This window comes from Sapajus apella, unplaced genomic scaffold, assembly GCF_009761245.1.
Source record: "Sapajus apella isolate SASKATOON/1434 unplaced genomic scaffold, GSC_monkey_1.0 scaffold14, whole genome shotgun sequence".
In the NCBI taxonomy this organism is placed as follows: Eukaryota; Metazoa; Chordata; class Mammalia; order Primates; family Cebidae; genus Sapajus; species Sapajus apella.
In genome coordinates, this window is record NW_022436954.1 from 14831284 (window position 1) to 14903372 (window position 72089).

Consider the following 72089-nt stretch of genomic DNA (forward strand, 5'->3'; position numbering starts at 1 on the left):
CAGAAATTAAAGCTCTAGTACCTAAGGAAATACCCATGGCATGTTTTTGTGACATTATTTGTAATTGCATTAAACAAACAGAAAAATAAAACATGAAATACAGACAGTAAAAGAATTAATTACAATCATTTCAGTATAATAACATGATTCATCAAACAAAATAAAATACATGTATCCATTTATAAATGTTTCTGTATGCTTATATACGCATGGGAAAATAAGGAAGGATGTATTTTTTGTTTTAAGCAGAATTTACATTTGCATTGGTGATGTGGGGAGAGGTGAGAAGTTGTGTGTGAAAAAATAAAAATAACAAAGAGAGGAATGGAGGGAGGGAGGGAGGGAGGGGAAGGAAGTGGAGGGGAAGGAAGGGAGGGAGGGAGGGGGAAGGAAGTGGAGGGGAAGGAAGGGAGGGAGGGAGGGGAAGGAAAGGAGAAAGGGGAAGGAAAGGAGAGAGGGGAAAGAAAGGAGAGAGGGAAGGAGAGAGGGGAAGGAAAGGAGGGAGGGAGGAAGGGAGGGAAGGAAGGAACGGAGGGAGGGAGGGAGGGGGGGAGGGAGGGAGGGAGGAAATGGAGGAAGCTAGAAGAGAAGGAAGGAAAGAAATAGGGTAGAAGGAAGGGTGGGAGGGAAGAAGAGAGAGAGACCGGAAAAGAAGGCTTCATATACACGCACAAAAGAACTATTTCATACGTAGTATCAATATTCACTAGTCCAGCTATCTTTTAAAATAATCCTAGTAATGACAACTAGTCACTCTCTAAGTCTCTGCTGACCTTTACTTCAATCTGATCTCAGAGTGTCTCGCCTGCTCTTCAAATACACAGATTGTCTGTTTTGCTAACTATGGCCAACTTCTATTAATGCACTAAGTCGCATGCTCTTTACCACTCTTAAGAACAATGCTCCTACAATTTTCTCCTCTACTTCCAACAAGTTTCCTCCATATATTGCATCATTCTTCCAGCCTATTTGTATGATCTATCCCCATGTTAAAAAAAAAAAATCCATCCTTTGACCCCACATCTCTTTCAAGCAACCACCTCATCTTGATTATCTGTTATTCTTTCTAAATGACACCTTCACTTTATTAAGTCCAATGGTCAATTTCAGTACTCTTCTTACTTGACCTATCATTCCTATGAATGGAAGTAACACCTTGCTCACTTAAGTCTTACCTAGATTTCTTGAAAGTCACTTATTCAACTTCTACAGATGCTACATCATCTAATTTTTGGCATATTAATCAATGCTTAGAGAACACATTGTCTGATGCTATAAAGAGATTTATAAATACCTGTCCATTAAAATATCCCCCAAATGTTTACACTTGAAATTCATTCCTAAAAACACTGATTTAGAGAAAGTAAATTTATTATGGGTTTTTATAATTTTAAAATGTGCAAAAGAGTATTATAGAATTGAGTCAATTCACATTTAGTTTAGCAATCATGAAGAACCACTAATGTGGCTTATTATCAGAATCACTTAGGAAAACTATTGAAAGACAGAATTCTCACATCATCAGTGTTATTGCATAATGTAAAACCTGGTTTAGAATCTTATGTATAAATACACTTCCTGAGTTACCTGCAGAAGAAGGCAGTCATTCAGTCCAAGTTCTGATGGTGAGATCTTCTCTCTTGTCCTAAAAAAAAATAACAACTGTGTACACTGACATCATCTCTGTGAGCACAGAGAGCAAAATAACATATGAACCATCACTGGACCTTGAAATGCTTCCATGTGACCAACAGTTTCCATGCTTGCAGGAAGTCTGATTTATCTCAGACTTTCATGGAGAAAAAAAAGTTACCTTTTAAATTGTTGGGATTTTCAAAATGAGTATCAAGAATGTTCTGTAACTTAAAGAAATCTGAATCATCATTGTGAACTGACACCCAAAATCTTCACTGCTGCCAAAATTTGTCCTAATAACAAACACATGTTAAATAAATATTTTCTATTTTTTATTTACATGTACACATTATAATTGTACATATTTATGGGGTACACATGATATTTTGACAAAAGATCACAATGTGTAATGATCAAATCTGGATAACTGGGATATCCATCACCTCAAACATTTATCATTTCCTTATGATGAGAAAATCTCTTCTAGCTGTTTTGAAATATACAGTTAACTCTATTCACTACTGCTATGAGGTCAATTTTTTTATCTCCCACATGAGTGAACACGGGCAATATTTGTCTTTCTGTACCTGTCACATTTTACTTAATATCCTCCAGTTCCATCCACATTGCTGCAAATGGCAGAATTTTATCCTTTTTATTACATTACCAACTCACTCCAGTTGAAATGCCTATTATGAAAATAACAGAAAATAAATACTGATGAGGATGTAGAGAAAGGAGAATGATCATCATCTGTTGGTAGGAATGTAAATTAGTACAGCCACTATGGAACACAGTATGGCGGTTCCTCAGAAAATTAAAAATAGAACTAGCATGTATCTAGCAATCACACTGGTAATTACATATCCAAAAGAAATGAAAGCAGTATATCAAAGAGATATCTACATTTCCATAACTTTTGAAGCACTATTCACAATAACCAAGATATGGAATCAACTCAATTGTTCATCAAAAGATGAATAGGTTAAATAAGCATTTTAAAGTTAAAAAAAAAAACTCAAATTTGTGGGAGAGAGAATTGAGACTTTTTAATATAAATATTTGTATTTTATGCCAATAAAAATAAAATAATGAAATAGCCTTTACAGTATATTGATTCTCAATCAGTTATACAAACCTGTATTCCTGCTGCATAGTTGGACCTTGGGTAATCTGAAGGATGAAGAATAATTTAAATCCATATTTTATCATGTTTTGAGTCTATCATTTTAATTCCTAAAAAAAATCAGCCATGTTAATACTGATATAGACAATACTCTTTGAAGTAAGGGCAGAAGTCTGTGGATGCTTTCTCTACATTTGAACTACAGCACATATTGTTAAGTCATTCAACTGGTGCATTTCCAAAGGCGATTCTTCTCTAATTAAATTCATTGGGACCTTTATCATAATTCTGAGGGTAGACTCTGTATCTCCAGAGATGCCACAAGGATAATAACTATGTACAACAAGATTTATAAAACCATGTCCTCTAGGGAAAAAATTACAAAAGAATAACTTGAGGTCAAATCACCAAAAGGAAAAAGTCCAGTCTGAGCATAATGAAATCTACAAAACCTATTATTTACATCATGACCTGCAAAATAGGCAACCCTGTTTGGTGTATAGTCACAGACAAGCTTCATTAAGGAGTACATGTCACAGATAAAATGACCAACAACATTGGGGTCATAAGATGGGAGCCCATGCATAAGACCAACTTGAATTACTATGTGCAAAAGTCCTCCAGCCCAGGACACCACAAGCAGCACAACACACAGCCATTGCTTCATGACAATCAAATCCTGCAAGGACTTGCAGATGGCCCTATAGTGATCATAGACCATCACCAACAGAAGAAAAACCTGTGACCCACCAAAAAAAATATGTGCTGTAAAAAGCTGGGTGCTGGGTCATCCAAGATTGGAGAGAGATGATATTTTTCCCAAAGAACAAGTCTGAAATCAATTTGGGGAAAATGGTTGAGAAATAAGTGACATTCATAAATGATAGGCTAGCAAGAAAGAAGCACATCAGCAAACCCAGGGTCTCACTGACAGTTACAGCCATGATGATGAACAGGTGTCTCCCTGAATCAAAGTTTAGAAGAGCAAGAATACAACAAAAAGTACTTTCTGTTCCTTTGGATTCTGGGTAAGCCAAAGAGCACAAAGTAAAGTTACACTGTTTCTTAGTTCTGTCTATGCATTACAGGTGCTAACTCCAGATCAAGGAAGCGCTTTATCCATAAAACAAGGAGGAAAAACTTTAAGTGTATTACTATTTTAATCTTTTATTTACTCATTCAATTTTAAAAGTGTGTATAAAGTGTCTATTTATGTCAGATTTGTCATAGACTTTGGAACTGCCAAGTTGAAAAACATATTGTTCCCTACCTTCAATGATTTGATACATAATGCTGGGATCAAACAGTTACAGACCAAAGTCATCAGTGCTGTTATAAAAATATTCACAAGATACTATGGGTCATAATGTGGGAATATATAACTGAAACTGTAATCAGAGAAGGTTTCCCAGAGGAAGAAATACATTAGCTGAGTTTTAAACAGAAAGGGAAAGAATAAGAGACAATGGAAAGGGAATTCCATTATAAGGTGTACCATTTATAAAATCGCAAAAGTGTAATACTTGAGATTCATTTAAGATAATTTACATACTCAAAGTCAGTAGAACAAATTACAAATGAAACACTGCTGTCTTGGTTTGCCTCCTACCTCACTGGGATCTCTCTTAAGCTCTTTAGTCAAATCTTGCTTTTCCTGACCAATAAATAAATGCTGACACACTCCAATTTTATGTATCCAACTCCTATATTTCTCCTAATTTTCAAACTTATATAGGCACTATCTCCAATGAAGAACCTCTCCAACTATGTATCAATTTATTATTTATATAACTAAGCGTTTAATTTTCCACAAGAAACCTAGGTATTCCCCATCTCATTAAATGAGACTATCTCCATGTTATTGTTTGGGGGAAAAAAAAACATATCTCTCACATTGCCCATTGCCCTTCACTCTTTTTGTGCTCTCATATTGTATTACTGTTCTGTGCAGGAGACACATGAGGGGAGAAGAAAAGACACACACACACACAACACCTTTAAGGTTAAACAACCTTTATGCCATGTAAATGACAATGCAGGTGTAATAAGGAAATTGCAATGGGAAGGGGAGGAGGGAAAAGATATATATATATTTACACTCACCAGACTATGGAGGATTCACCATCAGACTGGGAAGCAACAGCCTGGGCTCCAGAGTTGGCCACTGCACAGATTAGGAGAGGTCTCATGAAGCTTCGGCACAGTCTGGGACCCTAGCTCTTTTTGTGATGAGTTGTTTGACATGAGACCCAGTCACGAAGGGCCTTCGTGACTGGGCTCAAGGAGCACAAAAATGTCAACTTGTTTTTTGCAATTGTCTATTGTTTTTCAATAACTAACATATAGGAATAGATTGAAACAGAGAGTTCTCCAAAACAGAACTGGAAACACCTCAAGGGCTCACACAACCTGTTCTGGGACTTGGAGACCATTGTTCGTGTCCATGTTCAATTGAGTTCAAATTTAATATTTAACTTTTTCTCCACAATTACTTACTGGTAACTTTAATAATTCCTATTGAATCTACTTTCAAAATACATCACAAATTTTATATTTTCACTGAAAGGGTACATTCTTGTTACCTTTTGGTCCACAACAATAGCCTACTACCCAGTCTCTCTGCTTTTATTCTAGCCTCCAAAAATCTGTTCTTATAAGCAGCCCAAGGGATCCTTTTAAAATCTTATTTCTGATGTTCTTTCCATGAATCATTGTGGTGGTATAGATGGGAGTTTTGTACTGGGAATAAAACAGTACCTTAGCTGAAAAGGAGGTATCTAGCAATGGATAGATATCACCGAATGAAATTAAACATTGATTATGAACTGATTTAAGGCTTAAAAAATATTTTATGAGAAGCAAGATTGCTTTAACTTTTAAAATAAAGCTTTGGTTGTCTGATTTGTAGTAAGTACATGGATATGTCAATCAAAATGCCCATTTGTGACGCTTACTCAATAAAACTTTAAATCATCAAAAAATAACCTTATTCCACTTATATCACTCTTCCATTCAAAACCCCTAGGATAAATTCCAATTACATTCCCACATTTAATTTCTCACATTTAAATTTTCCCGTAAAAAGTACTGTAATCCCCGTTTCAGAGCTGAAGAAACTGAGAATCAGAAGAACTAATTAATTATTACCAGGTCGCACATCTTTTCATTATAACACTGCAAATGGAATCTAAGTTTGGTTTATTTCAAAACTAATATCTTATGTAATAATGAAATTTGCACAATTGCGAAGCCTGACTCCTACTGTCTTCTGTCAAAATCTTAGCCTTTGAAGGCATGTTCATGATCTGAAGGATGATTTTATTCACCCATAAAAACATGGAATTCCTCTTCCATCCAGTGTGACAACAGAGGACAAGAAATGCATTACTTTTTGAGGATATAGTTGATTTGATTCAATTATGTCTACCCATTTTCTCCATAGAGTCTTCAGAATGTTCTTATTATTATTCAGAAGATTGTTTCTATCCAGACTGTAGATTATAAAGAGAATTCTATAATGCAACAGAAAACAAAATTTAACAGGCCTGAGGGCAAGAATGAGGTCAATGCAGCTGGAGCACAGTGAACAAGGGAGGAGTAATGCCAGATAAGGTCAAAGAAATGCATGTTTGAGTATGGAGGGGTTGTACATAGTCTTACAGTCCATGAAAAGGCCAATTAGCTTTAGTAAATTTGGTTAATCAGATATCTTACTTTATACCAATCAATTTAATAAGAGTACTAATTAGGTTCAACCTAGCTTTTATTCTGAAATCAGAGATTGGGTGTGTTTAGCATGGTAGGCCATAAACAAATGAAAAGGTATTTCATGTTCATGGATAGAAAAAAATCCATATTGTTAAAATGTCCATGCCATCCAAAGTGATATACAGATTCAATGTAATCTGTTTCATTGTAATCATGTAAAAATTCCAGTGACATTTTAGAAAGTTTAGACATTTTTTTATAAATAAATAAAATTCAAATGGAACCACAAAAGAGCTCATATAGCCAAAGCAATCTTGAGAAAAAAGAAGTTGGAGGTATCATACTTCCTGATTAACAATTATGTCGCAAAGCAGCTGGGTGTGATGGCTCACACCTATAATCCTAGCACTTTGGAAGGCTGAAGCAGGTGCATTGCTTGAGGCCAGAAGTTTGAGACTAGCCTGACTAATATGGCAAAACCTCTTCTCTACTAAAAATGCAGCAATTACCCAGGCATGGTGGTACAGACCTGTAATCCTAGCTACTCAGGAGGCTGAGACACAAGAATCTCTTGAACCTGGGAGGCAGAGGCCACAGTGAGCAATGATTACATCACTGTACTCCAGCCTGGGTGACAGAAAGAGACTGTTTCAAAAAAATAAAGCAAATAAAAAATAAAAAATTATGTCACAAAACTATTATAATCAAAACAATGTGATTATAAAAACAGTATGAACATAAAAACAGATACATAGACCAAAGGAACAGAATAGAAAGCCCAGAAATAAGGCCACGCATATACTTTTTTTCTTGAACTCCTGACCTCAGGTGATCAACCTGCCTCAGCCTCCCAAAGTGCTGGGGTTACAGGCATGAGCCACTGCAGCTGGCACCAGGCATATACTATTAATTGATCTTTGACAAAAGCACCAAGAAGAAAATTTAGCAAAAAGATACTTTTAAATTAATGGTGTTGGGAAAACTGGATATCCACATACAAAATAAAACTGGACCCTTATCCTATACCATAAACAAAAATCAAAACAAAATGAATTAAAGAACTAAACACAAGACTATAAACTATAAAACTCCTGGGAGAAAACATAGTGGAAAGCTTCATGAAATTGGTCTTCCCAATAATTTTGTGGATAGGACACCAAAGACACAAGAAATAAGAGCAAAAACTAAACAAGTGGGATTACATCAAGCCTAAAAGTTCTGCATATCAAAGAAAACAATCAACAAAATTAAAAGACAGCCTAGAAATTGAGAGAAAATATTTGTAACCCATAAATCTGTTAACAGGTTAATATCCAAAATATATAAGGAATTCTCATAACCCAACAGCAAAAAAATTAATAACTCAAACATTAGCAAAGAACCTGAATGGATATTTCTCCAAAAAAAAACCCCAAAAACTTGGCCAACAGATAAAAGAAAAGATTATCAATATTACTAATCATCAGATAAATGCAAATTAAAATCACAATGAGACATCATCTCATATTTGTTAGGATGGATTTGTCAATAAGACAATATAGTAAGTGTTTCTGAGGACGTGGAGATGAGACAACACTGGAACACTGCTGGTGGAAATGTAAATTGGAACAGCCATTATGGAACACAGTAGGAGGGTTCCTTGAAAAATTAAAAAAAGAACTACCATGTGGGTCAGCAATGCCTCTTCTGGGTATATACCCAAAGGAAATGAAAGTAGTAACTTGCAGATATATCTGCACTCACATGTTCATTGCAGCATTATTCACAATAACCACCATATTAAAAAAAGCTTATGTTCCTCAACGGACTAGGTTTTTAAAAAGAATAATAAAATATGAATAATGTGATTATTAAAATAATGAATTATATTAATATAGTATATTATTAATATAATGATAATGTAATAATACGTTGGTTTTAATATATTAATAATGTAATGGTATATTAATTATATATTAATATAACAGGAATATAAGTAATAATTTTATATTGTTAAAATATAATAGTATGTCATATTATTCATATAAAAATGAATAATATTCAGGTATACAAATATTATATCGATTTTAAAAGCAAGGAGATCCCGCCATTTGCAACAATGTGAATGAATTTGGAGGACATTATGTTCAGTGAAATAAGCCAGACTTAGAAAGAAAAATACTGCATAACTGGTCTTATATGTGGAATCTAAAAAAATATAAATAAATAGCTGAAAATGTAGAAACAGAAAACAGAACAACAGTGGTTACCAGAGGCAGAGGGTGGGGGAAATGGAAAGATATGTGGATGAATAAATCTAAATATCTAAATAAAGTACACTGTGAAGACTATAGTTAATAATATTGTATACTGTAAATTTTCTGAGAGAGTAGGTTTTGGATCCTCTTATCAAAAAAAAATTTTAAGACAAAAAAGATAACTATGTGAGATGATAGATATGTTAAAGTGCATACCTGTAGTAATAGTTTCACCATGTACATGTGTATCAAAACATTACGTTGCATACCTTAAATGTATACAATAAAAAATAGATATAGTGTGTAAAAATGAAAGTAAGAGAATCATTTTTTCAATTGAGGGAATCTTCCATTAATAAACATATCAAAATTAAGCTAGAAGAGCTACTTGAGATTTGATACCAAATTATATGCTTATACTACACTAGTCCCGGAAGGTTAAAAATGTGACTTGAGTGATACAAACCCAGAGCCTCTATGCAAGCCTTTGAGTTGAAACTTAGTTATCTGAGGCTGGGTTCTGACTATGTCAACAGAGTTGGAGTGGTTCTGAGGTCAGAGAAGCAGCAGCACCTGTGGAGGTATGCCCATGGCAGCGTAACATGGTGTCAGAGGCTGCGGCTCCACCTGTCCTAACAGATGTGCTCCTGAAAGTTATTCCTGGTCACCCATATCAGACACTGTTAATTGTAACCCTTCCAAAGGTTCTTTAAACAACTTAATTGCATATAACAAATCCCTTCTACTGAAACTAGCTACAGATAATTCTGTGTCATCACCTTAGAACCATGGCTGATATCCCAAGCTGGTCTAAAATTCTCTATTTCAATTTATCACCAAGAATGGAAAGACATTAATTGCAGAAGCATTCTGGTCAACAACGGTCCCTTGGAAAACTGCACTTACTCATAAGAGCCCATTCTTGGTACAGAATAGGCTTGGCACAGAATAAATTCTTGTGCTGGAAATGCAGTAGTGAACAAAACAGCCAATACCTCTACTTGCGTAGATTTTACATTCTAACCGGGAAAAATGAACAAAAGGAAATAAATCCAATAATCACATGGTGAAAATGTTGTAGATAAAATGTAACAGAGTAATGTGATAGAAGATAACTCAAAGAGATAGAGAATGGCTTTCCATGGATGGTTAAAGAAGACCTCTAAGGAGGAGAAGTTGGGCTGAAGACTGAGTGATGACAAGGACCTAGCCTTGTGAAGATCTAGAAGATGAGCATTTGGGGAATAAAGAAGAGCTAGTACAATGGCCCAAGAGCAAGTTGAGGCCACCGCAGCTGGAGCACACTGAACAAGTGAGAGAGTAGTGCTGGATCAGATCAAACAAATACATGTTTGAGTGGGGAACCGTTGTACAGACTCTGACGGGGTGTGAAAACATCAATTACAATTGGTTAAATATTTAGCTTTCTTTTTACCAATCAGCCTAGCTCAACTTCACTAAGTGAATTTTTTATAATGGAAAAAAAGATAGAAATTAATTTTAAAACAATAGTCACACAGAGGCAAAATGGAGATCAACGTCATTGACGAAACCAAAAAGTCCATCAAAAAGAGCAAATGCCAGGAGGCACACACAAAGGCTTCTGGGGAAAAGTGGTTGCTTGGATACATATATGCTTCATCCTGATTTTAATTTGAGATGAATTAATTATAATATGATAAATTTAGTTCATTATATTAGACTCAAAAGAAAAGAGAGTAAAGACAGGAGTTGCATCCCGTCAGATAGAATTCCCCTTCCACATACATAAATTTCTCTCTACTGTTTTACTTATGACTTTCGGTTCATTGTTCCTCACCCTGGATAGGTTACACACTAAATTCTTGCACTTAAATCTTTTTCAACACCCAATCTGAAGTGACCCCCACCCTTCTTTCTGAGTTGTTCTCTATCACACCACAGGTTTCAACTTTTTAAGCCCTTTTCACTCTGAACTTATCCTTCCTTAAAAATATGTTGATTTATTTATTGCCCATCTCCCTGACTAGAAAATTTTTCTTTATTCCAATGTGTGTCACTCTTATGGTATATACCATAGTGTCTAAAAGTGCAAACTCTAAAGCAAAACTACTTGAGTTCAAATCCTACCTCAGGTATTTTCTACCTCTCTGAGTAACTTAATTAAATTTTTCAGGCTTCATCTAATTGTGTTGGAAATTGGGAAAAATAGTATTTCATAAGGCTCTGCAGATTAACAAGACAATGACTTTCTAGCATTAACCACATTGTAGTAAATAATAGTAAACTGTATTAAAATTGATTATTATAACTTACTTATTTGTCATAAGGAATCTATTAAATTTTATGTCTTCTTTAGCCTGATTTTGATTTTGGAGATATTCAGACTTTTAAGATGAATTGTTAAGACTTAATCTCATCCATCCTGTAAGGTGAATTGTTCAGACTTAATCTCATCCATCCTGCATTAATTTTGGGAGGTTAACTCTCAGAAATCAGAAAGTGTCTCATGACTTCCTAATATAATACCTACACACAGTTGAATATCTATAAATCATGTAGTTTACAAAGCAGACAGAAATGAGACACTGATAATGAAGTAAAGGCAATCAACACAGAAACATTTATTAAGCATCCACTTAATGACAAGTACTATTACAGATACTTTGCACATAGTGTCATCTAAGGCTTAAAATAACCCTATGAAATATGGACTACCATTTCTTTGTACATATAAACAAAGGTTAAAGTAAAATATTGACAGATGTGAAATACATACAACATTACATAAACTAGTAAGATAGAATTCCATCCTAGCTCTATTGACACCATGGTAAAATTATTCCACATCATCCAAAACTCTGCTGTTAACAGGACTTCCAGAGGCTAAATAATCACCCTACAAGTCAATCATGTTCTTGCCTGAAGTCCAAGGAAAAAGTTCTATGACATAGTATTAGTCATACAAGAAGGCAAGATGAGGACCAGGGCAAGACTTATAAAGATCCTGATCCAGACATAACGAACATCCTGCTAGTTCTGGAAGAGATATAAGACAAAACTGACCCCAACTGGAAATTGGGTCAGCTCTAGTCAATATATTTGGCTTTTAAAAAACACTTTTAGGCTGACTCCTGTAATCCCAGCACTTTGGGAGGCCAAAGTGGACAGGTCACTTGAGCCCAGGAGTTTGAGACTAGCCTAGGCAAGATGGTGAAATTTCCTCTCTACTAAAAATACAAAAATTAGTCAGCTGTGGTGGCTCACAGCTGTAGGCTGAGGTGGGAAAATGGCTTGAGCCTGGGAAGTCAAGGCTGCAATAAGCTGAGATCATGCCACTGCACTCCAGCCTGGGTGACAGGGCAAGACCTTGTCTCAAAAAAACAAACAAAAAAATACTTTTATTATGTTTACCATTCATACTGTTACAAACACTTAACAAATACTAAGTCATTTTAAATGGCCCAACAAAATTTTGAGAGAGGTACTATCATTACCATTTTCACACGTGAAGAAAATGTGAGAGTTAAATAACTTTCCTAGATCACATTCAAACCCAGGAAACTGACTCTAGAATCTGTTCTTAACTCTACACCATACTACCTTTTCTAAACAAATGCCTCACTTTATTTTGTCTCTTCATATTCTACTTGCCTGCTTTGTTGACCTCAGATTTATAATAAAGTCACACTTTCGTCCTTGAAACAGGGTTTGTCATGATAAAATTAGACTGACAAATGGATCAGCCTCAAGGACTAGGAGACAAAGGGCCAAAGGAGATCAGAAGACCAGGAGGAGAGAGATACAATAATGACCACATTAGGAGGCACTCCAGCCCCCAAAAATCCTACAGCCCCCAATCAGTTCAGAGTATTATATATCACAGCAGTAACAGAGAAATTACATATTAACCCTAAGCATCTTCATAGCATTTTTCACCTCTGCATTTCTAAGGGTGTAGATTAAAGGGTTTAACATAGGAGTTATCATGGTATAAAACACAGCTACTGCTTTGTCAATGGAGAAGGTGGTCGCTGGACGTAGATACACAAATATGCAGGGTACAAAGAACAAGATGACTACCGTGATATGAGACACACAGGTGGAGAGGGCTTTGCGCCTCCCCTCCAAGCTGTGAGATTTCAGGGTATATAAGATGACCACATAAGAGACAATCAAGAGGAGAAAGTTTAACAGGCAGACAAACCCACTGTTGGCAGCAACAAAGAGACCAAGGTTATGAGTGTCCATGCAGACGAGTTTCAACAGAGGGATCAGGTCACACATGAAGTGGTCTATGACATTGGGGCCACAGAAGGGCAGCCAGATTGTGAAGAGGATCTGAATTGTTGCATGAACAAAGCCTCCAATCCAGACTGCTCCCACAAGGATTCTACACAGCTGTTGGTTCATGATGGTCATGTAGTACAGGGGTTTACAGATGGCCACGTAGCGGTCATAGGCCATCACCGTGAGAAGCATAACCTCAGCAGAACCAAAAAGATGCCCAGCAAAGACTTGAGTCATGCACCCCCTAAAAGAAATGGATTTTTTCACAGAAAGAGTATCAGCTAGCATTTTTGGGGTCATGCATGAAGAGCAGCAGCCATCCATAAGGGATAAGTAAAACAGGAAAAAGTACATGGGGGATGCCAGGGACCTGCTGGTGCTAATGGTAAGGATGATGAGCAGGTTGCCTGCCAAGGTGACCAAGTAGACAATCAAAAACACAACAAATGAAAGTTTCTGAAGCTCCACATTTCGAGTCAAGCCCAGGAGAATAAACTCAGTCACATTATTCATCTTCATCAATTGTGTCCAGGTGACAGGTGACCGCTCTGAAAAATAAGTCATATTCATTCTCAATAATAAGACTTTTACTTAGCGAATACATTCTTTGCTGTCTTGTTTTTCTGCCTTTATAAGAAGTAAAAACTAACACAAAACCATGTTGATTTTTTTATATTTGTCATTTGACAATGTATTAATAGTATGCATTTTGTTCTTTATAATTTTCTGCATTTTAATTTCTACAGTAAAAGTGTGTAATTTTTACAATCAGAAAATAAAAATAACAAACATCAAGTTTCAAGAGCCATTCCACAATACGGCCATATGTGTAACACATTTACAGATACACCAAGATGAATATACTTCACCTGAAAACAGGTGCACACACTTACCAGAGAAAATTCCAACTTGCTCTGCTAATTTTAAGTCATACAAAATGACCAAAGCACATAGAGAGATTCTTTCTTTCATGAGCCATCCCTTTTTCCATTTTGCCTATCTGGAAGCTTCCTGATGTTCTTGAGGCTGAAAATGGTGCTGCTATGCTTGTCCAGCCTCAGAGGCCATGTTGAATGGCCATTACAGTACATGCCACGTATGGTCATCTCTCTGTGTTCAATACTATGGGTTCTTGGAGCAAAAGTCTTGCTGTACTACAAATTAGTCAATTAATTTTTGTATCCCCACTGCTAGCCAAAACATAAACACTCATAAAGCATTAACTGAGAGAAAAAGAAGGAAAAAAATAGAAGCAAAAGAAAAAAAGTGCAGGAGAGAAAAAGGAGAAGGAAAAATTAGAAATGTACAAAAGACCAAAGAAAGAGGAATGGACACGAAATGCAAAGACATTGTTTACAGTCCTGAATCTAACCACTTTTAACTAAGTAACATTAATGGGTTTTATGTCTCTGTGCTCCAGTGTTTTTCATCTGCTAAAAAGGAGGATTAAATATACCTTTTAGGATTGTTGTGAAAATTAAAACAATTTTAAACTTACTATTATTGTTGTCATATGATTTTATTGTTTCCTGTAAGTATCACTGAAGAAAACTTTAAAATTTGTTTCTGAACATCTCCAAAAGTCAAAGATTCTGAAAACTTAAGCTAATCAATTGAAGACAAGAATAAATATTTTTAAAAGTCATCAAATTAAAAAAGAAAAATATAGCAAGCTATTAAAAGAATATTTAATAAGATAATTTCATAATTATTTAGTTTCCTGCTTGTTTATGGGATTTGTTACCTATTTTTTCATTAATTAGTTAAATCCATTTTTCAATACAGAGAAAACTTACTTCTTCCAAAATTGACTCTTATGACTGAGTGTGAGGATTTCCAGGAAATATTAAACCCATTTCACTATTAAAATAAATGCTTTGAGACTGCATTTTCATATCTACAAGGCTAACCAGTATTAGGCATTATAAAGCATTTATAATGCTTTATTTAAAAAAGCCATGGGGAGAGGAAGTAAGAGGAAGAGGGAGAAGGGAAGAAGAAAAGGGAGAAGGAAACAGAGACAGAAACAGAGATGGAGAAGAAGAAAGGAGAGGAGAGGAAGAAGAGAGATGAAGAAGGAATAGGATGAGGAGAAAAGGTGAAACAGAAAAAAGGGGAAAGAACAAAATGAAAGAGGAGAAGCTGTGCACTCATGCCTGTAATCCCAACACTTTGGGAGGCCGAGGCAGGTGGATCAGTTGAGATCAGGAGTTTGAGACCAGCCTGACCAACATGGTGAAACCCTGTCCCTACTAAAAATACAGAAATTAGCTGGGCATGGTGGCACGTGGCACACGCCTGTAAATCCAGCTACTCAGGAGGCTGAGGCAGGAGAATCTCTTGAAACCAGGAGGCAGAGGTTGCAATGAGCCGAGATCATGCCACTGTGCTTCAGCCTGGGTGACAGAGCAAGACTCTGTCTCAAAAAAAAAAAAAAGAAAAAAGAAAGAAGAGAAAGATGGACATACACACAATCACCTAAGAAAGATTGTTTTTTGAATAGGTATGTTGTAACATTTCAAACAAGTGCTGTACTTGAAATCTAAACTTTTTAGCAAACTTACTTGCTGATTGTGGCCCTTAGGATCAACAAGGGCCTACCTACAATTATATAAGTCACAAGTTGTTCTTACATACAAACTCGTCAGGAAAAGTTTGCACAGCTACTATTAAGGGCTATAAACTATTGACTTGTCATCAATTAATTTTTTTGCAAACTCAACAATACTTAAACTCAATCAGGGTTTTCTTCAATCTATTGTGTGTGCAATTAGTGGTCATGTTAATTTACCATAAATTTACTGTAAATTTGTATTTAAATAAATTAAAATGTTTCCAGAAAAAAAAAAAAACCCTGAAGTAAAATTTAAAAGGAAAAAAATTGTGCTTTTCCTACATATCAACTCTACGTGTGTCCAGGACTTCTCACCCTGGCGTGAACTTGTTTGGATAATAAATTATCACAGATAGTAAATACATTCATGTTGCGTTTAAATGGAATTTGGATTCTGGAAAGAGTGGGATGATTGCAGTAACTCCTGCCCCTTTGCATTTCTATGGGACTCACAGAAATCTTAGTGGCATCATAATTTTTACATAGAATTTTAGCTGATAGCCTTAGACTGCCATTTTTAAAGCTAGAAAAATGAATCCAATTACCAAGACAGCAGTTGATTAAAAGTCCCCTGGATGAGAAAATCTCCTGGATGAGAAAGCCAATTCTTCCAAGTATTTTTTCAGAGCATTAATGCTCACTGCTGAGCCACACAGTTTATTCCTTGAGATTCAGCCTTCCTTCTCCCCAAATTTCCGTAGAACCCATCTCAAGACCCAGAGTACGTCAGGGAGAGGCAATGACTTTGTGATTAGCTCTGCCCAGAAATCTTCACAGCTGCTACCGCCTCAACTTCCTTCAGTTCTCACAATATAGAGACACTAGTGTCATTCAAGTGGGAAACTCCCATCTGTGCTATTTACTCAAGGGAAGAGCAATTAATTTCAGTGGCCTTTGCCAAAATAGCAACTACACACTTATCCCTTCTTTCAACTATACTTCTTGCCAGTCAAACATTTCTGACAAGGGTTAGAATTCATCTAAGATTATCATCTGGCTTCATTCAGAACACGAATGCTTTCTTTTTTTTTTTTTTTTCAACAAATGTTCATTCAAAATCAAAAATGTACAAGGCACAATGTTGTTCATTAATAATGACAGTAACCGATTCTTGAGTGCTAAATACCAACCCCTATATTAGACACATTATATGGGGTACCCTTTGTGATGGGTGCTATTATTATTCCTATTTTACATATGAGAAAATTGAGGCAATATGAGTTTAAGTAAAAATACAAGAGCAAAAAGAATAGGTGACACAACTGATGTTTAAATTAAATGTGTATATCTCAGCAACCCAGAAATTGTGTCTGTCCTCACAATGCAAGAATATAGCTATAAAAAAAAAAAAAAAGAATGGTAAGAACTATCAAAAAGGTCACAGCACTGTACATCTGTGTAATGGGGATATGGCTTAAACTGGGGTGAGGTGGAGCAATCAAAGATTTTCTTCAGGAAGTAATATTGAATTTGAAACAAAAACTACTGTTGAAAGCTTACATTATATAGGAAAGTAAGGGCTTTTGATGGCTAATACATTTAAGAATTAAGCTCGACTATATCATTTAAACAAGGAGCAGGGAATCTATGTGAGTCCATTTACACTGTAGTTCATGCATTTGTAGTTCCACCCTGTGTTAAGCTAAATCTAATCAATTGCAGTTTTCCCAAGGCAGCTTCAAGTGCACAAGAGTGACTTCATTGTCACTCTCAATTAACTGGAAATTACATGGGTAGAAAAGTTAAAATGCATGAAGCCAGTAAAAAAAAACAGTTACAACTGATCCGCCTACAGATAAGCAAAGACAGCTCAGTAGATAGCACACAGACATTGAATAAACATAGATCTTAACTCAACTGAGCCATAAATACTCAGCAGCACATCAAAAAGCTTACCTACCATGTTCAAGTAGGCTTCATCCTTGGGATGCAAGGCTGGTTTAACATACACAAATAAATATAATTACAAAAACAGAACTAAAGAAAAAAAATCACATGATAATCTCAATATATGCAGGAAAGGCCTTCAATAAAATTCAACACCAATTTATACTAACAACTCCCAATAAACTAGGTAGTGAAGCAACATACTTCAAAATAATAAGAGCCATATGTGACAAACCCACAGCCAACATCATACTGAATGGGCAAATGCTGGAAGCACTCCCATAGAAAACCAGCATAAGACAAGGATGCCCTCTCTCACCACTCCTATTCAACATAGTATCGGATGTTCTAGCAAGGCCAATCATGTAGGAGATTAATCAAGGTGGTGGGAGAAGCTATAGGGAAAGATGCAAACCTTCTTGAAAGGTCATAAGGTTTTGCAAAGCTTCAGGGGAGAATAAGATGAAGGCAGCTGTTCTCTTACCCTGAGATAAAGGGTAAGGATTAGGTACAAGGGAATGTATGGGAGTTTATCTAAATAGGCTTGTTTACTTATGTTGGCCAGAAACCGACATTTGATCATCTGTGTATGAGACTGCTCCCTGCAAGGGGGGATGATAATGTTAATTACCCACAGATTGTGTTGGCTCCAGACTTTTGGCATTATGTCTGAATAAAAGCCAGCAGCTCCAACTTACCAAAGCTGCTCACTCTTCGGCAGTCCCCTACCCACTCTTTCACTGGATACTTGTATTGGAGTACTCCTTGCATACATCACTCAGCCAGGGTCTGCAGGACAGACCTGGCACAATCAGGCATGAGAAAGAAATAAAGGACATTCAAATAGGAAGACAGGAAGTCAAACTATGCTTGTTTGCAGATAACATAGTCCTATATCTAGAAAAATCTCATCATTTCAGTCTAAAAGCACACCCAGTAATGGGATTGCTGTGTAAACAACATACACAAATCAATAAGCTGATAAATAACTTCAGCAAAGTCTCAGGATACAAAATCAATGTGCAAAGCCAGGCACAGTTGCTCACACCTGTAATCCCCGCACTCTGGGAGGCCAAGGAGGGCAGATCACCTGAAGTCAGGAGTTCAAGACCACCATGGACAACGAGGCGAAACCCCTTCTCTACTAATAATAAAAATTAGGTGGGCATGGTGGTGGGTGTCTGTAATCCCAGCTACTTGGGAAGCTGAGGCAGGAGAATTGCTTGAACCTGGGAGGCAGAGGTTGCAGTGAGCCAAGATCACACCAGTGCACTCCAGCTTGGGCAACAGAGTGAGACTGTCTCAAAAAAAAAAAAATCAATGTGAAAAAATCACTAGCATTCCTATACATCAACAGTCAAGCTGAGAGCCAAATCATGAAAAAACTCTGATTCACCCAATTGCCACAAAAATAATAAAATACCTAAGAATATAGCTAACTAGGAAGGTAAAATATCTCTACCTGGAGAACTACAAACCACTGCTCAAAGAAATCAAACATGACACAAACAAATGGAAAAACATTCCATGCTCATGGATAGAAATAATTAATATCATTAAAATGGTCATACTGCCCGAAGCAATCTATAGATTCAATGCTATTTTAAACTACCATTGACATTCTTCATAGAAATAGAAAAAAAAACTACTTTAAAACAACCAAAAAAGAGACCAAATAGGCAAGGCAATTCTAAGCAAAAAGAACAAAGCTGGAGATATCACAATCCCCAACCTCAAACTATACTAGAAGGCTATAGTAACCAAAATAGCATGACACTGTACAAAACAGATACATGGACCAATGGAAGAGAACAGAGAGCCCAGGAATAAGACTGCACACCTACAACTACCTGATCTTCAATAAACCTGACAAAGACAACAAAGACAAGAAATGGGGAAAGGGTTCCCTAATCAATAAATGGTGCAGGGATAACTGGCTATCAATATGCTAAAGATTGAAACTGGACACCTTCCTTACACCATATACAAAAAATTAATTCAAATGGATTAAAGACTTAAATATAAAACCAAAAACTATAAAAACCCTGAAAGACAATCTAGGCAATATCATTCAGGACATGGGCATGGGCTAACATTTCATGAAAAAGATGCCAAAAACAATTGCACCAAAAGCAAAAATTGACAAATTGGATCTAATTAAACTAAACAGCTTCTGCACAGCAAAAGAAACTAGCAACAGAGTAAACACACAATCTACAGAACAAGAGAAAATTTTTGTGAACTATCCATCCAACAAAGGTCTAATATTCAGCATCTAGAAGAAACTATATTAGTCAGGGTTCTTTAGAGGGACAAAACTAATAGGCTATATATAGGGAAGTTTATTAAGTATTAAATGACATGATCACAAGGTCCCACAACAGGCTGCCTGCAAGCTGAGGAGGAAGGAGAGCCGTCCAAGTCCCAAAGGGCAGAAAGCATCCAGCACAGAAGAAAGATGTAGGCTGGGAGGCTATCCCAGTCTGGTCTTTTCATGTTTTTCTGCCTGCTTTACATTCTAGCCATGCTTACAACTAATTGCATGGCACCCACTCAGATTAAGGGTAGGTCTGCCTTTCCCAGCCCACTGACTCAAATGTCAATCTCCTTTGGCAACACACTCACAGACACACCAAGGATCAATACTTTGCATTATTCAGTCCAATCAAGTTGACACTCAATATTAACCATGACAGAAACTTAAACAAGTTTACAAGAAAAAAAAAATCCCCATTAAAAAGTGGGTAAAGGTCATGAACAGACACTTTTCAAAAGAAGACATACATGTGGCTAATAAATGCATAGAACAAAGCTCAACATCATTGATCATTAGAGAAATGCAAATCAAAACCATAATGAGATACCATCTCACACCAGTCAGAATGCTTATTAGTAAGAAGTCAAAAAATAACAGATGCTGGTGATGTTGTGGAAAAAAGGGGATGCTCATACACTGTTGGAGGAGGTGTAAATTAATTCAGTCATTTTGAAAGCAGTGTGGCCATTCCTCAAAGACCTAAAGACAGAAATACCAGCAACCCAACAACCTCATTACTGGTTATATGCCCAGGACTATAAATCCATTATAAAGATACGTGCATGCATAGGTTCGTTGCAGCACTATTCACGGTAGCTAAGATGCAGAATCAACCTAAATGTCCATCAGTGATAGACTGGATAAACAAAATGTGGTACATATATGCCATAGAATACTATGCTGCCATAAAAAGAAATGAGACAATGTCCTTTGCAAGGACATGGATGGAGCTGGAAGCCATCATCCTTAGCAAACAAATGCAGGAACAGAAAACCAAAAACTGCATTTTTCCACTTGTAAGTGGGAGCTAACCAATGTGAACATGCAGACACAGGGAGAGGAACAACACATACTAGGTTCTGTCTTGGGGGCTATGGGGAGGGAGAGCATCAGGGTAAAATAGCTAATGCATTCTGGGCTTAATAGCTAGGTGATAGGTTGATAGGTGCAGCAAATCACCATAGCACACGTTTACCTATATAACAAACCTGCACATCCTGTACATGTATTTGGAAACTTAAAATAAAAATAAATAAATGAAAGCAAAAAAGAAAATGTAGTACATATACACCATGAAATCCTATGCAGCCATAAAAAAGAATGAGATCATGTCCTTTGCAGGAACATGGATGGAGCTGGAGGCCATTATCATTAGCAAACTAAGGCAGAAACAGAAAAATACCACATGTCCTTACTTATGAGTGGGAGCTGAATGATGAGAAAATATGGACACATAGAAGGGAACAATACATACTGGGGCCTTTCAGAGGGTGAAGGGTGGAAGGAGGGAGAGGATCGGGAAAAATAACTAATGGGTACTAAGCTTAATACCCGGGTAATGTAATAATCAGTACAACCATCCCCCATGACACAAGTTTACCTGTGTAACAAACCTGCACCTGTACCCCTGAACTTAAAATAAAAGTTTAAAAAACTTACTTTTATTCAAAGTGGTATATCTTCACTAGCATATAAATACTGTTAGTGCTGGCACTTTAGTGCTAGATACAAGATCAACATCATACAAAAAACAGTAGTATTTCTATACACTAGCAATGAACAATGTGAAGATGAAATAAAACAATTCCATTTGAATTAGCATCAGAAAGAATAAAATACATAAGAGCTGATACATAAGGGGTTGATGTAGTTTGAATGTTTTTTTCCTCCAAAATTCAGGTTGAAAATTCTGAATGCAATAGTATTAAGAGGTAGGACTTTTAGGTGATTAGGTTATAAGAGTTTTGCCCTTGTGAGCGGGATTTATATCCTTATAAAAGAGTCTTTACATGGTGTCCTCTTTTTTGCCCTCTGCCATGTAAACACAAAGCAACAAAGCACTATCTTGGAAGCAGAAACTGGGCCTTCACCAGACACCAAATCTTCTGCTACCTAGATCTTGGACTTCCCAATTTTTAGAACTGTGAAACATAAATGTCTGTTTTTTATAAATTACTCTGTGGTATTTTGTTATAGCAGCACAAATGAAGTAAGACAAAGACAAAAATAAACAGACACTCATCCACTGCTCACAGATGGAAGACTTAATATAATTCAGGTGACAATAGTAGTAGTCAAGAACATTCAGTAGAAAATGAATTATTATCTCTTCAGAAAATGATGCTGGGACAACTGGATACTTAAATATGAAAGAATGAATTTGGACCCCTTTCTCTTGCTATATACAAAAATTAATCCCAAATGGACCAAAGAGCCAATGTAAAATCTAAAAGCATATAACTATTAGAAGAAAACAGGGGGGTAAATCTTCAAGATCTTGGGATTAGACAAAGGTTTCTTAAATACAGAAACAAGCAACAAATGAAAAATATACAAATTGAACTTTATCAAAATTTAAAACTTTTGTGCCTCAAAGGAAACTATCTAGAAAGTCAAAGTCAGTTCACAGAACAGGAGAAAATACTTGAAAATCACATGTTTGATAAGGATCTTGTCGAAAAATATGTAAAGAACTATTTACATCTCAAAAATAAAAAGACAAACAACTCAATTAAAAATGCACAAAGGGAGTGATGTCAAAAGATGATAGAATAGGAGGTTCCACACCAAATTCTCTCACAGAAACACCAAAATAAATACCCATCTACACAGGAAAATACTTTCACAAGAGTTGTAGATCACAGGTGAGAACTTACAGTACCCAAGTGGGGCACACAATCAAGAAAAGATGCACTGAATGGGATGGGAAAAACAGCTTCACTTTACCCAAGTCACCCCTTCCTCAAGCTCACACAGCACAAGGCTAAGAGAGACCCTCTCTGTTCCAGAGCTCTCCTATGTAAAAAGGAAAAGTGAAGTGAGCATTGACTTCTAGACCAAGGCACCAAACCAGTCCTAGTACCAATAAGGTCCTCAGTAACTCAAAGCCAGGCTGGCACAAGTACATAAGTCACCAGAGCTGCACCAGCATCACACCACCCCTCACACACTAAAGCCTCAGGCCAGCCCTTTGCAAGGCCAGCTCATGTAAATACAGGAACCAGGCCCACTGCCAGGCTGGCCCCAGTACCAAGTCTATTCTATGGTCAGACAGCCCATGTAGATCTAGGTTCCAGGCCTGCCTCAATACCATACCAGTCCCCTTGAAAATGGGCTACAGTCCCACCTCATCACCAGTCCAGGAATGCAAATTAGGCACTAGACCAACCCCTATGGACACCTACATGTCTGTCCCAATGAGCATCTGTGGAAAGCCAGTACCCATGGACCCTGGCACTAGGCTTAACCCAGGTCAAGCTCCACCTTAGAGGACTCAGTCTCCATCCTACCCCAGTTCCAGGCTGCCCTCAAAAATGCAGACTCAAGGCCTGCTCCAATGCCAGGCCAGCCCACATAAAACCAAGTTCTAAACTCACCCTGGTGGACCCAGGCTCTTGGCTCACACCTGCAGACCCATGTTTCAGATCTGTCCCCTCTGGACTGTCATGCAAGGCCAAACCTGTGAACACAGACAGCAAGGTAATCTGCCTAGAGGCCTCTACAGTCAAACTGCCCACAGTCTCTTCAACTGCTGGCTCACATAGAAATTCTAGACAGGCTGACTGATGAAAGACTTTCCCAGCAAAAGCCAAACTGTAAAGACTAGAAGAGATGACAGCTTCTTCAAATGCAAAGACACCAAATCAAGTTTATAAGAATCATAAAGAATCAGACAAACATCATACCACTAAAGGAAATAAATAAATCAACAGTAATTGACCCTAAAGAAATGGAGATATATGAATAGTCTGACAAGGAATTCAAAATAATTGTCTTCAAGAATTCATGAGAATACATGATAACACAGATAAACAACTTTAAAAAATAGGAAAACAATGCATGAACAAAATTAGAAGTTCAACAAAAATATATAAGCCATTTAAAAAATTAAACAGAAATTTCAGAAAGGAACACAAACAGTGACCTGAAAAATTCAATGGAGAGAGATGCAAATCAGACTCAACCAAGCAGGAGAAAGAACTAGCAAGCTTGAAGGCAGATCGCTTTTAATTTGTCCCACTCAGGAAAAAAAGGAAAAATAACATCAAAAAAGCCTTTGGTATTTCTGGGACACCAACATATATATCAATATATGTATTATGGTATACCTAGAAGGAACAGAGAAAGAAAAAGAAGCTAAAAGTATGTTTAAATAAATGATAATAAAGAAAAGGGTCCCCAGATGTAAGAAGGGAAATAAGGATCCAGACCCATGAAACCCAAAGAACTACAAAAGTTAGTTTTTGTATTATAGTATACCCAGAAGGAACACAGAAAGAAAGAGAAGCCAAAAGTATGTTTAAAGCAATGATGATAAAGAAAAATGATGAAAAGAAATAATGATAAAAGAAAAGGGTCCCCAGTTGTAGGAAGGGAAATAAGCATCCAGACCCATAAAGCCCAAAGAACTACAAAAGTTAGGAGATAAAAATGTCTTAACCAAAATACGATAGAATCAAATTGCCAAAAGTTAAGGACAAAGAGAGAAGTTTGAAAACACTAAGGAAAAAGTGATTTATCATATACAAGGGAATTATGAAACTATTAGTAGGTTTCTTAGCAGAAACCTTGCAGGCCAGGAGAGTGTGAGATAATGTATTCAAAGTGTGGAAAGAAAAAGAAAGAGAACTGTCAACCCAGAATATTCAGCAAAACTGTTCTGAAATAAAAGAGAGATAAAACTTTCCCAGACAAACATAACCTGAGGGAGTTCATCACCACTGAATCTGCCTTAAAGGGAATACTAAAGGAAATTTTCACACTTGAAACAAAAGAGCTAAAATGGAAGGATGCTAACTAACAACATGAAAACATATGAACGCATAAACTCATTGGTAAAGATAGAATATTCCAATACTATAGTGGCCTAGAAATAAACCCACATATCTGCTATCAACTCATCTTTGACAAAAGTGTCAAGAACACACAGTAGGAGGAAGAATCTCTTCAACACATGGTGTTAGAAAAACTGGATATCCACAAACAGAAGAATGAAATTGAACCCTTATCTCACACTATATATAGAAAGCAAATGAAAATGGATTGAGGACTTAAATGCAATACCTGAAACTATAAGGACAGTAGAAGAAAACAGGGGAAAGAAAATCTTGATTTTGGTCTGGGCAATGATATTTTAATATGATACAAAAAACACAGGTCACAAAAGCAAAAATAAACAGGTAGTATTGCATCAAATAAAAAGCTTCTTCACAGCAAAGGAAACACTCAACAAAGTGAAAAGACAATCTATAGAATGAGAGAAAATATTTGCGACCATGTATATGATTAGTAGTTAATATCCAAAATATAAAAGGAGCACATACAACTCAATCACAAACCATCATTCTCAGCAAACTGACACAAGAACAGAAAACCAAACACCGCATGTTCTCATTCATAAGTGGGAGTTGAACAATGAGAACACATTGTCGCAGGGAGGGGGAACATCACACACTGGGGCCTGTTGGTGGGTAGGGCAACTAGGGGAGGGATAGCAGGGGGTGGGGAGATTTGGGAGGGATAACATTAGGAGAAATACCTAATGTAGATAACAGGGGGATGAATACAGCAAACCACCATGACACATGTATACCTATGTAACAAACCTGCACAATCTGCTCATGTACCCCAGAACTTAAAGTATAATAAAAAGAAAAACGGCATGATACTCATTTTAGAATCCTAAAACTTCTGCAAAAAAATAAAAAATAAAAAATGTACAAAGAATGAGAATAAACATTTCTCAAAAGAAGATATATAAATGTCCAACCAGTATATGAAAAGATACTCAACACCACTTATTTTTTTTTTTATCAACAATACAAATTTACTGCTCATAATTCTAAGGGCTGGGAAATCTAAGATTAAGGTCCAAACAGATCACACGTCTGGTGAGGGCTCACCCTCTGCTTTCCAGATGATGCCTTCTTGCTGCGTCCTCACATGGTGGCTGCAGCAAACAAGCTCCCTCTGGCTTCCTTCATAAGAGCAGCAATCATACTTGTTAGGACCCAATCCTTATGACGTAATCACTTCTGAAGGGCCCTACGTCTCAATGCTATTGCATTGATGATTAGGTTTCTTTTTTTTAATTATTATTGCATTTTATTGCATTTTAGGTTTTGAGGTACATGTGAAGAATATGCAAGATTGTTGCATAGGTACACACGTGGCAGTATGATTTGCTGCCTCCTCCCCATCACCTACATCTGGCATCTCTCCCCTTGCTATCTCTCCCCAACTCCCCACCCCCCACCGTCCCTCCCCTATTTCCCCCCATCTGACCCCAGTGTGTAGTGCTCCCCTCCCTGTGTCCATGTGTTCTCATTGTTCAACACCCGCCTATGAGTGAGAACATGTGGTGTTTGATCTTCTGCTCTTCTGTGAGTTTGCTGAGAATGATGGTTTCCAGGTTCATCCATGTCCCTACAAAGGACACAAACTCATCGTTTTTGGTAGCTGCATAATATTCCATGAACACCACTTATTATTATAGTAATGCAAATCAAAATCACAATGAAATATCACCCTACACATGTAGGATAGCTATATCCGAAAAAAGATAAATGTTTGTTAGTGAAGGAGTGGACAAAGGAAAACCCTTGTGCACAGTTGGTGGGAATATAAGTTGGTACAGCCTTTATGAACACAGTATTGTGGTTCCCCGCAAAATTGTATTCCCTGTTTATTGATGTGTTATTCACAATACAAAGATATAGTAGCAATCTAATTGCCTGTTGGTAACTTAATGGATAAGAAAAGTGATTTATATGTATATAGATATTATTCAACTTTAAAAGAAAATAAATTCTTCCATTTGCAAAAATACGGATAAATCTGCAGGAAATTATGCTAAACAAAGTAAGCCAGGCACACAAAGACAAATATTGCATGCCCTCACTTATATGTACACCTAAAATAATAAAACTCATAGAAACAGTGAATAGAATGGTGGTCATGCGGGGCTAGAGCAGGGTGAAATGAGAATGTTGGTCAAGGGGTATAATGTTGCACTTATATAAAATAAGTTCTACAGCTAAGGTACAGCAAAGTGACTATAGTTATTACTACAGTATTGTATGCAGTGCAGTAGATCTAAGAAGGTAGAGCTTAAGTTTCTCACCATACCAATAAAAATGATTAACTATATAAGATGGTGAGCATGTTAATTATGTTGATTATGGTGATTATTACCCAATGTACACATGTATAAAAACGTCAAGTAGTACAGCCTGAATATAAAAATTTTTTGTCAAATATACCTCAATAAAGTAGGAGGAGGGAAAGAAAAACTGCATTTGGAGTCAAGTTCTTTAAAATGACTGCCATTAATTTCATACCCTCACTGCTCTAGATCTCAAGAAATCAGTAACAGTTTTCCAAAAAACGTTTCTTATTAGATGAGAAAACAGCAGCTCTTTCTGTAGCATGAGTTAATAGGGAAACTACATGAGGTGCCCACTCCGGAATTATGTCATCTTGCCATTTGCGTGGCATTCAGCCTTCTTAGAATCCTGGGTTCAGATGGGGAAAAAGGACTCTCACAGGCATAAGTTTTAAATATAGAGAATTCATGCAGGTTGGGTATTTTTCAAACACGTTTCTCCAGGATATCTGCTTCTAAGACAAATCTTTCCATCAAAGGAGATAATTAATTCCTGAGAGAGAAAGCAACAGCTACAAGACAAGGTCTCTGAATATTTACAGAACCTTCCTTAAATACACATGCAGACAAGGTAAAAGTGTTTTTTATTATTGTTTTTCACATCTCCAGAACAAGATTCATTATTAGTTGAATGACTCATTTAAATGTATTTCCTCCACACTTTCTTCATCTTGCCCTGAGGGCACCAGAGCCAGGTAAAGCTCGGTTTTTTGTGAAAATGTTTAGAGGCTTTAGGCTAGAAGAAAATAGACTTACAAACAGACTTCCTTAACAACTGTTAATTTGATATTGAATCATCTGAATAGGCTCTTTTGAAGTGTAAAATGCCTTTCACATTAAAACTTACTTATTCCAAGAAAAAATAGTTTCAAATAAGATTGTGTCTGAGCACCCATAAACATCATTAAGATCATCAAAGACTACTAAGGTAAGTTTTCCAATAGTGCTGAAGCTTATCAAAGATTGTTACTTTCTATATACAGTAATCAGTGTTTTTCAACACTTTTCAAATAGAGTAATAGAGCCTTGCATTCTCATTCCAATTCTTCGAAAAGTAGTTGGTAAATACCATTAACGTAATTTGACAGGTGAAATATTTGAGGTTTATAGAGACAAAGCAATTTGTAGAACCCATCTCTCTGATATCAGGTACCATGCTCTTGCCATGACACACCTCCTTAGTGAGTGAGACTAGTTATGAGGACTAAAACAAAATTTAAACACACTTCACACACAAAAAAGATGTAAATATATATATATACACACACACACACACACACACACATATATATATATATATATATTAAATGACAACCCATCAGCTGATTAGTCCAAGCACAAACATGAAGAAGCTTTCCTGGCATCACTTGCTATGAACAATATAAATCCCTGTGGCTTCTTTAAAAGGAAAATTAGAGATCATTCTTTGTGAACTTAGTGCATGGCCAAATGTTTCTCTGTATAATATTGATCACACTGTCAATTTCTCCTGTCTCCTAGGCTTATACAGCCATAAAAGTAAAGTCCTGTGAATGTCCCTAACAGTGGGGTAGATATATTAATATATGTTCTTCCAGTTAATTCTCATAACAGTATGTGAGATGAATAATATTATTATCATTTTACGGATGATAAAATTAAGATATAAGGTGCCAAGAAATACACCCCAGGTAAAAGAAGTTATAGGTGGGAAAACTAGGATTCTCATCTGGTCTTTCTGATTCTCAAACTAACACACTTAACTACTGTGATCATGGTTTTTAACACGTTGCAGAAGATTCTGGTTAGGGTCACATGCTTTGGAAGGGGACTGAAAAGGAAGGGATAGTGCTGAGGGTGAGGCTAAGCAAAAACAGCCCTTCAACGAATGTAATAACACATTTTTCTTACTATTTAGGAGTTTCAATACATCATTGCATGTGTGTCTGCTGATGAAGTTGCTTCATATAAATTTGTCTCTGAAGTAGTATTAAAGTAATTATAATTATGGTCAAATCAAAGGGAAATTACCAGTATAACATTGTTTATTATAACAATATAAAGCAGGAGTTAAGAATTTGTAGGGATAAAAATAAGCATAATCTGAAATTTAATATTGGTTCCACCCTTGATTATCTGCTCAGTCTTGGGAGGAACCTTAATTTCTCTGTGCTTCTATTTCTTAATGTGTAAAATAAGTATAAAAGATGGTAGTAACTAATACATAGGTTTTCAGTTGTAACTAATACAAAATCCTTATTTTCAGAGGATTAAATAAGCAAATGTCTGTAAAAGCACTTTCAACATGCTGTGTTCAGTAAGTATTAGTTAGTATTATCACTATTATTATAACTATTAACATTAGTCACTAAGATTGTGCCCTCATCTGTAAAATTGATGAAATGAGATCAAGTGTGCAAAGCACATTCTACAATGTCAGGCTCACAGCAATTAATCATTAAAAGGTATATATTATTAGCTATTACAAAGTTAGTAGGACTTAGACCATAGATTATAAATTATTTTACACTAGTTCTTACATTTTTTCTTTATATTTTCATACAAATGCACTGTTATTCTTATGTCGACTACTCTAAATAATCTGCTAACTAATTTCCCTTATCTGGCTTCCAGTTCCTTACTGAATCTCTGCTCTCCTCATAAAAAAAAAAAACACACACAAAGACCTTCAATAAAGAAATATCCCAAGAATCCCCTTCTTCAGATTCCTCTTTATCATATCCTCTTTATCACTCATATTGTGCATAACATTTCGCAGTTCATTATTTTCTTTAAAAAAGCAAATTTTGAGCTTTGCATCCATGTGCTTTACATCTATACAATCTTTTCAGGCTTAGTTGCCATTACGTATGCAATCATTCAAGTTTCAGTCATCTCAGATGATTAAGTGTTCACAGATGGTCTCCTGCCTATGTAGTCACAAAAGTTTCTCATGTCAATACTCTTAGCACAGTCTTCACCAGGGAGGCAATTTGAGTAAACTTCCAAAATTCAAAACATTTTTCCTATCTCAGAAAAAAATCCTCAAATCACAACCCAATAGAATCCAAGAATTTATTATATTACATATTAGAATGGAGAATTTTTACAAATTTAAACATGTATTAATAAAAATTGTTTTCTTTTCAGGTAATGTAATTAATGATCGGTTCAAATACATGGTGAATAAAAACAATGTGACAGAGTGTATTCTACTGGGGCTTACAGAGAATCCAAAGATGCAGAAAATCATATTTGTTGTGTTTCTGTCATCTACATCACTACCATGATAGGAAATGTTCTCATTGTGGTCACCATCACTGCCAGCCCAACACTGAGGTCCCCCATGTACTTTTTCCTGGCCTATCTCTCCTTTATTGATGCCTGCTATTCCTCCGTCAATGCCCCTAAGCTGATCACGGATTCACTCTATGAAAAGAAGACCATCCTATTCAGTGGATGCATGACTCAAGTCTTTGGAGAACATTTCTTCAGAGGTGTTGAGGTCATCCTACTTACTATAATGGCCTATGACCGCTATGTGGCCATCTGCAAGCCCTTGCACTATAACACCATCATGAAGCAGTGTGTGTGTAGCCTGCTAGTGGGAGTGTCATGGGTAGGAGGCTTTCTTCATGCAACCATACAGATCCTCTTCATCTTCCAATTACCTTTCTGTGGTCCTAATGTCATAGATCACTTTATGTGTGATCTGAACCCTTTGCTCAATCTTGCCTGCACTAATACCCACACTCTAGGACTCTTCGTTGCTGCCAACAGCGGGCTCATAGGCCTGCTAAACTTTCTCTTGCTCCTGGTCTCCTATGTGGTCATACTGTACTCCCTAAGGACCCACAGCTTGGAGGCAAGGCGCAAAGCCCTCTCTACCTGTACCTCCCACATCACAGTTGTCGTCTTATTCTTTGTGCCCTGCATATTTCTGTACATGAGACCTGCAGCTACTTTGCCTATTGACAAAGCAGTTGCTGTATTCTACACTATGATAACTCCGATGTTAAACTGCTTAATCTATACCCTGAGGAATGTTGAGATGAAAAATGCCATTAGGAAATTGTATAGTAGGAAAGCTATTTCAAGTGCCAAATAAATAAATGTGACTGGAGCCCAACGTGATTCAACTGAGACAAGGGGCAAAAGGATATTTTGGATAATGTCAACAAGGAATACTTACGGATAAAGAAAATAATTAACCACTGTGATTCACAGATTATGCCTTGACGGGAGTTGAAACAGGGTTAAGAAAAGGGAGAAAACCTAACCAAGTATCATTCTCACAAATTGGGAAAATTCTATCAATTTGGGGCTTAGTTTCACTAGCCTCATCCATGTGTATGAAATTTATAGGCCTTCCTCCTAACAATGGTTAAATAAGCAATAAAATAAATATATTGATATTAAGCAATAATGTCCATAACACACTGAGGGAGGCATTACTCTTATCCCCATTTAACAAGTGAGGAAACTGAGAGAAGAGGACAGTATCAAAACAGAAGTATCAAATAGACAGCAACCAGAATCCCACCGATTTCCCAAACTATATGCTAACTACCATGATACCCTGCCAGGCAATGATAATAGAAAATCAGATCATTATAACTGTTGTCATTTATTGGGACAGGGACTATGCTGGACACATTGTATATATTAGTTCATTAAAAATACAACATTTTCGTCAATAATTCTTTTTCATATATCAAAATTGATGGTCTTTGTTTTCTGAAACATTATCATATCTAACTACTTCAGGGCTATAAATGCAAAGAACCATTTAGCGTCTGATGAGTAAACAGTGAAGTTTATACCATGATTCCAAATTTCTTTGTAGGCTTCAGAACCATTTTGTATTACTCACGTTACCTTTTTTATACTGATAATCCACCAGAAAGAGTGATGGTTCAAAGAAAGAAGATGTTTTGATATCAAGGAGAAATTTCTATTTATTAAATATACAGTTATACTCCATAAAGTACTTACCTGCTAGATAACAAAAGTTCCTACAAAATACCACGTCTGGTATACCATAAACATACAATCAATGAATAAAAGGATTAATGAAAATAAATAAACTCAATAAAATATAAAGCAAAAGTAGTACTGGAGGCTAGGAAAGTTTTTTCTACCTTCAGTCTGAGAATCCTAGTTGGACCTTATAGGGAAACAACATTTTTTCACTCTTATTGAAACAATGAGAAAGAAGTTAAAACTGCAATTCTCAGCATGTGAACATATAGTTTACCTTGATATGTTTCCTACCCCCAGTAAGATTTTATTATCTTATTTACATGGGCTCTTTATATTTTTCTATTAATCAGTTTGCTTGTTGGAACATTTTTATATTAAAAGCTGTTTTTAAAATTATATAGCTACACACAAAGCAATTTCAAGGTAACTATATTCCATACATTCTTTGCATTCCTTATTCTTTAATCAACAAATATTTTTTATCCCAAGAAATGTATCAGGCACATTGACAGTTCCTGGGGCTCAGTGGTGAATAAAGAGAAACCAGGGTCCTCTTTTCACAAAAGTTAGGATACCCTGAGAAACTTCAAGAAAAGAACAGAGAATTACAACACAATGCTATAAATAGTAAGATTATGGAATTACAGAGTGCTGTGAAAGCATGTTGGAAGGGCACACAACAAAGACCTAGGAGATCTAAAAAGAATTCCTAGATGAAAAGACATCAAGAACAGAAGCTGACCAGGCACAGTGGCTCACGTCTGTAAAACTAGCACTTTGGGAGGCCAAGGTAGGCGGATTATTTGAGGCCAGCAGTTTGAGATCAGCCTGGCCAACATGGCGAAGCCCTGTCTCCACTAAAATTACAAAAATTAGCTGGGCAGGTTGACACATGTCTGTAGTCCCAGCTACCTGGGAGGCTGAGAAAGGAGAATCGCTTGAATCCAGAAGGCAGAGGTTGCAGTGAGCAGAGATCTTCCCACTGCACTCCAGCCTGGGTGACAGAGACTCTGTCTCAAAAAATAAAGAAATAAAATTTAAAAAAAAAAAAAAATACAGAAGCCAAAGGGAGAAAAGGACTCAGCAGAATGAGTAGGCATAAGGTTGAGCTAAGAGTGCTTCCTCTCACAGAGGGAGTAAGTAACAAAAGCCAAAAGGTGAGAAAGAGTAAGCAGGAAACCCAAACAATTCATTATGACTCTAATTATCAATTTATCTGCTCATTCAACATTTATTGAACCCCCTTTATGTGCCGGGATAGGACACTGAGACCGTAAATGGGTAAACATAAGACATGAAGCTGGAAAGGAGGATCTTGGTAAGATGAAAAGGGGTCTCATAATTGTGTTAAGACTAAATACTAAGTACCATGGAGAAAATAGTGAAAGTACTTTTAAACTATCAAGTAATGTAATTGGATTTGTTTGGGGAATAATAAATCTAGCTACAGTATGGAAAATGGATTGAAGGGTCAAGCCTCTTGCAAAAGAAGAGCAACTAAGAGATAATTATAATGACTTAGTTGTAAATAAATGGGGGTCTGAATTTTGGTGACATCAGAGAGGATGCCGAATGTTATGGACACTGTTGCATCCAGCTCAAATGCCTTGAACTCATGCCCCAACTGCTGGGTCTGGGCTGCTTAACAGCTCACAGCCCCATCAGGAAGATTACCCACACCATCAGGGCCCAGCAGTGGCCAATGACTAACAGACATGAAGTTTTAAAAGGCTGTTGTATAATACAATGTATCCCCCAGAGCTTCAATGGCTCCAAACTCAAGGCAAACTTCAGTTGAGACCACACCTGAAGCAACACTCTAATTGAGATCATGTCCTTTCTTCCCTCTACCTAGTTAGCTTCCCTTAACCACTTCTCCTTATAAGCCACTTTTGTAAAAATTATCATCTCAGATCTGCGTCTAAGAAACCCAGACTAACACAGAGCAATGGAGGGAGTTTAAGATACAAGTTTTAAAGAAAGTAACTTGATATAGGATGAAGATTAGAGAGAAAAGAGTCATGAATGAAACTCTGTTTCTGCCTCAGATCCCTAGATGGAAGAAACTGGGAAGATGAAACAGAAAAGATGAGCCTGCTTTGCCAGTTGAAGAGGCCTCCCCACCTCTAGTGGAACCTTCCTTTCACCCTTAGTGGAAGAAATCTCTTCAGCCCCTACTGAAGGTTTAACCTTGCATTGCCTGAGGAAATTATATGTCCTTCCCTGAAAGTTTCTCAGCGAAACAATGTTGATTTCCCTCAAGACCCATCTTCACCATCCCTCTTTGCTTCTAGACCTATAACTAGACTCAAGTTTAAACTCATGTGTGTAAGGTTAAGCTATGGCATTGCAGATGGCAGCTGAACTCACTCCCAGAAGATGATAACAGTTAACTTCAGAACAAATCAAGAAAACTTGATTTGAATGCAGATAAAGCAATGTCCTTCACTAAAAAGTTTTGAGTTTATCACACAGTTTCAGTCAGTTTAGCTGAAGCTGTATTAGTAAGGGAGTGGGGAAAGAGAAAACAGATGTAGGATTTTTTTTTTATCACTAAGTGTTCATGAAACATACACCACAATAGAAAATACCGGGCCACAGTACAAGATGCAATACATTTCAAAGGACTAAATCATATAGAACACATTTCTGATAATAATAGTGTTCAACTACAAATTAGTTACAAAAATATAACTAACTACCCCCTAATTACTTACAAATTAAGCAATACAATTCTAAATTATTCATAGAGAAACGCCAATGAAAATTTTTAATGAATTTTAAATGAAAGGAAGTAAAAACAAAAAAAAAACTAGATGCAGCTAAAGAATTCCTTAGAAATATATAGCTTTAAATGCAAGTATTAGAAAATAAAAAAGATTAAAGGAACTAAGCTTTCATCTCAAGAAGCTAGAAACAGAGCAAAATAAATGCATAAAATGTGGTAGAATATGAATAGTAAATAGAAGACAGATATAATTGGAATAAAATTAATTTAAAAATAGAGAAAATACATAAATACAAGGGTTGGTTCTTTGTAAAAATTAATAAAACTAATATCCCTAGCAAAATGAGTTTTATTTATAAGAAAAATAAATGAATTGTGAGAATCAGCAATGAAAAGGGTATGCTGTAGATTCTACAGATCTTAACAAGATAATAAAAAGACATTACAAATGAATTTTGCTAATGTCCTTGCCAGTTAAAAAGAAATGGACCTCTGCTTTGAAACACACAGCTTTCTATTTTTTATTATTCAAAAATGTCTCTTTGTAAAAAAAAAAGCCAGTTCAATTGAATAAAGGAAATATATGCATCCTCCATATGCAAAGAGTCTTACAAATTAATTAGAAATCATTCAGCTACAAAATGGGTAAAGGACAAGAACAATTTCCAGAAGAAGAATGAATGGTCAATATACATATAAAAAACTTTCAACTTCATTAGTAACCATAGAAATGTAAATTTAAAATATTTTGTACTAAGCCACTTTTAATTTTCATTGACAAATAATAATTGTACATATTTATGGGGCATATAGTGACATTTGAGACATATAATGCATAGTGATTAATTCAGGATAATTAGCATAACCATGACATTTATCATTTCTTTGAAAAAACACAACTTCCTAAACACACACACACACACACACACACACACACACAAGCAAAACCTGAAGAACATATATGTGCTAAGTTAGTTCTTTAAAAATTTTCCCGACTTCTACCAAAAATATCAAAATTACATTCCATATAGTTTTGTCAGTGAATTTTACATATTACTTTTTAAAACTACTACCAATTTTATGTCAGCATTTTCAGGGATTAAAGAAAACTATAGTACCTCCTAATCAATTTATATCCACAGCATAACCCTTTATACCAAAATGAAAAAGGGCATTACAAAAAGAATCAGATAAATATCTCTCCAACACAGACACAAAATAATATTTAGCAAATAAAATGCAGCCAAATATAAAAATAATAATGTATCATGAGCAAGTAAGTTTTGTCCCAGGTTTGAAATATTGGTTTAACATTCAAAATCAATTCATGGACACCGGCTGTAGCTCACGCCTGTAATCCCAGCACTTTGGGAAGCTGAGATGGCCAGATCACTTAATCTCAGGAGTTCAAGACCAGCTGGAGTAAAATCTTGAGACCCCCATCTATACCAAAAAAAATTTTTTTAATTAGCTGGGAGTGGTGGCATGCATGATAGTTCCAGCGACTTGGGAGGCTGTGGGGGGGGATTGCTTGAGCCCAGGAAGTCAAGGCTGCAGTGAGTGGTGATTATGTCACTGCCCTCCAGCCTGGGCAACTGAGTGAGACCCTGTCTCAAAAAAAAAAAAAAAAATCAATTCATATAATACACTGCATGAACAATATTAAGTAGAAAAAAATATGATCAATTCAATAAATACAGAAAAAACTTGATAAGATTTAACACACGTTCAGAATTTTTTTTAAGTTTAAGAAAACTAGGAATAGAACTTCCTCTGTAGGATAAAGCCTATTAACAAACATCCTATTAAGCCAACATTGTACTTAATTGTATTTAATAAGTACAACATTGCACTTAATGAGGAAATACTCAAAACTTTCTCTGGGAGTCAACGCTGCCTCCTCCTCAAGCCCACACGTTATTACGTAGAACTAAATTATTCATGGCTATCAAGTTAAAGCATTGTCGAGGCTGCTCTGATTCAAAACAACAGCACAGTCAAATGGAGAACATGCTTGCATATGAAATGTGATTAATTCATTCAGACATGGCAAAACTATCCATTATAACTCCATCTATTCCATACTGTACTGGAGAATCTAACCAGTGCAATAAGGCAAAGAAAGGAAATAAGTGGCATTTTAAAAAATAGGAAAATTTAAAACTGTCATAATTTGCATACAATATTTTTGTATGTATAGCAAATCAAAATTTATAAGCTATTAAAACTAATATGTTCATGAGATGTTACATAGTATTAAAAATTTACAATTAAAAAATATGCAACTACAAGATGACTGACTAGATTCAGCTGGGGTGTACCTCTTACACAGAGAGGAACCAAAATATCTAGTAGACATTCACACTTTAAATAGATAGTCTGAGAAAGAGCACTGGAATTCAACAGAGAAGCAACAGGAGACACTGAGGGCGAAGGAAGGAGACATGGGGCTACCTGCTTGGGGTTGCTAGGAGCCAAGAGCAGCCCCAGACTCAAAGAAGGGGTAAATAAAGAAACCCCAGAGTTCCACATTTTTGCTGCAGACTTTTACAACCCTAACTACAGGAGAGTCCCTCAGCCCCCATAGGCCTCCAGACTGGCATAGAGAGCTGCCTGGAGATCATGCACAGGTGCTTCTTAAACTTGCATGGAGTCTCACAGGCTTCTAAGCACTGGGCAGCTGCAGCACGGTGCCATTCTGGGAGCCCATTCCCCAAGGATCTCTGTCCTGCCTTAAGGTTGCCATTGCCACTGCTGGCTGCTGGGCGAGGTAGTGAGACAGGAGGCCAGGTGCTCTCATGTGCCTCAAGGAGAGGTTCCACTGCTGCTGCTGTGGAACTGAGGTCATTTGGGCCACATGCCCTATGCCTCCCAGTCTCTCCCAAAGCTGCCGCCTAGCCATTCCTATGGAGACAGGACCACCCTTCCAAGCTGCAAGCCTGCAATGCAGCCACTGTTGCCCCACTTGAGTGTTGCTCCAGTGGCCATGGACCAGCTTGCCCTCCCTGTCACAGCCAGCACTTGAGTCCAGGGATCCTAAGGTCAAGGCTGCTGGTTTGGTCCTATCCCTGCACAACTCCAGCATGCCACCCAGGGGCATGGAGATGAGATTTGTGATCTGATCTGATCTGGAGCCCCCAAAGTCAGAGTGAGAGAAGAGTGTGGTGTGGGTTCCTATTGAGGCACAGGAGGGGGGTTCTCCTCCCTTCATAGCACCACACCAGGATGGGTGTGGCCTGAGAGCCAAGGTTTCTGCCCCTGACAGGAAGTTTCATGGCCTGGGGAGGCTTTGCCATCTGAACACAGCCAGCTGCTGGGTCTTTTCAAACCAATGAGAACAAAGACACAACAGAGCAGACTCTCTGGGACACATTTAAAGCAGTGTCTAAAGGAAAATTTATAGCACTAAATGCCCACATGAAAAGCAAGGAAAGATCTAAAATCAACACCCAACATCACAATTAAAAGAACTAGAGGATCAATATCGAACACATTCAAAAGCTAGCAGAAGACAAGAAATAACTAAGATTAGAGCAAAGCTGAAAGAGATAAAGACACAAATAACTCTTCAAAAAAATGAATAAATCCAGGTGCTGGTTTTTCAAAAGATCAACAAAATAGACCGCTAGCCAGACTACTAAAAAAAGAAAAGAGAGAAGAATTGAATAGATGCAATAAAAAATGATAAAGGGGATATCACCACCAATTCCACAGAAATACAACTACCATCAGATTTTACTACAAACAAATCTATGCATATAAACCAGTAAATCTAGAAGAAATGAATAAATTCCTGGACATTTACACTATCCCAAGACTAAACCAGGAAGAAGTTGAATCCCTGAATAGACTAATAACAAGGTCTGAAGTTGAAGCAGCAATTAATAGCCTACCAACCAAAAAAATCCAGGTCCAAATGGGTTCACAGCCAAATTCTACCAGAGGTACAAAAAGGAGCTGGTACCATTCCTTCTGAAACTATTCCAAACAACACAAAAAGAGGGAATCCTCCCTAACTCATTTTATGAGACCAACATCATCCTGATACCAAAACCTGGCAGAGACACAACTAAAAAAGAAAACTTCAGGCCAATTTCCATAATAAACACAGATGCAAAAATCTTCAATAAAATACTGGCTAACAAAATGCAACAGCACATCAAAAAGCTTATCCATCACAATCAAGTAGGCTTCATCCCAGGAGGCAGGACTGGTTTAACATATGCAAATCTGTAATCGTAATGCATCACATAAACAGAACCAAAGACAAAAACCACATGATTTTCTCAATAGACGCAGAGAAGGTCTTTGACAAAATTCAACAGTGCTTTATGCTAAAAACTCCCAATAAACTAGGTATCAATGGAACATATCTCAAAATAATAAAAGTTATTTATGACAAACCCACAGCCAATATCATACTGAATGGGCAAAACCTGGAAGCATTCCCTTTGAAAATTGGCACTAGACAAATCATGAGTGAACTCCCATTCACAATTGCTACAAAGAGAATAAAATACCTAAGAATACTACTAACACAGGATGTAAAGGACCTCCTCAAGGAGAACTACAAACCACTGCTCAAGGACATAAGAGAGCACACAAACAGATGGAGAAACATTCCCTGCTCATGGTTAGGAAAAATCAATATTGTGAAAATGGCTATACTGCCCAAGGTAATTTATAGATTCAATGCTATCTTAATCAAGCTACCATTGATCTTCTTCACAGAACTGGAGAAAAAACACCTTAAACCTCATATGGAACCAAAAAAGAGCTTGTATAGCCAAGACAATACAAAGCAAAAAGAGCAAAGTTGGAGGCATCATGCTACTTGACTTCAAACGATGTTACTAGGCTACAGTAATCAAAACAGCATGGTACTGGTACCAAAACAGAGATACAGACCAATGAAATGGAACAGAAATCTTGGAAGTAATGTCACACATCTACAACTATCTGATCTTTGACAAACCTGACAAAAACAAGCAATGGAGAAAGGATTCCCTGTTTAATAAATGGTGTTGGGATAACTAGCAAGCCATATGCAGAAAGCTGAAACTTGGACCCCTTCCTTACATATTATATAAAAATTAACTCCAGATGGATTAAAGATTTAAACATAAGAACTAACAACATAAAAACCCTAGAAGAAAGCCTAGGCAAAACCATTCAGAACATAGGCATAGGCAAGGACTTCATGACTAAAACACCAAAGCAAAGGCAACAAAAGCCAAAATAGACAAACAGGATCAAATTAAACTTAAGAGCTTCTGCACAGCAAAAGAAACTATCATTAGAGTGAACCAGCAACCAACAGAATGGGAAAAAAATTTTGCAATCTATCTATCTGACAAAGGGCTAATATCCAGAATCTACAAAAAACTTTAACAAATTTACAAGAAAAAAACAACCACATCAAAAATGGGCAAAGGATATAAATAGGCATTTTTCAAAAGAAGACATTTATGTGGCCAAAAAACATATGAAAAAAAGCTCAGCTCATCATCACGATCATTAGAGAAATGCAAGTCAAAACCACATTGAGATACCATCTCACTCCAGTTAGTATGGCAATCATTAAAAATTCAGGAGACAACAGATGCTGGAGAGGATGTGGAGAAATAGGAACACTTTTACACTGTTGGTGGGAGTGTAAATTAGTTCAACCATTGTGGAAGACAGTGTGGTGATTCCTCAAGGATCTAGAATTAGAAATACCATTCAACCCAGCAATCCCATTACTGGGTATATAACCAGTGGATTATAAATCATTCTATTATAAAGACACATGCACATGTATGTTCATTGTGGCACTGTTTACAATAGCAAAGACCTGGAACCAACCCAAATGCTCATCAAAGACAGATTGGATAAAGAAAATGTGGCATATATACACCATGGAATACTATGTAGCCATAAAAAGGAGTTCTTGTCCTTTGCATGGACATAGATGAAGCTGGAAAGCATCATTCTCAGCAAACTGACACAAGAACAGAAAACCAAACATCGCATGCTCTCACTCATAAGTGGGCATGAACAACGAGAACACATGGACACAGGAAGGGAAAAAGCACACACTGGGGCCTGTTTGGGGTAGTGGGGGCTAGGGGCAGGATAGCAGGGGGTGGGGGGATTGGGGAGGGATAACATTAGGAGAAATATCTAACGTAGATGATGAGGGGATAAATGCAGCAAACCACCATGGCATGTGTATACCTGTGTAACAATCCTGCATGATCTGCACATGTACCCCAGAACTGAAAGTATAATTTTAAAAAAATTCGACAAGAAATTTTTTTGGCCTTAAGGAGATCCTGTCATTTGTGACAATGTAGAAAAACCTAGAGGACACTATGCTAAGTAAAATAAGCTAGATATAGAAAGTCAAATGCTGATGAATGCAGGCGGATCTCTTAAGACCTAGGTCGCGAGCCTCTCCCGCACACGCTGTCTGGTCTCCAGCAGCTGCTTCATCTTGAGTGCTCTCTTGTGTCACCCCTCGAAGCAGCAGCCACCATGACCTCCACCCCCCCGAAAAGAAGTCAGAGACACCATGAGGTCACTGCCACCGCCATGCCCAAGAATAAAGGAAATTAGTTTCAGTGTTCTCTAAGAATGCCTCAGATACTGAATTCTAAGGACTCTAGGTAGTTCAGGAAATTGTAGAGGCCCATCTAAAATAGCACAGAGCAATGTGAGACTGCCCCAGGAGAGAGTAAAGGAGGTAAAAATAGACGTAGAGATAAGAATGAGAACGAATCTGAAAAAAGAGAACTGGTATTCAAAGAAGATGGTCAGGAGTATGTTTAGGTGATCAAAATGTTGGGAAATGGACGGCCAGAAGCAACGTGTTTCAGTGGTGTAAAGAGGTTAGGTCACATCAGGAAAATTGAGAAAAAAGGTTTGGATAAATACCTCTGACATAATACTGGTTGGTCTCTGAGACTACCAGGATAACAAAGCTGATGTAATTTTAAAATACAATGCAGACAAAGCTAGAAGTCTGAGGGTATATGGCAAGCTTCCAGAGCATGCTAAAATCAATGAAACTGATACATTTGGTTCAGGAGATGATGATGAAATTCAGTTCGATGACATTGGAGATGATGATGAAGATATTGATGAGATCTAAACTGAACTGAAGATTTTACATTCCATCTTTTCTGAAGATTGTCCTACAACTTGGATTTTGGCCATGACAAAGATTAAAATTTCATTAGCATGAATACAGTTTGTTAAAACAGACTGATTTGTTCCTAAGGTATTTTTATTTAAAACCGGTAATGCTGAATTATCTTAAGTGAGATGTTAAGCCCACTTTGCTCTTTTAATATAGTGGAGCTTAAGGGTAGAAGACCACGTCTACTATTTAAATAAATAAATAGGGTCAGATCCAAGATGGCCATTTAGGAACAGCTCAGGATTGCAGCTCCCAGTGAAAGCGCCGAGGGTGAGTGGACACTGCGTTTTTATTGCCCACAGACTAGGAAATTCCCGGGCGGAGGAGCTCCACAGTAGCCAGCGCGGCTGTGCCGGCCAGCGCCGCTGCTTTGCCCGGTGCGGCTGCTTTGTCGGCGCCCCGGAGCCGCGGTTCTCCGTACAAAAAACACCGGTCCAGGGGCCCTTTTGGCTGGCGATTGGAGCCACGGGAAGTCGCCCATACGCCGGTTCAAAAAGGGAACTGAGCAGAGAACCAGGACAGTAGATTCCAGGGCAAAAAAATAAATAAAAAGCACCACAAACCTCAGTGCTGCTGTTTAAGCCAGCGCAGTGAGTGGCCACAGGGGAAAACAAACAGACCCCGGCGCCTCTTCAACAGGCGACTGGAACACCAACTTAAAAAAGGCTCTGAGGCAGGGAGCCAGGCGATCAGGCTCGGCTGGCCCCAACCCCACAAAAGAACAGCAACCAGAAACTCTGGATTGAGAGTTTCACAGGAAGCACAGCTGAACCCGGGACGGTCCAGCTCTGTGGGGGAGGGGTGTCTGCCATTACCGAGGCAGCACGCCGTTGCCAAGGCAACCCGCCATTGCTGAGGCAGCCCGCCGTTGCCAAGGCAACCGGCCACAGCAAAGAGACTCCGCCTCAACAGAGGCGGGCCACCATCCCCAAAGCAGTTCTAACTACACCCATATAAACAGGACTGCAGGGAAGTTCACTCGGCAGCTGGGCGGAGCCCACAGCAGCTCAGCAAAGCTGCTATAGGCTGACAGTGACTAGGCTGCCTCCTTGCTGGGCTGGGCAGGTCTGAAGGAAAAAAAAAAAAAAAGAAGGCGGTAGCATAATGGAAACTCATAAATAAAGCCCTAAATCCCTGGGACAGAGCACCTGGGAACAAAAAGCAGTTTATGAGTTCTGCTGCAGCAGACTTAAAAGTACCTGCCCAGCAGCTCTGAATGAACAACAACAGAGCTTACAGCTCACCATTTGAGCTCCTACAAAGAAGAGACCGTCTCCTCAAGCAGCTCCCTGACCCCTATATATCCAAAAAGACACCTCATAAAAGAGAGATCAGATTGACACTAGGCGGGTATCTGTCTGGGACAAAGATAGCAGAAGAAGAAAACTGGTAACAACCCTTGCTGTTCAGCAGGTGCAGGTGAACCCCAGGCAAGCAGGGCCTGGAGTGAACCTCAGCAGACCTACAGCAGAGGGGCCAGACTGTCAGAAGGAAAACCAAGAAACAGAAATAACCTCATCATCAACAAACAGAACGTCAATCTGAAAGATTTGAGACCCAATCTGAAAGCCAGCAACTACAAAGTCGACAGGTGGATAAATCCTTAAAGATGGGAAGAAACCAGCGCAAAAAGGATGAAAACACCCAAAACCAGAACACCTCTCCTCCTAAAAGGGATCACAACTCCTCACCAGCAAGGGAACAAGGTTGGATGGAGAACGAGTGTGATGAAATGACAGAATCAGACTTCAGAAGGTGGGTAGTAGGAAACTTCTGTGAACTTAAAGAACGTGTTCTAACCAAATGCAAAGAAACTAAGAACCTTGAAAAAAGATTTGACGAAATGCTAACGAGAATGGACAAAATAGAAAGAAATATAAGTGAATTGATGGAGCTGAAAAACGCAACACGAGAACTTCGTGAAGCATGCACAAGTATCAACAGCCGAATTGACCAAGCAGAAGAAAGGATATCAGAGGTCGAAGATCAACTCAATGAAATAAAACAGGAAGGCAAGACTGGAGAAAAAAGGGTAAAAAGGAATGAACAAAGTCTCCAAGAAATGTGGGACTATGTGAAAAGACTTAATCTACGTTTGTTAGGCGTACCTGAATGCGACGAAGAGAATGAATCCAAGCTGGAAAATACTCTTCAGGATATTATCCAGGAAAACTTCCCCAACGTAGCAAGGCAGGCAAACATTCAAGTCCAGGAAATACAGAGAACACCACAAAGATATTCGTCAAGAAGAGCAACCCCAAGGCACATAACCGTCAGATTCACCAGGGTTGAAATGAAGGAGAAAATACTAAGGGCAGCCAGAGAGAAAGGTCGGGTTACCCATAAAGGGAAGCCCATCAGACTCACAGCAGATCTCTCAGCAGAAACCCTACAAGCCAGAAGAGAATGGGGGCCAATATTCAACATCCTTAAAGAAAAGAACTTTCAACCCAGAATCTCCTATCCAGCCAAACTAAGCTTCATAAGTGAAGGAAAAATAAAATCCTTTGGGAACATGCAAGTACTCAGAGATTTCGTCACCACAAGGCCAGCTCTACAAGAGCTCCTGAAAGAGGCTCTACACATATAAAGGAACAACAAGTACCAGCTCAACTAAAGGGCAAAACAGCCAGCTAGCACCAAAATGGCAGTATCAAATTCACATATAACAATATTAACCCTAAATGTAAATGGACTAAATGCCCCAATCAAAAGACACAGAATGGCAAATTGGATAAAAATCCAAAACCCATCGGTGTGCTGTATCCAGGAAACCCATCTCACATGCAAGGATACACAAAGGCTCAAAATAAAGGGATGGAGGAAGATTTACCAAGCAAATGGAGAGCAAAAAAAGCAGGAGTTGCAATTCTCATCTCTGATAAATTAGATTTTAAAGCAACAAAGATCATAAGAGACAAAGAGGGACATTACATAATGGTAAAAGGATCAATGCAACAAGAAGAGCTAACGATCCTAAATATATACACACCCAATACAGGAGCACCCAGATACATAAGGCAAGTTATTAATGACTTACAAAGAGACTTACACTCCCACACAATAATAGAGGGAGAATTTAACGCCCCATTGTCAACATTAGACAGATCAACCAGACAGAAAATTAACAAGGATATCCAGGACTTGAACTCAGACCTGGACCAAGCAAACCTAATAGACATTTACAGAACTCTCCACCCCAAATCCACAGAATATACATTCTTCTCAGCACCACATCGCACCTACTCTAAAATTGACCACATAATTGGGAGTAAATCGCTCCTCAGCAAATGCAAAAGAACAGAAATCGTAACAAACAGTCACTCAGACCACAGTGCAATCAAGTTAGAACTCAGAATTCAAAAACTAACCCAGAACTGCACAGCTTCATGGAAACTGAACAACTTGCTCTCGAATGTTGACTGGATAAACAATGAAATGAAGACAGAAATAAAGATGTTCTTCGAAAGCAATGAGAATGAAGACACAACATACCAGAATCTCTGGGACACATTTAAAGCATTCTAAAATATACAGCAATAAGTGCCCACATGAGAAGCAAGGAGAGATCAAAAATTGACACCCTATTGTCAAAACTGAAAGAGCTAGAGGAGCAAGATCAAAAAAACTCAAAGTCTAGCAGAAGACAAGAAATAGCTAAGATCAGAGCAGAACTGAAGGAGATAGAGACACAAAAATCCCTTCAAAAAATCAATAAATCCAGGAGCTGGTTTTTTGAAAAGATCAACAAACTAGACCACTAGCCAGATTAATAAAAAAGAAAAGAGAGAATAACCAAATTGATGCAATAAAAAATGATCAAGGGGATATCACCACAGATTCCACAGAAATTCAAACCATCATCAGAGATTATTACAAACAACTCTATGCACACAAACTAATAAACCTGGAAGAAATGGATAAATTCCTGGACACTTGCCTCCTGCCAAGCCTAAACCAGGAAGAAGCCAAAACCCTGAACAGACCCATAACAAGGTCTGAAGTAGAGGCAGCAATTAAGAGCTTACCACCCAAAAAAAGCCCAGGTCCAGATGGGTTCACAGCTGAATTCTACCAGACATACAAAGAGGAGCTGGTACCATTCCTTCTGAAACTATTCCAAACAATACAAAAAGAGGGAATTCTTCCCAAATCATTTTATGACACCAACATCATCCTGATTCCAAAACCCAGCAGAGACTCAACAAGAAAAGAAAACTTCAGGCCAATATCCATGATGAACATAGATGCAAAAATCTTCAACACAATACTGACAAGCCGATTTCAACAGCACATCAAAAAGCTTATCCACCATGATCAAGTAGGCTTCATCCCGGGGATGCAAGGCTGGTTCAACATACGCAAGTCTATAAACATAATTCACCACATAAACAGAACCAAAGACAAAAACCACATGATTATCTCAATTGATGCAGAGAAGGCCTTTGACAAAATTCAACAGCCCTTTATGCTAAAAACACTCAATAAGCTAGGTAGCGATGGAATGTATCTCAAAATAATAAAAGCTATTTATGACAAACCAACAGCCAATATCATACTGAATGGGCAAAAACTGGAAGCATTCCCCTTGAAATGTGGCACCAGACAAGGATGCCCTCTCTCACCACTGCTATTCAATATAGTATTAGAAGTTCTAGCCAGAGCAATCAGGCAAGAAAAAGAAATAAAGGGCATTCAAATAGGAAAGGAGGAAGTCAAATTGTCTCTATTTGCAGACGACATGATTGTATATCTAGAAGACCCCATCGTCTCAGCCCCAAACCTCCTGAAACTGATAAGCAAGTTCAGCAAAGTCTCAGGATACAAAATCAATGTGCAAAAATCACATGCATTCCTATACACCAATAACAGACTTAAAGAGAACCAAACCAAGAACAAACTGCCATTCACAATTGCCACAAAAAGAATAAAATACCTAGGGATACAACTAACAAGGAATGTAAAGGACCTCTTCAAGGAGAACTACAAGCCACTGCTCAATGAAATAAGAGAGGACACAAACAGATGGAGAAACATTCCATGTTCATGGTTAGTAAGAATCAATATCATGAAAATGGCCATACTGCCCAAAGTAATTTACAGATTCAATGCTATCCCCATCAAGCTACCAAAGACCTTCTTCGCAGAACTGGAAAAAACCACCTTAAACTTCATATGGAACCAAAAGAGAGCCCGCATAGCCAAGTCAATTCTAAGCAAAAAGAACAAAGCGGGGGGCATCACACTACCGGACTTCAAACTATACTACAAGGCTACAGTAATCAAAACAGCATGGTACTGGTACCAAAACAGAGATATAGACCAATGGAACAGAACAGAGGTCTCGGAGGCAACACAACATATCTATAACCATCTGATCTTTGACAAACCAGACAAAAACAAGCAATGGGGAAAGGATTCCCTGTTCAATAAATGGTGTTGGGAAAGCTGGCTAGCCATGTGCAGAAAGCAGAAACTGGACCCTTTCCTGACACCTTACACTAAAATTAACTCCAGATGGATTAAAGACTTAAACATAAGACCTAACACCATAAAAACCCTAGAAGAAAATCTAGGCAAAACCATTCAGGACGTAGGTGTAGGCAAGGACTTCATGACCAAAACACCAAAAGCATTGACAACAAAAGCCAAAATAGGCAAATGGGACCTAATCAAACTCCACAGCTTCTGCACAGCAAAAGAAACAATCATTAGAGTGAATCAGCAACCAACAGATTGGGAAAAAATTTTTGCAGTCTACCCATCTGACATAGGGCTGTTATCCAGAATTTACAAAGAACTAAAACAGATTTACAAGAAAAAAACAAACAAGCCCATTCAAAAGTGGGCAAAGGATATGAACAGACACTTTACAAAAGAAGACATACGTGAGGCCAACAAACATATGAAAAAATGCTCATCATCTCTGGTCATCAGAGAAATGCAAATCAAAACTACATTGAGATACCATCTCACACCAGTTAGAATGGCGATCATTAAAAAATCTGGAGACAACAGATGCTGGAGAGGATGTGGAGAAATAGGAACACTTTTACACTGTTGGTGGGAGTGTAAATTAGTTCAACCATTGTGGAAGACAGTGTGGCGATTCCTCAAGGACCTAGAAATAGAAATTCCATTTGACCCAGCAATCCCATTACTGGGTATATATCCAAAGGATTACAAATCATTCTACTATAAGAACATGTGTACACGAATGTTCATTGCAGCACTGTTTACAATAGCAAAGACCTGGAACCAACCCAAATGCCCATCGACGATAGACTGGATAGGGAAAATGTGGCACATATACACCATGGAATATTATGCAGCCATCAAAAACAATGAATTTGGGTCCTTTGTAGGGACAGGGATGAACCTGGAAACCATCATTCTCAGCAAACTGACACAAGAGCAGAAGATCAAACACCACATGTTCACACTCATAGGCGGGTGTTGAACAATGAGAACACATGGACACAGGGAGGGGAGCACTACGCACTGGGGTCAGTTGGGGGGAAATAGGGGAGGGATGGTGAGGAGTGGGAAGCTGGGGAGGGATAGCAAGGGGAGAGATGCCAGATGTAGGTGATGGGGAGGAAGGCAGCAATGATACCTTCCAATAAAACACGTGATACTGCCACGTGTGTTCCTATGCAACAATCTTGCATGTTCTTCACATGTACCCCAAAACCTAAAATGCAATAAAATAAATAAATGGGAAGAATAAATAAATAAATTGCTGCTTTTTCTACCACTTCAAATAAGAAAATGGATGTTTTAAGGAAATAATTTGCCTTGTCCTCATTATAGAATATGATTAAGCCTGGCCTCTTGATTGTATAGAGTCACTGTGTATATTCCAACTACCTAGGTATTCCCTTAAGATTTTGATACAATTTGAGGGAGGCAGAAATCTGCATTCGAAGTAAAAAACAAGTACCTGAATGTGACGGAGAGAATGAATCCAAGCTGGAAAATACTCTTCAAGATATCATCCAGGGAAACTTTGCCAACCTAGCAAGCAGGCCAATATTCAAGTCCAGGAAATACAGAGAACCCCACAAAGAAATTCCTCAAGAAGAGCAACCCCTAGGCACACCATCATCAGATTCACCAGGGTTGAAATGAAGGAGAAAATGCTAAGGGCAGCCAGAGAGAAAGGTTGGGTTACCCACAAAGGGAAGCCCATCAGACTCAGAGCAGATCTCTCCGCAGAAACCGTATAAGCCAGAAGAGAGTGGGGGCCAATATTCAACATCCTTAAAGAAAAGAAACTTTAACCCAGAATTTCATATCCAGCCAAACAAAGCTTCATAAGTGAAGGAAAAATAAAATCCTTTGCGAACAAGCAAGTACTCAGAGATTTCATCACCACCAGGCCTGTTTTACAAGAGCTCCTGAAAGAGGCACTAAACATAGAAAGAAACAACCAGTACCATCCACTCCAAAAACATACCAAATGGTAAAGAGCATCAAAACAATGAAGAAACTCTATCAACTAACAGGCAAAACAGCCAGCTAGCATCAAAATGGCAGTATCAAATTCACACATAACAATATTAACCCTAAATGTAAATGGACTAAATGCCCCAATCAAAAGACACAGACTGGCAAATTGGATAAAAATCCAAAACCCATCAGTGTGCTGTATCTAGGAAACCCATATCACATGCAAGGATACACAAAAGCTCAAAATAAAGGGATGGAGGAAGATTTACCAAGCAAATGGAGAGCAAAAAAAAGCAGGAGTTGTAATTCTCGTCTCTGATAAAATAGACTTTAAAGCAACAAAGATCAAAAGAGACAAAGAAGGACATTACATAATGGTAAAAGGATCAATGTAACAAGAAGAGCTAACGATCCTAAATATATACGCACCCAATACAGGAGCACCCAGATACATAAAGCATGTTCTTAATGACTTACAAAGACACTTAGACTCCCACACAATAATAGTGGGAGACTTTAACACCCCATTGTCAATATTAGATAGATCAACAAGACAGAAAATTAACAAGGATATCCAAGACTTAAACTCAGATCTGGATCAAGCAAACCCAATAGATATTTACAGAACTCTCCACACCAAATCCACAGAATATACATTCTTCTCAGCACCACATAGCACCTACTCTAACACTGACCACATAATTGGAAGTAAATCACTCCTTAGCAAATGCAAAAGAATGGAAATCATAACAGTCTCTCAGACCACAGTGCAATCAAGTTAGAACTCAGAATTCAGAAACTAACTCAGAACCAGACAGCTTCACGGAAACTGAAGAACTGGCCCTTGAATGTTGACTGGATAAACAATGAAATGAAGGCAGAAATAAAGATGTTCTTCGAAACCAATGAGAATGAAGACACAACATACCAGAATCTCTGGGACACATTTAAAGCAGCCTCAAGAGGAAAATATATAGCAATAAATGCCCACATGAGAAACAAGGAGAGATCTAAAATTGAAACCCTATCATCAAAATTGAAAGAGCTAGAGGAACAAGATCAAAAAAACTCAAAACCTAGCAGAAGACAAGAAATAACTAAGATCAGGGCAGAACTGAAGGAGATAGAGACACAAAAATCCCTTCAAAAAATCAATAAATCCAGGAGCTGGTTTTTTGAAAAGATCAACAAAATAGACCACTAGCCAGATTAATAAAAAAGAAAAGAGAGAATAATCAAATAGACGCAATAAAAAATGATAAAGGGGATATCACCACAGATTCCACAGAAACACAAACCATTATCAGAGATTATTACAAACAACTATGCACATAAACTAGTAAACTGGCAAGAAATGGATAAATTCCTGGACACTTGCCTCCTCCCAAGCCTAAACCAGGAAGAAGCCAAAACCCTGAACAGACCCATAACAAGGTCTGAAGTAGAGGCAGCAATTAAGAGCCTACCACCCAAAAAAAGCCCAGGTCCAGATGGGTTCACAGCCGAATTCTACCAGACATACAAACAGGAGCTGGTACCATGCCTTCGGAAACTATTCCAAACAATCCAAAAAGAGGGAATCCTTCCCAAATCATTTTATGAGACGAGCATCATCCTGATACCAAAACCGAGGAGAGACTCAACAAGAAAAGAAAACTTCAGGCCAATATGCATGATGAACATAGATGCAAAAATCTTCAATAAAATACTGGCAAGCTGATTGCAACAGCACATCAAAAAGCTTATCAACCATGATGAAGTAGGATTCATCCCGAGGATGCAAGGCTGGTTCAACATATGCGAGTCTATAAACGTAACTCACCACATAAACAGAACCAAAGACAAAAACCACATGATTATCTCAATTGATGCAGAGAAGGCCTTTGACAAAATTCAACAGCACTTTATGCTAAAAACCCTCAATAAACTAGGTATTGATGGAACGTATCTCAAAATAATGAAAGCTATTTATGACAAACCAACAGCCAATATCATACTGAATGGGCAAAAACTGGAACCATTCCCTTTGAAATCAGGCAATAGACAAGGATGCCCTCTCTCACCACTCCTATTCAATATAATACTGGAAGTTCTAGCCAGAGCAATCAGGCAAGAAAAAGAAATAAAGGGTATTCAAATAGGAAAGGAGGAAGTCAAATTGTCTCTATTTGCAGATGACATGATTGTGTATCTAGAAGACCCCATCGTCTCAGCCCAAAATCTCCTGAAACTGATAAGCAACTTCAGCAAAGTCTCAGGATACAAAATCAATGTGCAAAAATCACAAGCATTCCAATACACAATAACAGACTTAAAGAGAGCCAAACCAAGAACAAACTGCCATTCACAATTGCTACAAAGAGAATAAAATACCTAGGAATACAACTAACAAGGAATGTAAAGGACCTCTTCAAGGAGAACTACAAGCCACTGCTTAAGGAAATAAGAGAGGACACAAACAGGTGGAGAAATATTCCATGTTCATGGTTAGGAAGAATCAATATCATGAAAATGGCCATACTGCCCAAAGTAATTTACAGATTCAATGCTATCCCCATCAAGCTACCAATGACCTTCTTCACAGAACTGGAAAAAACCACCTTAAATTTCATATGGAACCAAAAGAGAGCCCGCACAGCCAAGTCAATTCTAAGCAAAAAGAACAAAGTGGGAGGCATCACACTACCAGGCTTCAAACTATACTACAAGGCTACAGTAATCAAAACAGCATGGTACTGGTACCAAAACAGAGATATAGAACAATGGAACAGAACAGAGGCCTTGGAGGCAACACAACATGTCTACAACCATCCGATATTTGACAAACCTGACAAAAACAAGCAATGGGGAAAGGATTCCCTATTTAATAAATGGTGTTGGGAAAACTGGCTAGCCATGTGCAGAAAGCAGAAACTGGACCCCTTCCTGACACCTTACACTAAAATTAACTCCAGATGGATTAAAGACTTAAACATAAGTCCTAGCACTATAAAAACTATAGAAGAAAATCTAGGCAAAACCATTCAGGACATAGGTGTAGGCAAGGACTTCATGACCAAAACACCAAAAGCATTGACAACAAAAGCCAAAATAGGCAAATGGGACCTAATCAAACTCCACAGCATCTGCACGACAAAAGAAACAGTCATTAGAGTGAATCGGCAACCAACAGAATGGGAAAATTTTTTGCAGTCTACCCATCTGACAAAGGGCTGATATCCAGAATTTACAAAGAGCTAAAACAGATTTACAAGAAAAAAAACAAACAAGCCCATTCAAAAGTGGGCAAAGGATATGAACAGACACTTTACAAAAGCAGACATACAAGAGGCCAACAAACATATGGAAAAATGCTCATCATCACTGGTCATTAGAGAAATGCAAATCAAAACTACATTGAGATACCATCTCACGCCAGTTAGAATGGCAATCATTAAAAAATCTGGAGACAACAGATGCTGGAGAGGATATGCAGAAATAGGAACACTTTTACACTGTTGGTGGGAGTGTAAATTAGTTCAACCATTGTGGAAGACAGTGTGGTGATTCCTCAAGGACCTAGAAATAGAAATTCCATTTGACCCAGCAATCTCATTACTGGGTATATATCCAAAGGATTATACATCGCTCTACTATAAGGACACATGCACATAAATGTTCATTGCCGCACTGTTTACAAAAGCAAAGACCTGGAACCAACCCAAATGCCCATCGATGATAGACTGGACAGGGAAAATGTGGCACATATACACCATGGAATATTATGCAGCCATCAAAATCAATCAGTTCGTGTCCTTTGTAGGGACATGGATGAACCTGGAAACCATCATTCTCAGCAAACTGACACAAGAACAGAAAAGCAAACACCGCATGTTCTCACTCATAGGCGGGTGTTTAACAATGAGAACACATGGACACATGGAGGGGAACATCACACACTGGGGTCTGTTGGGGGGAAAGAGGGGAGGGACAGCAGGGGGTGGGGAGTTGGGGGGAGATTGCATGGGGAGAAATGCCAGATATAGGTGAAGGGGAGAGAGGCAGCAAATCACATTGCCATGTGTGTACCTATGCAACAATCTTGCATGTTCTTCACATGTACCCCCAAACCTAAAATGCAATTTAAAAAAAGTCAAATGCTGTATAATCCCACATATATGCAGAATCTAAAACAGTCACACTCATAGAAACAGAGAGAATGATGGTAGGATGATGGTTGCCAGGGCCTGGGGGATGAGGGATATGGGAATCTGCTTATCAAAGAGAACAATCTTTCATCCATAAGATGAATAAGTTCTGAGGATCTCATGTATATCATGATTAGTAATGTATGTGTTAATTTTCTATAATAACTATTACACAATGTACACAGCTATCAAATCAACATGTTGTCTACCTTGGATATATACAATCTTTGTCAATTAAATATTTTTAAATTTAAAATTTAAAATTAATTAAATGGCCACAATTAGTTTCATGCCCTCACTGCTCTAGATCTCAAGCAATTAATAGCATGTTTCCAGGAAAATGTGTAATGTTGATTTTTTTTTTTAAATAGAAGCTTCCTGTGACATGTATCAACAGAGAAACTATATAACAGGTCCACATACAAGTTACACTACCTTGCTACTCACATAGCATTCAGCATGCTTAACAACCCAGGTTCAGATAGAGAAAGAGGACTCATAGTACTAGGTTCCAAGTGTAAGGAATGAAATCATTCATTCAGGAACTGTTGTTTTTTTGTTTTTTTTTTTTTTCCCCAAACGTCTCTCTCCAGAATACTGCTTCTGTGCCAAAGTCTTTCCATCAAAGGAGATAATTAATTCCTAGGACAGAAAGCAGCAGCTATAAAAAAAAGATCCCTGAATCTTTATGGAAACTTCTTTAAATATTCATGCAATGCAATACAGAAACGTTTTTCTTGTTCACTTATCCACAGCAAGATTAATCATGGGCAAAGTGATCCATTTATAGCTGTTTCCCCCCCACCTTCAGCCTCTTGCACTGTGGAACCACAGCAACAGATAATCAATTCTTCATGGTGTTTCCAGTGAATCCATTTTAATTCAAGTTGCATTTAATTCAAATTTTCTGTGAAAATTTTTGAGACTTAGGCCAGATAAAAAGATTTATACTTATAAGAACACTTTGTTTATTGAATTATAACTGATATACCAAAAAACTACACATTTAATGTATACAGCTTCTTAACAACTGTTGATTTAACATTGAATTATCTGAATAGGCTATTTCCAAAGATTGTCCAATCTTTCACACTAAAACTTACTACAAAGAAGATCAGTTTGAAGAGGATTATTTCTGAACACTTCCAAACATCATTAAGATCATCTAACTACTAAGGCTACTAAGGTAAGTTTTCCACTATTACTGATGTTTATTAAAGACTGTTCCTTTACGTAGTCAGTGATCGTTATTTTTCAACATCTCAAACATAACAAATAGAGTCTTTCATCCTTATCCAAATTTTTCAAAAGATAGTAAATATAATTCGCCTAATTTGACAATTGAAAATTTTGAGGATCTTAGAAATTAAGCAATTTGTAGGACCCAGCTCTCCGACACTGGGTACTAAGCTTCTGCCATGAGATACCCCTTTAATAATTAGACTAGCCATGAAGATGAAAATAAAATTTAAACACACATCATATACACAAAGGACATAAATATGAATACTAATGGCATAGTCCTGTAACTGTTTAGTCCAAGCACTAACATGAAGAATCCTTCTTGGAATCAACTGCTACAAACAATATGAGACACTGTGGCTTCTTTAAGAGTACTGTTGGTGATCATTCTTCCTGAGGTTATTGCATGGATAATGACTCTGTTTATTGTTCTAATGATCAATTCTTCCTACCTCCTAGCTGTATACACACTTATAAAAGTAAAGAAAGTCCTATGTGCATCCACAGCACTGTGGTAGACGTTTTCTTATATGTTCCCTCAATCAATTTTCATAACAACCTGTAAGATGATGTTGTTATTCACACTTTATAGACGAGGAAACAACATGAAAGGTGCCGAGAAACGTGCTCTGCCTTTAAAAAGTTGCAAGTGGAAAAACAATGATTCTAATCAAATATATTTCTAATTCTAAATCTAATATAATTGGCCACTGTAACTGTCATTATCAACATTTTGCCCAAGAGTCTGGGGTCCCATGATTTGGTGTGGGGTGGTGTTGAGGAAAGAGCTGGGACTTGGGGAGAAGCTACAATAGATGTACCTTCAATGATTCAATACCACATTTTTCTTAATATTTGAGAGTTCAAAGATGTCACTGTGTTGTGGGTGGGGCAGGGGGTTGCTGCTAATGAAATTGCCCCATAAAATTGCCTCTGAAGGAGTATTAAAGTAATTATAATCATAATGGTCATATCAAAAGGAGATTATTAGTTCAACATTGTTTATTATAACAACATAGGGCTCAGAATTTGGGGAGAAAAAAATAACTCGTATAATGTGACTAATCTTGGCTATGCCCTTTATTAAACTGTTTGATCTTGGATGGGATCTTTAACTTCCCTATGCTTCTATTTCCTAATATATAAAATTCGTATAAAAATGATAGTGCTATTTTCTGGGTTTATTTTGTGACTGCCTGCAAAAAACATTTAGAAGACACTAATGCTCAGTATGTTTTAGTTAATATTATCAATATTATAACCATGAGTAGTATGTTAACATAAATACCATATTTTGTGCAATATAAATATCATCATGTTAACATAACTATTAACAGTCTCTAATATTGCTGCCTTATCTGAAAAATTGATGAAATAATACCAACTACCTAGGATGAAATAAATGTTCACTGGAATCATGTGTGCAAAGTACTACTATGTCTTGTGCAAGGCAATTAACTATTAAAGGGCATATGATATTTGCTATTATAAAGTTAGATTTCAACAATAAGCATTATGAATTCTTTTAGTAGCTCTTATATCCTTTTTTTACATTTCTGTCACCAACTCCCAGTTACTTCTTATGTCAAGTACTCTAAATACTCTGCCCACTGGGATTCCTTTCTCTGGCTAACCTCAGCCCACTTCATCCAAGACACACAAAGACTTTTACTAGCAGGATATTCCAAGATTCCTACCCTTCAAATTCTTCTTTGTGTTCCCACTCATATTCACAGTAACCTACCAATGTTCCCTGTTTCCTAAAGAATAAAGGGCAAATTCCTTAGCTTTACAACCATGGCCTTTAAATTCATCATCAATCTCCCTTTTCAGGTTTAGCTGCTGCTGTGTATCCAATCTGCTACTTCAAATCAGACTGTTAGGCATCCCAGATGATTGAGTAACCGACTACATCCTGACTTTGCTCACAAGAGTTCCTCATGGCTATACTCTTAACAGAGTCTTCACCAAGTAATCTTCAAGAACTGAGAAACTGAAAATTTATTAACGCCTCAAGAAAAACCTTATAAGAATTTACAGTTCAATACAATTCAAGCATTTATTATTTGTTAAAATGGAGATGTGTAATAAATTCCAAGTTTTATTAATAAAAAATTTTTTTCAGGTAATGTAATTAATCATCACATGAAATACATGGAGAATAGGAATAATGTGACAGAGTTTGTTCTACTGGGGCTTACAGAGAATCCAAAGTTGCAGAAAATCACATTTGTTGTGTTTTTTGTCATCTACATCATCACTGTGGTGGGAAATGTGCTCATTGTGGTCACCATCACTGCCAGCCCATCATTGGGGTCCCCCATGTACTTTTTCCTGGCCTATCTCTCCTTTATTGATGCCTGCTATTCCTCTGTAAATACCCCTAAGCTAATCACAGATTCACTCTATGAAAAGAAGACCATCCTATTCAACGGATGCATGACTCAAGTCTTTGGAGAACATTTCTTCGGAGGTGCGGAGGGCATCCTACTTACTGTGATGGCCTATGACCGCTATGTGGCCATCTGCAAGCCCCTGCGCTATATGACTATCATGAACCGGCGTGTGTGTGCCCTGCTAATGGGAGTGGTGTGGATGGGAGGCTTTCTTCATGCAACCATGCAGATCCTCTTCATCTTCCAATTACCTTTCTGTGGTCCTAATGTCATAGATCACTTTATGTGTGATCTGAACCCTTTGCTCAATCTTGCCTGCACTAACACCCACACTCTAGGACTCTTCGTTGCTGCCAACAGTGGATTCATCTGCTTGTTAAACTTTGTCCTCCTGCTGATCTCCTATGTGGTTATCTTGCGCTCCCTAAGGACCCACCGCTTGGAGGCAAGGCACAAAGCCCTCTCCACTTGTGTCTCCCACATCACAGTTGTTGTCTTATTCTTTGTGCCCTGCATATTTGTGTACATGAGACCTGCAGCTACTTTATCTGTTGATAAAGCAGTTGCTGTATTCTACACTATGATAACTCCTATGTTAAACCCCTTAATCTATACCTTGAGGAATGCTCAGATGAAAAATGCCATTCGGAAACTGTGTAGTAGAAAGGGCATTTCAGGTGACAAATAAATGTAACTAGGGCCCAACATTGATTCCATTTAGGAAAGGTCAAAAGGACATTTTAGATAACCGCAGTGGGGCAAATTGATTGGATAAAGAAAACAATGCCCGTATGATTCATAGATTCTGCATGGAAGGGTAGAGAAACAGCTCAAGGAAAGAGAGAAAACGACCCAGGACAACTCTGCCTATTTGGGAAATTCTACCAAGTTGGAGCTTGGTTTTACTAGCTTCATGTTCTATATAGATTCACAGGTTTTCCACTCACAAACAAAAGAAATAACAGAATATATTGGTATCTAGAAGTAATGTCTAGAACACTTCAAAGAGGTAAGCACTACTATTATCTTCACTTTACAAGTGAAGAAACTGACAGGAAAAGGAAGATATCAAAATAGATATATTAACGAGCCAGTAATCAAACTGTGACTGATGTTCCAGACCATACTCTTCACTGCTACGATATTCTGCCACAGAGTGATAATGAAAGGTCAGTTAATTATACTACTCACCATTCTGGAACCAGAGACTATGCTAGGCACATTGCATGTATTCATTTATTATCTAACTAAAAACATAAGAATTTGTATTAATCACTCTACTTTTTTATACATCATAATTGATGGTCATTTGTTTTCTGAAACATTAGGGTATCTAACCCCTTTAAGGCTGTAATAGCAGTGGGCCATTTAAACCCTCATGGGTAGGTAATGAAGTTTATATCATGTTTCCAAATGTCAGTGTAGGCTTCTGAATCACTTTGTATTGCTCATGTCACCCATGTTATGCAAAAACCCATCAGAAAGAGTGGTGACTCCAATAAAAGAGCATTTGAATTTCAGGCAGAAATTTCTATTAGTTAAATATACAATCATGTTCCATTAACTGCTTGCCTACTAGATAGCAATAATTGCCACAAGGTAGCACAATGTCTGGTACACAATAAACATCGAATGAATGAATAGAAGTATTAAAAAAGGTAAATGAATTCAACAAAATGTAGAGCTAAAAAAAAATAGTACTGGAGATGGAAATTCTTTCCTACCTGACTCAGGCACTAAGGAGAATTCTAACTGGACTTCTTAGGGGAACCACCTTTTGTTTTTACTCCTTATGCTGAAGAATGCAAAAGAAATAGAAGCAAATTCCTAGCATGTGAACAAGTAGTTAATCTTGAAATTTTCTGCTTTCAGCAATATTTTATTTTATGATTATGCACTATTTATGTTCTCTTTCTCTGTCAATCAGCTTGCTTTTTGGTAACATTTTATTATTAAAAGCTGTTTTGGGGAGGGGTCCAAGATCACCAATTAGAAGCAGCTGAGATCCGTGGCACTCACAGAGGGAAAAAAAGGACAAGTGAATACAGCACCTTCAACTGAAAGATTCGGGTACTCGCATTTGGGACTGATCAGGGAAACAACTCCAACCACAGAGAATGAAGAAAAGCAGTACAGGGGTATGGCCCACCGAGGAGCAACAGTGACCCAAGGGAACCCCCACAATGCGATGAGTGAATATGCAACCCCGGAAAACCATGCTTCTCCTATGGATCTTTGCAACCCGCAGATCAGGCAATCCCCTCGTGAGCCGAGACCACCAGGGCCTTGGGCCCTACACACAGAGCTGCGCAGAGTCAAAGAGCAGCTGCTCAGGCACACACAGAGACCCAGCAGCTTTACAAACTCTGGCCTGAGGGTCCCCAACAAACATGTCTGCAACTCAGGCAAGGTGGGAGGTCCCTGCATACCCCTAGGAAGGGGGCTGAATCCAGGAGGCCAAGCTGCCTGGATCTGTAGGCCCCACTCCCACAGCACCTCACAAGATAAAAACTGTTTTTATGACTATGTAGCTCTGTCTACACCCAAAGCCATTTCAGAATAAATATTCTTCATTCGTTCCTTCTATTTCTTGTTCATTGATTAACAACATTTTGAGCCCAAGGAATGCATCAGGTACACTGAAAATTGCTAGGGCATCCGTGGTGAATAAAGAGAAACCCAGGTCCTGCCTTCAGAGAGCTGAAGATTCATTAAGAAATGAGCGAAAGAGAAGACACACAGACCTGAGGGGTTATAAAAGGATTCCTAGATGAAAAGATATCAAAAATGGGACCAGAAGGATGAAAAGGACTCAGCAGGATGAATAGGAATGAAGCTGAGAGCAGTGCTTCTAGGAAAGAGAACACATAACAAAGGCCAGAAAATGAAAAGAGTATGCGGGAAACCTAGTCGGTACAATATGGCCATGATTAGTAATTCACCCATTCATTCAGCAATTATTTACTGAACCCCAACTGTGTGCCAGGCTCCATGCTAGACACTGAACTTATAAAATCTTGTAAACTGTAAGACATGAAGCTAGAGAGACAGGAAAAGAGAATATCAAGAGGGGTCTTATAGTTGTGTTAAGACTTAATGCTAAGGACCACGGGAGAAACAAGGAAGGTATTTTTAAGCTAGAGAGTGACGCAGTTAGATTTTAACTTTATAATGATAATCCTAACTACAGGATGTGAAATGGATTGAAGGATCAAGACTGGAAGCAGGAGAGCACCTAGGGGTTTTTGTCCTTATTTCAGTGTGAAAGGCTGGAGGCCTCAGTCCTGGTGTTGTCAGTGAGGACACAGAGCGTGGTAGACACTATTGTGTCCAACTCAAATCCCCTTCACCAGGCCAGTGCATGCATGCATGCCCCAGCTACTGTGGGCCTCAGCTGCTAAAAGCTCACAGCCTTACCCTTTCCTGGACAATTGCACCAGATAAAATGGGAGCTGCATCATTTGGGGTATTTTGTTCACCCTCCTCAGGCCCACCAGGGATGACTGACTGGAATCGGGTTCAAGAGGTTAGTTACTTTGTCTCAAGGTGAAAGCAGCTCTGTAGTATAATGTATACCTCAGAGCTCCCAGGGCTCCAGGCTAAAGGAAGACTAGTTGACAGCACATCCTTCCTTCCCCTGCTATAGAAGATTTCCTTCAATCTTTTCCCCTTATAGAGCACTTTTATTAAAATTCTCATATCTTCCGAATCTAGGGAAATCAAACTAATATGGAGAGATATAGAAGATTTCAAAGAATATTTTTGAACTCTAAACAAAAGAACTTGATATAGGATGAGATGAAAGAGAGAGAAGTCACGGATGAAACTTGGGCCCTGGCTTAGATCACTGGATGGCAGGGAGACAGAGAAGATTAATGAGGTTCCAAATATGTTGAATCATGTTCAAGTCTCAACGTAGTATTAAATATTACACACATAGGTGATCCTAGGACCTATCCTCAGAAATAAGACCTGGAGGCAAGGCATAGAGGCAGAATAGTGGTTGGCAGGGGTTGGAGGAATGGGCGTAATGGAGAGATGTTGGTCTAAAAGTGCCAAGTTTCAGTTCAACAAGATGAATAAAGCTCTGAAGATCAAATGTACAGCCCGGTGATTATAGTTAATATTAATAATGTAATGTATACTTGAAATTTACTAAGAGAATAGATCTTAAATCTTACCCCCCCAAAAAAAACTACCCATGTGAGGTGAGAGCTACGTCAACTAGCTTGATTGTGGTAATCATTTTACAGTGTACACGTATATCAAAACAGATTGCATACTTGAAATATATGCAATTTTTGTTTGTCAGTATTACTTCAATAAAGCAAAGAAATATTAGAAATTAAATTATGTGATATAATTATTTTATAATATGTAGTTGATTTTTTATTGTAAAGATACGAATACCTGTCTTATTATTCTAAGTGAAGTAACTCAGGAATGCAACACTAAACATCGTATGCTCTCACTGATATGTGGGAGCTAAGCTATGAAGATGCAAAGGCATAAGAATGATATAATAGACTTTGAGGACTTGTGGAGAAGAGTGGGAGGGGGTTGAGGGATAAAAGACAACAAGTCTGGTGCAATGCATACTGCTCCGGTGATAGGTGCACCAGGATCTCACAAAGCTCCACTAAAGAACTTACTCATGTAACCAAATACCACCTGCCTGTACCCCAATAACTTATGGCAAAAAAAATTTTTTAATACATGCAATAGATTATACCAAGAAAAAAAGATTCTACTATTTGTGATTAATATCTTTCTAAATCCAAACTGTTCATGAAAAGCATAATATGTTAAGTGTAGTTTGGCTTCTCTATGACAGTTGATGGAATTATTGATGCTAAGTCAAAGTACAGAAACATTCAGGAATGAGCTGGATATGGATGGTAGAGCTGGAAGTTGAGGCATGGTAGTCTGAGGAACACAGATTCAGGGATACAAAAGGGAATGGAGAATGAGTAAAGTCATCTTTACTAAGGCTGTTTATCTAATGATCATCTCTAAGGCCACCTGCATATGCTCAGTGGGGAACCCTTATGAAAGTTTTAACAAGCATTACCAGCTTCACTGACAACCTTTCTATTCAAACTGTCTGTTCATCTTTATTAATTTCTTCACTACTCTAGAATGAGTCAAAAGACACTCCAGAGTTGTGTCCCAGGGATCTCTCCTGGATCCGTCTTCTACCCACCATCTAAACTTACTTGGGTAGCTTGAGGCAGGTACCTGTCTTGGTGACTTACGTGTGATTTTGCCTTTCTGCCAGATTGAAATTTCAATCACCTTGTATATCAGTTCTGGTTTTGTCCTTGGATGCTATGATCTCAGATTTTCTCATAACTTTACCTTTCTACATATTCCTGTTCCCGTTCTCGTGCCAAAGTCTAATGCCTAGGGACCCACCATACACCTTTTGATAGGGGAGCAGAAACTAGATCTTTATGCTTTGAAGAGTAGTACAATTGCCAAATCATGAAAACTTACTTAAAAGTTTAAATAAGCCAGGCGCGGTGGCTCACACCTGTAATCCCAGCACTTTGGAAGGCCAAGGCAGACGGATCACTTGAGTTCAGGAATTTGAGACCAGCATGGCCAACATGGTAAAAACCCATCTCTACTAAAAATATATAAATTATCCAGGCATGGTGGCACACTCCTGTAGATCCAGCTACTGAGGAGGCTGAGGCAGGAGGATCGCTTGAACCCATGAGGCAGAGGTTACAGTGAGCTGAAATTGTGCCACTGCACTCCAGCCTAGGTGACAGAGTGAGACTCTGTCTCAAAAAAAAAAAAAAGTTTAAATAACAATGTTAAAATTTTTTCTATAAAACCACTTCTGAGTAATTGTTCATTCTCTGTCTATCTTCAGTGAAAGGATTAATCAGATTCCAGTGCATAACAGTAAAATTAAATGAAGTTATAACAGTTTATACAGAATCATTTAATAAATTGTGTTCATTTTTAGGCTTTACAATAAAAAAGATAGTTGCAGCTACCTACTACCAACAAAGTATGTAGAATAAGGAGCCATATGTCAGTTTATATCTCATTCCGCCACTAACTTGAGGTTTGGTCAAATCATGCAACATATATGCACATCAATATCCTGTAAAATGTATTATAAGAATTAAGGATAAAATTTGAGTGCTAGTTATCAATGTATTGCCTCTCAGCTCCAAATACAACCTTCATTGCCTGCTCCGTAATGAAAATAAGCCCTGTAAGAATTTATTCTCTGCACATAGTCTGCTTTGATGTTGTTTTGTCAGTATAGGGAATCGAAAGGGGCATGTCTTCCTGATTTAAATGTTTCTGTTTTCATCTTGCTGTATGTAGCTTCCAGTAGCATGTGTGTTTGGCTGGGCAGGGCAGGGGGAGAGAGAGACATTCAGAGGTGCTCACTTCCATTGAGTTTCACTGACAACTTCATGGACAATTTCTCATTGAGCTCCAGTGGTACCTCTTCAGGGAGAATCCAATGAATCACACAGATACTCCAGCAATCAGTTTTCCAAAACTGCCTATCTGTGATGGGGTAGCCTTGGTCCACCTACACCCCAGAGGGTTGTTTCCTGCTTACAGGTCCAGGCTACAGTTCCTCATTTACCAGCATCCCAATGGGAGGCTCCCAGCTGGCCAGTCCCAGACAACTTTCTTGTGTGTCAGCTTCTGTCCAGCTACCATGAACAAGTTCTGGCCCAAGACTACCCAGTGAACTTCTCCAGCATCCAATTGGCAACAACTACACTTTCTCCAAAATATTGGAATCTCAGCCTTAGGAAAGGAGCCCAGCTCCCAAATGTGTTCCTTTCTCTTTTTTTCAGATGGAATCTTGCTCTGTTGCCAGACTGGAGTACAGTGGCGCCATCTCAGCTCACTGCAAACTCCAACTGCCTGGTTCAAGTGATTCTCCTGCCTCAGCCTCCCAAGTAGCTGGGATTACCGGCACGTGCCACCATGCCCAGCTAATTTTCGTATTTTTAGTAGAGTCAAGGTTTTACCATGTTGGCCAGGATGGTCTTGATCTCCTGACCTTGTGATCCACTCACCTCAGCCTCCCAAAGTGCAGGGATTACAGGCGTGAACCACAGCACCCAGCCCTGAATGTGTTCCTTTCTTAGATACTCATCTCTCAGTCACAGGGCATTCTTTACTTCTTTATAGTTAATCCCTCATATAATTAATAATTTTATATAAATTTTCACTGCTCAAATCAGGGAAGTTGTGTGATCCCTAACCGATACAGTGTGGAAAAACTTAATATAATGCAACCTTGCAGGCATTTGATGAACAATACATCTTTTTACAATATGACCAATGTATAGTGACCAAGAAAATTTACAAAAGTGTGTATATATTAAGCCAGAGTCCAAAGCAAAGAAATATTATTAAACATGTAAATTTCAATAATCAGCAGTAACCAACAGCTCATTATACCATAAGATTGTTTCAACATCAATGTAATATTCTACATTTATACTTTTTAGCAACTAGAGATGTTTCAAATTTCCAGGCAATTGATGAATACATACTGATTAAAAAGCAATAGTGGGGATGACAGGAGTATGGAATAAGAGAACAGTAAGCTTTAAAGTCCAAACTTTTGCTTTACGTTTTAGGGACTATCTGCAACATCAGCCAAACCCTTGTTAGAGTCAATATATTCATCTACAAATCAAGAAGTTTACATACCTATTACCTCTGTGCTGAGTGCTCAACAGTCTTATTTAATCATTACCTGAAATCATTTTTTTCTCCAAAGCTTCCTTATTGCGCTCTTTACCTCAGCATTTCTGAGTGTGTAGATCAAAGGATTTAACATTGGGACCACCATAGTATAAAATACTGCAACAGCTTTATCAATGGGCAGAGTGGTCACTGGGCGCAGATACACAAACATACAGGGCACAAAGAATAAGACGACTACTGTGATGTGAGAGATACAGGTGGAGAGGGCTTTACGCCTCCCCTCCAAGCTATAGTTCTTTAAAGATCTCAAGATGATCACATAGGATACCACCAAGAGAAGGAAGTTTAATAAGCAGATGAACCCACTGTTGGAAGCAACAAAGAGACCAAGGGTATGAGTGTCCATGCAAACAAGTTTTAACAAAGGGTACAAGTCACACATGAAGTGGTCGATGACATTGGGGCCACAGAAGGGCAGCCATACTGTAAAGAGAATCTGAATAGTTGCATGGAGAAATCCTCCCATCCAGGAAACTGCCACAAGGAGAATGCACAGACTGTGGCTCATGATGGCTGTGTAGTGCAGAGGTTTGCAGATGGCCACATAGCGGTCATAGGCCATCACTGTCAGCAGGATGATCTCAGTAGCACCAAAAATGTGTTCTGCATAGGCTTGAGCCATACATCCATTAAAGGAGATGATTTTCTTCTCATGAAGGGAATCCACAATCAACTTAGGAGCTGAAGAAGAAGAATAAACTGTGTCTATCAAAGAAAGGTGGGTCAGGAAGAAGTACATGGGGGAGCCCAGAGCCTGGCTGGTGGTAATGGCAACCACAATGAGCAGATTGCCTGAAAGTGTTATCATGTACAGAACCAAAAATACTACAAACATGACTTTCTGCATTTTGGGGTTCTGTGTAAGACCTATTAAAATGAATTCAGTCACATTCCTTTTATTCTCCATCTATGTAGTGTGGGTGAGAAAACCTCCAGGAAGGAATATTTTACCCTTAGAAAAATGAAAGGAAAAAAAAGAAGCATGATATAATCAAATAGTCTGAAACCTTGCCTTTTCAGTATGCTGCCATCTCACAGATGATTCCTTCTTTTCCGAAAACTCCCTAGGAAGAGATACCTATAAACTTCTTTTCTTTTTTATTCCCCCAAACACATGATTTTTAAGATACCCGTAAACTTCTTTAGCTGACTTCTTAGTTTTTAATTAGCCTGACCTCAAAAATATTCTTAGAAGACATAGGACACACTGAAGAGAGAGATTTCAGTTCCTAGAGGGTAGTTGTTGCAAAACTTCACTTGGACATCAATATGATGAATTAATGCAGTCATTAGAGGTAATAGTTTGGGTGACTATAAGACTCTGAAATGTATATATGAAATGACATGAACTAAAAAAACCACAAAATAGTCTGTATATCTTAATTATAATTATGTAAGAATTCTATAGGTTAAAAGTTAGCGATAATAGTTATAGATTCAGTATTTTAAGATTATAGGTTTTATATGTATATGTTAATAAAATTTAAGTTCAAAAATTTCACTTATAAAATCTTACGTAGGTTTTGTTTTACCTATGTTAAAACATATGTGTACAAAAAGTTGATAAGGAAATAATATATTTAGGACATTTACTTCTGGATGTGAAGCTAAGGGTGATTTTTATTTCCTTATTTTTTTAGTATTTTCTATAGCTTGCATAATTAATTGTATAGTCAGAAAAGAAATACAGTTTCTATTTTTTTCTTGGAGTCCTGAGGCTGAAATCATGAATGTTTAAATTGAGCAGAATATGCAGAAAAACAAATATAGGGAATTATACATTGGTGCATGATGGGAATCCAGGAAATATCTGGATATAGTTGCTATAACGTGCTCATGAAATTTTTGTCACCAAGTCACCAAATGGACATAGGGAGAGAGCCTGACTGGACCCTAACTGCTCTGAGAGGATCAGGACCGAGGATAAGGCTGCCATGACTGCCCATAGACCTTTTAGAATCTTCCTAATATAATTTTTAGTCTACCAGTCAAAGATTTTTGATCTCTGGTTTTATACCATAGATACAATAGTCAATAAGCCAAATCTGAATAATCAATGATAATCTGTTTAATACATAGTCCATTTTCATTTACTTAATGAAGAACGTACATTTCATTCAATTAACTTTAAGACAGTACTTAAAACTAAGTTTTACTATTATTAATTCTCACTTTTTCCTAGATTTCAATTTTTTTTTAATCTTTATGTGATCTTAAAGCACAAAGGCAGTGACGGCTAAGATGAATTGCCCCTGTTACATATAGGTATGACACCTGATGAGGTGCATGAAAAGGTAACATCTTTCTGATGATCCCGCAAATGCTTCACTGAGAAGCTGGCCTAAGAGCTCCAAGCTCCAGGATCATGGTCTCCCTTCTGGATAGCCCAGTGCTCCAGAGAATCCTTTCAGGCACAGGAACTCTTGAGAATAAGGTTGAATGCACTTCTAATTGCCAACTTTTCCCTAGAGGAGATGGCCTTTGAGAGAGCCAACAATCAACTAATGTTTGTAGAACTTCCTGAAGATCTACGTCAAAGGTTAAACTTCCTTATCAAAACTAGACAGAAAACCCCAAACTTGACTCATTCATTTTCATTATTTCACGTAGTAGTTCAATATTTTGCATATCTTGAAGTAATTAGAATATATTTAAAGAACAGTTCTTTTTTGTAATTTTCATCTCCTTCCTATTTCCCTACAGACCACAAACATACAAACAGAACAACTCAGTCTCATGTCAAAATTGACGTCTTTAATGTTCACTGTTAATTGGGAGACTCAAGCACAGGATCAGTTTCTTTTTCTGTCCTAGTCCAAATACCAATAGTGTGCCAAATACCAATCCTCTAATACCCATATTTTTACAGAAATTAGAAATGGAGAAAAGTGTCAACCTAGAAGAAAGACCTTGATATCCCATAAAAGGGCCCTCAGACTGCAATTGAGATGTCAGGACATAAACCAACTTCTTCCCAAACAGAGAAACTTTTGTTAGTTTTTAAATTTCATGTACTCATTTTGAAATGCAAACTTTTACTATAACTCTGCTTTTCCCCATTCTTACTTTCTAGCATGCAGAGATTTATTTTTACACTCTGTACTTCCTACAATAATTGTTCATTTTATTGAGTGCTTGCCATATACTTGGTGCTACAGCAAATGCTTTACATGCATTTTTTCACTTAATTCTCACAACAATGAAGTTGGTACACAATTATCCATATTTTAAAGAAAAGTAAACTGTGATGAAAAGAAAAACAGCTTACCCAAAATTATAGTTTAAAAAAGAAAAGAGAGAAGACTGTATTCAAGCATAAGATGTCTGCCTCTAGCTCTTCAGCACTTAACCAGTGCTTCTCTAGTATCAGTCCAGTTTACTTCTGGGACTCAGCAGTGCCAGAGTTTGGACAAGTGGACTAGTACCCAAAGCTATCATCTGTGGCCATAAGAAATTAGTGGCATTCCTTTTGCTAAGCTAAGAAATGCAGAGTCAGATGTAATGAGTTCAAGGGTCCAACTGGACAAGACTCTAGAATTGTTACACATTAAAAATCCTCAGGCATCTTGCATTGCATCAACTTGTCTGTACTTTAAAGATGAAGAAACTGAAGTCTCAAGAGGTAACGTCCAAGAAAACACAGCTAATTTATTTGTGACAGAGAATAATAAGAAAGTCCAGGTCTAATAACGCCGGCCCAACACAGTGAGGTTTTTCCATCACATCTGGCTTTCCTTAACATACCTTAATACGAGTGTAGACAAGGAAAAAGTCACCCTACAGTGACAAAATTAACTTTCATGTCTTATCTTTTCCAATACCTGTCTTGATTGTGTAAGAAAGAGGGCTAAGTCTGAGTTCAGAGATGCAGAAATTCAGCCATGAGACTACATCCATTGTAAAAGAAACAAGTTCTCACTTGGTTAAAACACTATTTGAGAACACATGAATAGAATCAAAATAAAAAATACCCCTAAGCCTGCAGTTTAACATAGATTCCCAATTACAGCAGAGGGTACACTCTTTACTTGCAGAACGTGTATTTTAATGCACTTGCCTTTTGGATTCCAGTCTTAGAGCTGAAATTTTTCTTTGAAAAACAGAATCCAAATTCTCTCCTTCTCTTCCCTCCCATACTGACCTGTCCTGAGCTCAGGGATGGTCACACACCCTGTCAGCTCTACTTTATATTTGTCTGTCTTTATTTTCAGTTGTTTCTCACACCTCCTCCTACTAGTACAAGGTGAAATTTTACGTCTTTTTCATCCCTGGAGACTTTCAAAGTTATAGTATTATTTCAAGGAAATGAGTGATGGTACAAAAGCCAATCTGTTTATGTACATAAATCATTACATCATATGCCCTACACCTGGAGGAAACCTTTAGTGACCCATCTACCTACTGCATTCTCTTCACACTTAAAAGCCTAGAAATTGACTCAGGAATCCATAAAATGTTAACCTTTTCCTGATAAATTGTAGTTATATCAATACACAGTGAGGAGAATAAATATTTCTGCAAATTTTCCTAAAACATTTAGAAGTCATTGTCCATCAAATATCAGATGTAATACTTTAATTATTTTAATTATAAACCCCTTGGGAGAAAGAAGAAATGTAAGGAACTGGATTAAAAATAACTTACTGTGATTGCCTCTATAGTTTAGGAGAGTGGCCAGTGTATTCAGAAATACGAAGTAATCATTATATGTACCTGTTCAAACAGCATGTTATGTAATGTATATACCCAAGACTCCACTGACTGGACAATTTTACGAAAAGCACAGAATGTCAAGATGACAGCAATTTCTCCAAATGGATTCAGCAAGTATTTTCAAAGCTCCAGTGCCTTTGAAGTTCAAGTTAAAGGGAAAGAGAATGTTAGTTGAGTTTGAATCCCAAAGTCCTTAGTTATTGAAGAGAATCTCCAGGTCTTCTCCGGCATCTGGATCTATATTATAGAACAAGGGACACAAATATTCTAACACTACCACCTGTCTTGTTCAGCCTTTAAAATAAGAAAAACAGTTTCTCTTGAATCATAGTGTTTAGAGAAGATACTGAGAACATTAAAGGATCTATCATTATATGTAAGGCTTAGCCCTCCCAGGGATTAATTATCTCTGTTTTTTAAAAGATTTTTCCCTAGAAACAGATATTTGGGAGTATTCATCTATTAATAACATATCTTCGCCTGATTATTTCTTTTTCCTGCCTTTTTTTTTTTTTCTGAGACAGAGACTCTGTTGCCCAGGCTGGAGTGCAATGGTATGATCTCAGTTCACTGCAACCTCTGCCTCCTGGATTCAAGCAATTAACCTGCCTCAGTCTCCTGAGTAGCTAGGATTACAGGCATGCACCACCATACCTCACTAATTTTTTTGTATTTTTAGTAGAGACGGGTGTTTCACCATGTTGGCCAGGCTGGTCTCGAACTCCTGACCTTGTGATCTGCCCACGTCAGCCTCCCAAAGTGCTGGGATTACAGGCATGAGCCATCACGCTCAGCCCCTGTATTTTAATCTATTAACATCCTACATCTCCAACCTGGAATATTATGCAATAGAGCACTCCTTTTATAAGCCCTTAGGTATCATGAAGGATTCTAAATGCTTGTGGATTTTAAAAAAATGGGGTTTCATTCAGGCTAGAGATCTCTGAGGAAGTTTCTTCACTGTCTGAGGTCACAAAGGAGGCTGAGATTCTGAATCAATCTCTCAGCTGTACTGTAAACACATCAGGACACATTCCATCCATAGAAATGAACCTTGAAACTTGGAAGTCTAGAAATTCCACCAGCCATTCAGTGGAAAAAGCCTCACCTAGGCAAACACACTTCAAATTTTCTTCCCTCATAATTTTCAGGACAGTGAAAATTTGCAAACCAAATATGTTTTGCCACCTTGCAAACATACATTATAGCAATTACTCCGCAGTCTCAAGAACAGAATGCTGTTTAAATCATATATCATAAGAGTTGTAACTGCTGCTATATTTTAAAACATGGGTAAGCAGTGAATGGAGAACTAAGAAAAATAGCAATAATAGCAGCTATCCTTACTGAACACTATGACTTTTATTCTATCGACATGGTGTATTATATTGGTTGGTTTTCATATATTGAAACAACCTTACATTCGTAAGTAAATTCCACTTAGTCATGATGTATAATTCCTTTCATAGGTTACTGGATACCATTTGCTGGACTTTTGTTGAGAATTTTTGTACTAATATCTATTTCCTAAGAGATGGTTGTAGTTTTTCTTATCTTCGTTTGATTTTGGTATCAGGGTAATACTTGTATCATAGAGTGAATTGGGAATTGGTCTCTCCTATTTTTTAGAAAAACTTGTGGAGTATTGGTGTTAATTCTTCCTTAAATGCTTAATAAAATTCACCAGTAAAGCCATCTTGCCCTGGGTTTTCTTTGTGATAAATATTTTTATTGCTAATTCGATAGTTACTTATTATAGCATATTCAGATAATCTATTAAGTTGGCTTCAGTGGCTTGTGTCTAAGAATGTGTTCATTTTATCTAAGTCATATAATTTGTTGCATGTAATGGCTTATAATATGCCTTATAGTCCTTTTTATTTTTGTAAGGTCAGTAGTAATATCCTTCCTTCATTCCTGATTTTAGTCATTTGAGTCTTCCATCTCTTTCCTTCTCTGGTCGGTCTAGCTAGAGATTTGTCACCTTGGCGATCTTTTTAAAAAATCCCCTCCCGTTTTGTTGTTTCTCTATTCTCTGCTCAACTCTCAAATTCATTTGTTTTCGCTTTAGTTCTTGCTATTTCCTTCCTTCTGCTTGATTTAGGTTTAGTTTGCTCTCCTTTTCCAATGTCTTAACAGGGGAAGGGTAAAGTGATTGATTTGAGATCCATCTTCTTTTTTAAATACACACATTAACAGCTACAAATTTTCCACTAGGCACTGGTTTGGATGTGTTCCATAGGTTATGTCATGGTGTTTTCATCTTCACTTATCTCAAAGTATTTTCT

The 72089-nt window shown here is 37.7% G+C and overlaps 4 protein-coding genes and 1 pseudogene across 4 annotated transcripts; 3 read left to right on the top strand and 2 right to left on the bottom strand.

Annotated features, from left to right (window-relative positions):
• Nucleotides 1–12585: 12585 nt before the first annotated feature.
• Nucleotides 12586–13491, bottom strand: LOC116554563 (olfactory receptor 4C12-like). Its single transcript, XM_032282480.1, has one exon. It carries the CDS (start codon nucleotides 13486–13488, stop codon nucleotides 12586–12588), a length of 903 nt encoding a protein of 300 aa, XP_032138371.1. The 5' UTR covers nucleotides 13489–13491.
• Nucleotides 13492–30335: 16844 nt separating this feature from the next.
• LOC116554466 (olfactory receptor 4C13-like) lies at nucleotides 30336–31264 on the top strand. Its single transcript, XM_032282434.1, is given in 2 exon segments — nucleotides 30336–30420; nucleotides 30423–31264. Coding segments are annotated over 2 exon segments (927 nt in total).
• A 10122-nt stretch (nucleotides 31265–41386) lies between these two features.
• LOC116554564 lies at nucleotides 41387–42252 on the top strand (annotated as a pseudogene).
• A 14833-nt stretch (nucleotides 42253–57085) lies between these two features.
• On the top strand, nucleotides 57086–58015 carry LOC116554468 (olfactory receptor 4C46). The gene has a single exon (XM_032282435.1). The coding sequence runs from the start codon at nucleotides 57086–57088 to the stop codon at nucleotides 58013–58015; it is 930 nt and encodes a 309-aa protein (XP_032138326.1).
• A 6686-nt stretch (nucleotides 58016–64701) lies between these two features.
• Nucleotides 64702–66023, bottom strand: LOC116554469 (olfactory receptor 4C12). Its single transcript, XM_032282436.1, has one exon. It carries the CDS (start codon nucleotides 65993–65995, stop codon nucleotides 65084–65086), a length of 912 nt encoding a protein of 303 aa, XP_032138327.1. The 5' UTR covers nucleotides 65996–66023; the 3' UTR covers nucleotides 64702–65083.
• Nucleotides 66024–72089: the final 6066 nt, after the last annotated feature.

What these genes read in the sequence shown, in the direction of transcription:
- LOC116554563 (XM_032282480.1), bottom strand. Translation starts at nt 13,488, where the DNA reads ATGAATAATGTGACTGAGTTTATTCTCCTGGGCTTGACTCGAAATGTG.
- LOC116554468 (XM_032282435.1), top strand. Translation starts at nt 57,086, where the DNA reads ATGGAGAATAGGAATAATGTGACAGAGTTTGTTCTACTGGGGCTTACA.
- LOC116554469 (XM_032282436.1), bottom strand. Translation starts at nt 65,995, where the DNA reads ATGGAGAATAAAAGGAATGTGACTGAATTCATTTTAATAGGTCTTACA.